The 72,089-nt window shown below is 35.8% G+C and overlaps 1 protein-coding gene across 2 annotated transcripts; it reads right to left on the bottom strand.

Moving 5' to 3' along the window:
* Positions 1-17,880: 17,880 nt before the first annotated feature.
* LOC308634319 (ankyrin repeat domain-containing protein 26-like) lies at positions 17,881-47,708 on the bottom strand. 2 transcript variants are annotated; one of them, XM_081268128.1, is made up of 9 exons: positions 47,612-47,708; positions 35,294-35,338; positions 31,162-31,195; positions 30,707-30,845; positions 27,178-27,400; positions 25,145-25,322; positions 22,013-24,524; positions 20,391-20,537; positions 17,881-18,222 (listed from the first exon to the last, which is right to left on the bottom strand). In XM_081268128.1, exons 1-7 carry the CDS (start codon positions 47,680-47,682, stop codon positions 24,459-24,461), a joined length of 756 nt encoding a protein of 251 aa, XP_081124254.1. In that variant the 5' UTR covers positions 47,683-47,708; the 3' UTR covers positions 17,881-18,222; positions 20,391-20,537; positions 22,013-24,458. The 2 variants fall into 2 exon arrangements, with proteins under 2 accessions (XP_081124254.1, XP_081124255.1); XM_081268129.1 differs by lacking the exon at positions 25,145-25,322.
* Between the last annotated feature and the right edge of the window lie 24,381 nt (positions 47,709-72,089).

Genomic DNA, 72,089 nt, shown 5'->3' with positions numbered 1-72,089 from the left:
CTAAATATGTTTAACATTTTTTCATATATTTCTTGATCGATTGCATTTTTCTTCTGTGAAGTGCCAGCCTTAAAGAAGAATGAAATTATGGCATTTGTAGGTAAATGAATGGATCTGGAGAATGTCATTCTAAGCAAAATAAGCCAATCCCCCCAAATCAAAGGCCAAATGTTTTCTCAGATATGCAGATGCTTATTCATAACGGGGTGAGGGCTAAGGAAGAATGGAGGAAGTTTGGATAGGCAGAGGGGAGTGGGGGGTAGTGTAGGTGTAAGAAGGCTGGTGGAATGAGTCGGACATTATCACCCTATGTACATGTATGATTGCACTACTGGTGTGATTCTGCATTATATACATCCAGAAGAATGAGAAGATGTGCTCCATCTGCATACAATATATCAAAGTACATTCTGCTTGCATGTATAACTAATTACAATAATTTAAAAAAATGAGAAAAATAACTAAACAGATATTTCTCAAAAGAAGAAATACAAATGGCCAACAAATATATGAAAAAATGTTCAACATTTCTAGCAGTCAGATAAAACTACACTGAGATTTCTTCTCACTCCAGTCAGAATGGTAATTATTAAGAATTCAAATAATAATAAATACTGGTAAATATGTGGGGGGAAAGGTAAACTCATATGTTGTTGGTGGGACTGAAAATTAGTACAACCATCTGGAAAGTAGTATGGAGATTTCTCCCAAAACTAGAAATGGACGAACATATGACCCAGCTATCCCACTCCTCAGTATATATCCAAATCATCTAAAATCAGCATACTACATGGATACAGCCACATCAATTGCTATAGCAGTGGAATTCATAATTGTCAAGTTATGAAATCAAACTATGTTCCTGTCAAAAGATAAATAGATAAATAAAATGTGGTATATATACACAATGGAGTGTTACTCAGGTTTAACAAAAAATGAAATCATGGTATCTTCTGGTAAATGATAGAACTAGACACCATCATGCTAAGTTAAAAAAAAAAAAAAAAAAACAAGGGCTGGGGATGTGGCTCAGTGGTAGAGTGCATGGCTAGCATGCATGAGGCACTGGGTTCGATCCTCAGCAACACACAAAAATAAAAAATAAAGATAGTGTGTCCACCTTAAAAAGAGAGAGAGAAAGAGAGAGAGAGAGAGAGAGAGAGAGAGAGAGAGAGAGAGAGAGAGAGAGAGAGACCCAGAAAGTCAAGTGTCAAATGTTTTCTCTGATTTATGAAACCTAGACAAAAACAAGGGAAAGGGAAAAAAATGGTGTGAGGGGATTCCATGAAAATAGAAGAGAGGTCAGTGGAGTAGATGAAGGAGATGGGAGTCGGGGAAGAGGGATGGGAAAAGATAAGAATGGTGGAATGAATCTGACCAAATTTTCCTATGTATATACATAAATGTGTCTAGTGAGTCTAACCTTTATATATATAAGGAACTAATTTAAAATAAAATCTATAAACATATATAGAAAGATCAGCAGAATTGGGGGAAAGAAACAGGGGGTAGAAGAGGGAAGGGAAAGGGGAAGTACTTGTGACTGGATTAAAGCAAATTATATCCCATGCTTGTAAAATGTGTCAAAATGAACCCTAATGTTATGTGTAACTAAAATGAACTGATAAAAAATGCAAAATAAAAAGTAGACAAATGTCAATTGATGCCACAGAAGAATAATTAAGCTAATTATTATAATATCAATAGGTAATTTTTATTAGCAATTCCTATGTACCAATCACTATTGTAAGCATTTTTATGTATGTTAAATAATTTAATCTCCCCAATGACTAGATGATAAAATTTGTGCTATAATTCTTATTATAGCACATATGAAGAATACATGAAGAATCTAAGACACAGAGGCCTCTACATTTTGCCCATGGCCACTCTGGTACTGGGTTAAAAAATATTTATCCTGTATCTATGAAGTCTGGTTCATGAAATCACATTCTTATTCACTGTGTAATGATACATATTATATCAGTGAAAAAATAAAGGGAAATGTGTATAAGACATACATACTTAGTACAATCTATAGGTACAGTTGAAAAGATTCCCTTCAATTGTGAAGAGACTAGAAGTTGGCAGAAGATGCGAATTCACACATCCACACACACAAATTTATAGAAAGTAAGAAATTTCTATCTGTACAATTCACGTCCCTACTCTTACCAAAGATTATTTTACCAACAAGAAGCTCTTACTAGAACTTTTACACATATTTTTTATAGAAATGACAAGTAGGAAAAATCGAAAGTAGAAGTGAATATACACTTTATCAAAACTATTCATGTGGGAGGGCAAAAAGAAAAACATTTAAAATGTCAAAATACTGAATTAATACAGAGTATGTTTTCGGTTGTCATTGAAGCAAAACTGGAAATGAGTAAAAAAACAATCAGGAGAAAAAAAAAGAAAAGAAAATTTCACTTATAATTTTAATAACTGAAAATCACAAATTTTACCATATTTTGGATTTATTTTGGGACAGTGGCTTAGCACTCACTAGGGGCCACCTTCCTCAGGGTACAGGTGAATGAGCTAAGCAAAGTCCTAATACTGCGCCCCCCCCCCCCAGCATAAGAACAGACCCATCAACACTGCATGGGATAGTCTTGTTCCAGGTAAACTCTACACTTTGGTCCCAACAGACTCAAATCCTCTTAGCCAGCAGGCTCCCCAATACATGGAATGGCACTATTTTCTTATTGTCAACATGAAGGGCAACTAAGTGAGCAGTGGTACAGTCCTATGATATTATGTGAGTTCCAGACCTCCCGTATCACAGACTTCCACCTGATATGTCTGGCTAGTCTATGATCAGAAGGGACCACTCATGTCTGAGGAACCCATTCTCAACCCACATTCTGGTGTAAGTTCAAGGTGGTGGCCTTCTGCAAGTAGTAGGAGCTCCTCTTCCGGTTGCCAGGCAAATGGATTGCCCAAACTGTCTGGGCAGCTGTTTGAGGAGTAGAGGAACCTCAGAGATTTAAGTGCTCCCCAGATCCCTAAGTTCAGTAATATGTTCAGATGTCTCCTCTTTGCAGGGTCCTTCACACAGGTAAGGCCTGAGCTATCAGGCAGTGGTTTAGGGTGACTTTTCTTCCCATCTGTCCCTTATGATTCTGGATAGTCACACATCCTGGTTCATGTTTCTGATCAAATTTGAACACTATTTCAGGAATATTTTAGTACTGTGGTGGGTAGTCATCACATTGTTTAAAAAAATAGCAATCCAGAGCTTTAAGAAGAAAAAAAAAAAATAGGTAAAAGAGCAGGTCTGTAGAAAAAGAGCAATTTGTCAAAGCATCCTTAATGGAGGTTGAAATTTTTAAAAAGGAAAGATTCTTCATATTTGCCTTTGTGATCCTGAGTCCAGAAATGTGCACATACGCAGTATTTTCTCAGATGTATTTTTAAAGTGCCTTGTCCCACCAAAAGAGCTTATCGGGTGTCAGTATCCCACTTTAGCTTCTTTAAAAAGCAAAATGTGAACAAATAAGCAACAACAACAACAAAAACCATAAAATAATAGGGAGGGTGGTTTTGCTATTCGTGAAACCTGGCCATTTAGATAAGCAATAATGCTAAATAACATGACATGTCAGGAATCCTTAAATCTCTGCCTGCTAGCTTGATCGCTTGTTGGTAAAGGAAAACCTCATCTGGAGATGAGTAACGTTGTGCTAATTCTACTGTTTTCTTACTGTTAATAAAAAAATGGAAACATTTGACTATTTTAAAAATAGGAAAAATATAGCCATTCTAGTTGGCTTTCTGAGCTCCAGGGTCCCAGATGTAGCCCTGAGCCAAGCTATCCTAAAGTTGCTCCTCTTCCTTGTCTTTACTCCTTGACCATTCCTTGAACAGATGCTACTTTTGGACAGCAGCAGCCCCCAGCCCAAACAGGGTCTTTTTTCTCCTGGGATGCACCTCCTAGCCCCACCCTTCCTTACTTCCCTTGTACCCACCCACTCCCTCATGGTCCCCCTACAGGTCTCAATGGTCTCCTTCCCCTATTCAGTTTGCTTCAGTCCATGCCCTGAGGTATATTTCCCTATCACTTCCTGATCCATCAGTGACCACAATGTCCCTGCATCATGGAACCTGAGTCCCAAACACAAGGGAGCCTAAGTATTAGGAAAGAAAAAAAGTAGGCCAGTGTACCCTCATCAGTTCTGTGATCCAGCCCTGCCTGGCATGGAAAGACCAGGGAAGATGACCAGCTTGGGAAGGAGAACACTCCCATCACAGCCAAACTCAAGATCAAGAGGTCTTGTCCCTGTGTGTCAGTTGTCTCCCTCTGGATATCCAACTTTATCACCCTACCTGCTTTTCAGACCATGTAAGGGCTCACGTGGATTCTGGTGTAAAGCACTCACTTAAGCAGCTCATAGATTTATTTTCAGTTCAGACACTGTCTCACAAGAAAATGCTGCATGGGATGCTTTTCATGGGCATCATCTTCAATCCTGAAACCCACTAGAATTTGCTAATGCAAACACGAAGCTGGCAGGGACAAACCCAGTGCTCCTCCACCAAATGGTATTCCGTGGTTCGTTGCCAGAGAGTGATAGAAGCTCAAGACTTCCTGCACTTTAATCCAGTAACCCTAAAAATTGAACCAGCTACCCTTCTTACTCAAGGGAATTAGCATCTGCTCTACTTCCTCCTGTGTTCACCTCTTGCTTCATTGCCTGCCCACAGATGTTTGTCAGGGCTACAAGTCATCTCAGTTCTGGTGACTGTTAGGACACAGGTGTGGCATGGAGGCTGCAATCTGTGGGTGTTAGTGGCATCTTCACTGATGAAGATGATTGCCCAGATATTCTACAAAATTGCCCAGCTTTGATCCTTTATCTCTATCACACATCTTTTTCTCAAAAGATACTAAAAACACTTTACTTTTTTCTACTGTGTAAGAAATTGTGTGTTTTTTTTATGAATGCATGGCCCAACATACATTTCTATACAATTTGGAAATATATGCAAGTGAAGCAAAAAGGAAGTCAACAAGAAAACCAAGAAAGTGAGTATTTATGCCAAATGGTTTCAGTATGAGAGAATAGATTCTTACACTGGGTTGGAACACAACTTTTTTGCTTGAATTTGAATGCTTTAATTGAAAATGCATGTTCCTCTTCAGAGACACGTTTCTAATAGTACCAATTTCCAAGAATTGTATTGTGAATATGTAGGCTCTGCCTGTCCAGAGTCCAGGGTATATCAATAAGATAGAATTAGGTGTTAGAAAGAGAACCACTCTTTGCAGTCCTAAATCTGTAATCCCAATTCCTACAGGATATCCCTGTAGGACAACCAAAGTCCCTGGGAATTTCTTAAATGTCTACTTTCAACTAGGAAAATAATACATTGGTAAAAATTCATGACCAAAATTTTACCTAGGATTTGACAACTTTATCTGTAATTCTTCAAATGGTGTGGTTTTAGTCAGCTTTTTAATTGTTGTAATCAAATAAAAACCAAAAAATAAAATTAAATTAAAAACCCACAAAAAGCCAAACAAATCCAAAAAAAACTATGTAGAGGAGGAAAAGTTAGTTTATTTGGGGCTCAGGTCCTATTGCTCTGGGATCAAGGTGAGGCAGATTTTCTAAGGAAACAAATCCGAGTTTAATAATAAAGAGCTTTTCATCTCTTTTCTAGTACACATGCCATTGAACTCTTTTCATTTCTGAGTTTAATATATCTATTTGCTATTTAAATGGTTATGTAAATAATGATTCTTAAGTTACTTTTGAATATGAATAACAATAGCTGGCATGACTCAGGTTCAAGATTTTAATTGAAATGTTACTAGCATTGTGCCATCTAAACATCATGCTGTGTACTGCTTTTGCAGGAGGGGTGCTTGTCCTAAGTCATTCCATTTCACATTCTCTACTGTTTTAATTAGAAATACTTAAAGTATTCTCTCCTAGACTGAGATGATCCCCAGGCTTTCCTCTTTTAAATTGTTGATTAGAATTGAATTCCCTGAGAAGAAATATCTTCCATCTCTATATTCATTTCCCTAGGATGTATCTTCCTAGTTTAATAGATTCTTCATAACTTTTCTAATTAAACTTTTTTTTTCATTTCCATTCATCTATGCTATTTTTGTGCCATTTTGAGGTTTTATTACTCATGTTTTTCCAAATTAATAAAATGAATCACCGAGAGTTCCATGTTAGATCAAATATTCTTAAATTCCTTGGAGTCCACCATGATCCGGTCTTAAGAGTTAACTAGAATTTAGCTATTAACCCAGTAATCCTTCTGCCTTTGTAATGGTAGCTTACAGTCCCCTTTGTGATATAATACATCCATTCATGTTCAACACTTACTTATTTTTATCTGCATAAAATTTATTTCAAAAGGAGTTCTCCTTCTTGGTTCTTAAGTGGGTGGCTAATAACTTCCTGTTTTTATTCTCTTGAAATTCTTTTTTTATTTTTAATTAATTTATTTGGCACTGGGAATCAAGCCAGAGGCACTTTACAACTAAGCCATATCCCCAGCATTTTTTATTTTTGTACAGGATCTCACTAAGTTGCTTAGTACCTTATTAAATTGTTGCACTGACCATGAATTTGCAGTCCTATGATCTTCCTGACTCAGCCTTCCAAGTTGAGTTGTTGGGATTACAGTTGTGTGCTACTTCTCCTGTCATTTTGTTTAAAAAATCTCTACCATACTTATGGTTATTTCTCTTTCTCATAACTAATATTAAAGTTTCACATGCCTTCATTTTTATCCCTTAATATTGAAAAGCAGGGTACAGTAGCTCACATCTGGAATTCCAGCATGTCAGAGGCAAAGGCAGGAGCATCCCAAGTTTGAAGCCAGCCTTGGCAACTTAGTGACACCCTGTATCAAAATAAATTAAAAAAAATAGAATTGGTGTATAACTCAGTGGTAGAGTATCCCTGGATTTCATCCCCAGTGTTGAGGGATGGCAGAGCACAAATGAAACCATTATTTGAATTTTTAGTCAGATTTTGGATAGATTAATCCCTGATAGTGGATTTTTTCCTAAGTCATTTTTTATTGTTACTAATATTAATACTTTTAAGAAGTGTTTGTGTCATTATTTCATAACAGAAATACTAAGAAGTTTCATTTTTTTAAGTCCTTCAGCTACTGTAAAATAACATGGCTCATCTTCTGCCTGGTCTTGGAGTGCTCCTTAAACTGATTTTTCCATAGTTCAGAATTTCAGTTTTGATAATTTCTCTCATAAGTGGCTTTATTCTGGGGAAGACCTTCACCAGTGAATCAGCTTGCCCCTTGGGGCCTCTCTGACCTCTCCCAGAATGCATCTTCTCTGAATTTGGCCAATTAGCTTTCCAGGCAGAGAACTGTGCCTTTCTGTGAGAAGCACATTGTTGAGAGCCACAGCCGAAGGGGCCCCAGCAAACTTCCAGCTGCCAGCAAACTTCCAGCTGCCAGCTGATGATTGGCTCACAGGGGCCCCAGCAAACTTCTAGCTGCCAACTGATTGGCTCCATTTCTTTTGACAAGTGGCTCCTGAATTGTGCCCAGCCAGACTGTGGCAGCACATCATCGCTTGCTCCACCTAGTGTTTGTTCTCCATACTTCAGGTTCCCAGGTGCTCAGCAAGCTACCAAGTGTTCTGGTTCTCAGTGACTCCTCTTTACCCAAATTATGCCACCAATTCTGTCCATCATAACAGATAGCAGTCTCAGAAGAGCCAGAATGTTGGAATTATGTTCCCCCTTTTCTGGACCCCAAGGGGAAAACTGAGATTGGGCATTTTCTCATGATCAGTCCAAGCTGTCTCTACTGGAGAAATGGGCTGATCTGGGTGAAAGAAACAGCTCTCCTTCCCCATTTCAATGAGGCTATTCCTGGTTTTGCATTGTCTCCATTTTTTCTTTGTGGTTCTACAATTATTTGAATGGGTGGGGGGTTTATATACATTCAGTTGTGGTTGTGGAAAAGAAAATAGAATTCATTTCACATTAGTACAGCTATTATTTGGGTGGAGTCTAAACTCAAGTAGCTTAGAAATTCTTGACATTTGAAGTGGATATGTTTCATTGCTCAATAAGTACCTGTAAAATGAGGTGTATGAAATTATATCTTGATTTGTTAAAGTGAAAATCAGTGGTAACTTTGGGGGAAAAATTTGGGAGGTCTCCTGGAAGAGAAAAATCACTAGAGTGAGTTCAAGAATGAATAAGGGACATGGGACATGGCTCAGAAGAAGACCTGTGGATGACCCGAGCATGATCCCCCTACCCCCAAAAAAAGGAAAATGAACTTAAGTCCATGAAACCAGACCCTCCTTTAAAGGATATCATATATACGTGGCATAATTGAAGAGGATCCAATTTTCTTCTTCTTTCCCTATATTTTTAATCCTTACATAATGATCATAAAATGTTTGTTATACTTTGAGGATCTAAAAAATTGCATTATATGTGGCACCAAAAAACTAGGAAAAGGTATAATTATTTCATAAAATGTTAATCTAAAGTTCATTGAATGTTTCTTCCTGGTTTATTATATAAGCTTATTATCAATTCTCATACTCAAAGATGACAGAAAGAGTAACAGTTTTTAGAATTTCAGATTGTGTAACAGTTCTCTTAATTCCAGGACATTTTATATTAGTCAAATATACAAAGTAATTAGTCATATTGAAATATTGAATTTAATAACTAAGGAGGATAAATTCATGAAATAATCGTATTTTATAACCAAATTTTGTGAATAATATAGGAAGTCCCTTTTTAAAAAAAATGGTGTATTGCATATGTCTATGACAAGGACAATGATATGCTTGCAGGGTACCCCAGAAGATGAACTGCATTAACAGCACCTTGAGTTTAACACAAAGATCAGTGAAATAGTACTTGTGGGGAAAATCCAGCCCATAGCCTATTTTTGTAAATGAAGTATCTCTGTTTTCATTTTTGTTTTGTAGTGCTAGGATTGAACCCCAGGCTTCATTAATGCTAAGTAAACACTCTCACCACTGAGTTACACCACTATCCCCTGGAAGATACTCCTTAATGAAAGAATCAAAGTCAATATTGGCTAGTCGTGGAATTAAGTACATACCAACATAATTTCTTGTGACTGAGGCCCCCAGCTATTTGCTAATTTTGTTAGAGACTTTCTTTAAGTTCTACAAGATACAACAACTTAAATGTCACATAAAGCACAGACTCAAGACTGGTCCCAAACTAAAGGACACTAAAGAAACAGGACCACTGGACACAATGAATTACGGATTGTGAAAACCCTCAATCTTAGATGCCTTCTCTTCCTGGAAGCTGTAAACAGTTCTTGGCCAAGTGGGTTTCCTCAACATCTAACCAGGCAGGGTCTGTCAGTGCAGATGGAATCTGCTGCATTGGGAAGAACTCAGCATGACATGGATGACATTCCTGCCTAATGGCATAAACTACATCTAGTCATGAGGTATCATCATCTGATCCCAAACTGAAGAAAAATCTACAAAACTGAAATATATCATTCAACAACTTAAATACTCATGTAAAGCACAGACTCAGGAACTGTCCCAAACTAAAGGACACTAAAGAAACAGGACCACTGGACACAATGAATTATGGATCATGAAAACCCCCAAGCTTAGTTGTTATTTTGGTTAAAAAAGATGGTTGAAATAACTGGCAAATTATGAATGTTTTGTAGATTAAATATTAACATTTAACCAAATTTGATTTTCTGCAATCATTACACTATACATATATAATTTCCTGTTTTTAGGAAATACAAGTATTTTGTCATAGAGGCATCATGTCTGCAACTCACAAATGGTTGAGAGAAAAGTGTCTATTATATACCTATATTTATATTTATCTAGAAAGACAGGAGAAGGGATAAAGCAAAGGTTGTGAAATGTTAACATTTAGGGGATGTTTTCTAGGAATTCTTTGTAGTAATGTTACAAATCTATTAAGTCTGAAATCATCAAAATAGAATATTTTTAAAAGAAAAATAAATTGTTAAATTATATTAATAAGTAACATTACACTCAATAAACCTTATATGGTCTATATCTATATAGATACTATTAAGTGAATAAATAGAAAGTTGGGTGAGGCATAGGGATATATGTAATAATCTCAAATTATCTCCCTATAAAATGCTAAATAATTATGAAGGGAAAAGGCAACATTACAGAAGAGAAATCCCAAAGACACATTTAGTGATCAGTGTTAATGTCATCAGTAATGTGATTCAAAGAGAAAGTCACAGAATCACTTCTGTGGGATACTCTTGCCAAATAACACATAATCTGGTTCCAATTATAAACCAGCAAAAAAATTCAGAGGCACATTATATGAGAATTCTTCCTTAAAAGATTCAAGGTCATGAAGGTCGAGGAGAGACTGAGGAATGTTTGAACCTGAAGGAGTCAACAAAATACAATAAATGCATTTCATGAGTCTGAATGGTATACCATTGTTACAAAAGACATTATAGGAAAAAAGCAAAACTGGAAAGAATTTGATGGTAGAATTCATTATGATAGAATGTATTCATATTAGCTTTTCAGTTAGAGGTTGTACTGTAGTCATATGGCATGTTCTGAATTGTAGAAAATACTAATCATGATGGTGAAGCTAGATTTACAGAGAGTGTGGTAAATCGAGTGTAAAATTGAGTAAGATAAAGAAAATGGAGGCCTTTATTGAGAATGGAGTCCAGGAAAGCAGAGCAGCACTTGGGGAAATTGAAATGTTAAGGCCCAGAACCCATCCTAAGGAAATGTTAATGAAACAGCTCCCAGTAAACAGGGAAGTGCTAATCAAAAGCCCGCCCTTCCTGCCCAGATTACTCCTCCAGCCCACTGATATCCCACCTTTTGGGCCTTCCCACCTGCATTCTATCACTGCAAGATAAAGGGAAACAAAAGACATGTGATTCTGTGTTGATTATCTAATTTTACTATGCCTCAATATCTTCATTTGTAAAATATAAAATGTGATTGTTGTGTGATTAATGAATTAATTTTAAAATATTTCATGTAACCTAGCAATGATTATCACTTTAATAATAAATCAATAATTTGTTCATCATAAATGAAAAAAAAAATGTGAGAAAGCTGAAAGAAGACCTTAGCTATAAATAGGGAAGACCTCCCCCTTCCACAGATTCTGCCTTTTGGGTCCTCTTCTTCCTCAGGGAGAAGTCTTTTCTGCTGTCCTTTAATAAAGCCTTCTACTTTCCACTCTACACTTGCCTCCTGCTTCTCTGGTGTTATACTGCAGCATTCAGGGAAGCAAGGACTCACCGAACAGCGATAAAAATGGTGTATATCAGCAATTTACTCTCAAATGGTACAAGGGGAAAATGTTCTTTATATTAGAACCTGGAACTTTTCTTTAATATTATTTCTAAAACACTAAGAATGTATAAATGAACAAAGAGAAAAAGTGAAAAACTGAAAAGCCTTAAGGAAATTTTGTTTCTCACCAGGAAAGTATCATAAGTTAGGGCTTAAAATTATTAAAAGTATGTACGTTTGATGCCACTACAATAATTGTAATGCATTAAAGCATTGGTATGGGATTGGCACATGAAAATAATGTCTTTCTAAATTCTAGGTCCATATATGGTGACACAATTTGTATGATACAAATAATCCATCATTAGTGTTATATTTAGAACCATGAAGCTAATACTGATCACTTGATTGTTTAGGTGCTTTTTAAATATCTGACATTTAAACAGTTTGAGTACATTAAACTCTAATTCCAGTTTGTACTTGTTCTTCATATTTGATTATATATGAAAAGAAACAGTTTCAAATATTGTATGAATTCCTTCATGTATGTGTGATACAGACATTTTCCATCAATAAAGTTTCCACATCATACACTTAGTGGGAAACAATTAAAATTTTATGCCAATGGTATAATCAATAGAATGTTATCTTTAATGTCATATTTTTTTCTTAAATATTCTGTGTATTCTTGTGATGCTTCCAAAAGTAGACATTTACTTGGCTTATTAGTAGGTCTTAAGGCAAAAGTTCTAGTGGGTCAAGTTTCAAATTCTGTAGCAAGTGGAAAGAAAAATAATTATATTATTTATCTCAAACATTTTATAATTCACTAAGCAAGAATCAGTGAACAAAAAGCTAATAACTTATAGTGTTAATAAGAGTCAAAAATATGTCTGTATAGCTACGAGACAAGATTACTATGAAATATAATTTGCCTAAAGTTGCACATTGAATTATCATTGTGGCTCAAGATCAGAGCTTCAGGTTTTCCACCCCTCAGTTATGAATTCAACAACCTTATGCTAAGGCATATGACAAGCTCTGTGTGACAAAATGATAAAAGCCACCCCTCAACATCAGATCCTATAACTTGAAAAATACAAGGACAGACCATTTCCTTACAGAGTCATGGGTATTATGACAGGTATAATATAGGGTATTACTGGAACACAGAAGGGATTTCTGTCCCAGTTTTGGGTGAATAGTGTAGGTTTTGGGTTGAGGTGCTCTTAAGATTTGACACCTGAAGGATAAGGAGAAAGTATGACAGAGAGAGGGAAGAGGTGCATGCAAAGAATGAGAGGTGAGCAATCCAAGTAGTCCAGTGTGACTAGAAGATAGAGCAGAGGGGCAGAGTGGGATGAGTGCAAAGAGATAAGACTGAATAACCTGATGAGAATCCGGGTGATTTGGATATTTTAATTCCTTGCTAGGAAGTTTGGAACTTTGAGAGCAAAACCAATGACAAAGTCAGCATGAGGGATTTGAAATGCTTGACCAAGTGTTCCTAGAGGAAATCTGGGCTTTTGGCCATAGACCAGAGAGAAGTGGGCAGTGCCTTTGTTTTCATAGTGGTGACAGAAGTGGAAAAAATCATCAATCCAGAAGAAGGTATATACAGATAGTCTGAGCTCTTACAAGCTATGGAACATGAATAAATGTTGAATGAGTATATTCTTCATTAGGATTTTTTTTCAAAGCTTTCTTTTGATGTTTGCAAGAAAAACAATTTAATTCATGTTCTATTCAGCAATCTAAGGAAAGTCATGCCATCTGCTATTTGTAGTTCATTTCAGATATCAATTAATGAATACGAATTTTACCACAGTTTGGCAACATACCTCCTTTACGTTTTCTAGATAAAGCCTCTGCCCAACTTATAACTCATCTGAAATGAGGAAAATATTATTTATATTGCTTAAACAAGAGACATTATCATGAAAATGATATATTATTAGAAAATGTGGCTTTTAAAATAAGACTTCAAGGGACTTGACCTAACTTGAAGATGATCACACAAACAAAATAAAAGCCTTACTTATTTTAAGTTTAGATAGAGAATCTGTTAAACTGCTCAAAGAACAATCAACATTGATCTATTAAATAGAGGTCATTTTAGATGGGTGCAGCTTTAGCTCACTAATGTAAAGGTTAAACAATTCAACTCCTATTTTGTACTAACTGCAATACACTGTGATTCTTAGCAAAATTCTTCCCTTTAGAAAATTTTAATCAGTTTTTTTTTTTCACTTTAATGTAGTTTTCTTTAAAATAAACTTTCCATTATCTACTTTCAGAAAATTTAACATATATTCAATGCTACAAATTTTTCAGCTCATTAAATGAAATACATAAATGAAGAAAGGAAGAGGTATTATCATAGCATCATGTGAAAATTCTACTATCAAAAGTTTGAAAATACTGTTACATGGAATATGAACGAACATTTCTCTATTAACATGCACACACAGATTTCAGAAAATTTCCTTGATAGAATGAAAGCAGGTGCCGTGCGTGACACATTCCTCTAATTCAAGTGACTCAAGAGGCTGAAGCAGGAGGAAGGCAATTTTGAGGCCAGCCTGGAACTTCATAAGACTTTGCCACAAAACAAAAAATATAAAAGGAATAGGATGTAGTTCAGTGGAAGAGCACCCCTGAGTTCAACCATTATAAACACACACACACACACACACACACACACACACAGTATAAATATTCCTTAAAGACAGTTTAAACTTGTCTCTTTGATTTGTGACCTTCCAGATTCATAAACAATATGTAGCTCTTTAACAGTAACTCTGAATTCTCAGTAATTGGAAACAACGTTTTTGAAACATTTTGCTAATTACACTTATGTGTTTACAAATGTGTGGAAAATCTTGAAAATGTAGTGCAAGTGCCCCATGGAGAGTGTCTTTGTATAAAAGCTATTCTTATTCTCTAAGGTTCCTCAAACAGGTTCTAATTTAGAATACGGAACAAAATGAATACTTTCGGGTGAAACAATAATGTGATATCCAAAACCTTTATACTGTTTAAATGTGAAGGCAAGTTTCTTGGATTTACAGGTTTCCCAGTCTTTACTTTTTCAAAATTAAATTATTTAAAAAATATTAAAAATACTTAAAAAATTATTTAAAAATAACTTTTTAGTGCATTATAATCATACATAATAATGGAATGCATTATAACATAGTCAAACATGCACATAAAATAATTTGATGGAACTTCTTGATAGAAGAGTGCTTTTCATACTCCTGTTAAAGTTTGCATGCTTTGGCAAACTAATGCTCTGCAAGGAAATCTAGGAAATACTAGAGTAAGTTTCAAGTATTTTTCAACCTATGCATAAGCACTAAAAAATAAACATGTCTTTATCCCAGAAAAAATAATGGAAAAGAGTTGCCACACACACACACACACACACACACACACACACACACACACAAATCTTCCTTTGCATTGAAATCTTCCTTTGCATTGTATGTATCTCCACTTACACATTTTTTTTAAATACCAGGGATTGAACTCAAGGGCACTCGACCACTGAGCCCCATCTTCAGCCCTATTTTGTATTTTATTTAGAGACAGGCTCTCACTGAGTTGCTAAGCGCCTTGCTTTTGCTGAGGCTGGCTTTGATCCTCCTACCTCAGCTTCCTGAGCTGCTGGGTCAATCATCATTATCTTATTAAATGATATACTGTCTGATTTTTTTCTGGTAAAAACAAAAGATAACATTTTGTCTTTGTGCATTGTATTTAACAATTTACATAAATATTTCACTTTCCTTTTTTAGTGCACAGTCATCCAATTTCATGGCTCACGGGCACTTCAACCCTGAGCCTCTCATTTTTTTTTTCAGAAAAATATGGATAAAAGCTAACAAACTGATGGAAGAAAAATATCAGCTCACTAAGATCTTATAATTATGTATTAAGAGTTATTTAATTTGTTCCCTTTTTCATCACATTTGACTATATTGCTATTTTATAAAGCTTAGATTTGCTCTTCTCTTGATTTTGTTCAGATACAAAATCAAAAGAAAACATAAAATTGAGGCCTCATTCAAGACAGGCCTGCAATATTTTTTGTGGATTAGGAAGATCATAAAAATTCTATCAAAACTCTAAACCAATGTTTATTCATTTAAAATGTTTAATTCATTAAAATAATTTTGTATCTTTGTTTACACATGCATTCATCATTATCTTTTTTTTTCTTTTTTCTTTTTGATACCAGGGAGTAAATTCAGTATTTAAGGAAAGTTAAAAATGTCAGTTCAGTTGAATAAAGTTAATAAGTATCTGTTGAAAATAAGATCTCCAGAGACTTTATAAAATTATAAAATTTATGAGTATAAATTATTGTGACCTTTACTTAATATTCATAAATCAATTAATTAAACAAGTCAGTATTTCATCAAAGTCAAAACAAGACAATAAGAAATCTGAAATCCAAAAGATAAAACATAAGCATAACTCACCTCAGCCAGATAGTCCTCAATGCGTTGACATGAAGGCTGTGGGTTGGAAGCAGGACCTGCCATGTTTTCTCCTTGGCTAAAACTTCTGTTGTGTAACCAGCCATTTTTCAGTTTAACACAGGGACAGCCTGGGACAGGCCTCCCACAGTGAGGGCAAGGTAAAGATTTGCTCTGTTTTGCCACTGGGAATCTGCTGTTAACCTCCTGAAGGTTCTTATTGATTCTGTGAGAACTGCAAAAGGCAAATACTTGGTATTTCATTTTTCTCCAAATCACTTGTATTTTTTTAAAAAAATGCCATCAGAATAAATAGAAATTCTCAGCTAAAAGAGTCTTAAAATTGAAAATCCTTCAAAACAATGTAGGGCACATGATTACAGGTTTTAAAATGTTCTAAGGATGTATACATATTTCTAGGGGACTCCTAACAAGAAATTCAAACAATATAGGTGAGAGAGTAATGGCAGGTAGAGATGTATGCTTTAAGGGTAACACTGCTGCCTTATTGAAAGACTCTGTGGGATTCTTGAGAATACCATTAAAAATACTGGTATCTGAACAATAGCTATGTGAGAAGATGGGTACCTTACTTTATCTACCTACAAAGACATTTTGCTATGCTAAAGTATATTAATGCATACCCAGTTGTCATTTTTCAGTATACACTAAAGTATATTCTTAAACATATACAACTAGTATATAAGAGTAAAGCTAAGCTAGACATACTTTTATTATTAAAGCAGTTGAGAATTTAAAAACAACCATTGAAGATATTTTCAAGTATTTCCTCTTACCATCTATACATTCTAACCATCACCAGGAGAAATCAAGCATTTGGCACTGAGAAATAATTCAGAGCAACAACCACTGGAGCAGAACAAGATAGCTGAGTTGATAATTAAGAAGAATTAAGGCAGCTCCCAAGAAAATTAGCTCAGAATTGTGTTACCAAGGCATCAGAGGTGGGACCTGCCAATTCTGTTTTATTCCCCCCAACACTGACAATGGAATTATTTAACAACATTGCAAAGTTTACTTCCTTTCAGCCCTATGATAATCTTTCCCTATATCACAAGTAGGCGTTACCTAGAGAGGCAAAACTGAAAAGCACAGTTTGTCTCTAGGCACCATCTAGGGGTAACATCAAATATCACGATCAAACATGGTTAATTTACCAAGTGTCAGACTGTGCTGAAGTGGGTGTACTAGCAATACTATACAGCTAGGGTTTAAGTTATACTCTTCAAAAATATTTAAATTTGTTACTTTTTCTATGTAAAAAAAATTCTATAAGTAATTTGGTCATAATATAACTGAATTATAAAACTTCAAAAGTACATAGCTGACAGTCTAGTAGACTAATTTAAGAAAATAGAAAGGAGAGAAAGCCATATGAATGAAAAAAAAGAGGAGAAATATAAACTTCCTGGACAAATATTCTAAAAGTAAGTTCATTTATTAACATTACTTCCTAAAATTATATTGTCTGATTAGCTTTTGCATCCTACTAATCTTATGAACCCATCTCACTAAAAGTTATGCACTGCAGACAAATTAAAGAGATTAAGTATTTTCTGTTAGTATACATTTTGACATACTTCTGGATTTTGTATTCTTCTACATGGAGCTGATTATTTTCTTCCATTTTCATTTCATTAGAATTTTCAGTTTTAATTTTAGACACTTCAGATTCCAGCTTGTTAATTCTGAGTTGCATCCAATTTATTACTGAAGCATCATTATTCTCTCTTAACTGCCCTAAGATTTCTGAAACTGCTGCACATGTCTAAAGAAAATAAAAAGGACATATTTTTTTTAAAAAAAATATAACCCAAATAATTATTGTATATTAAGTCAAAATTAATTGCTTTTTTTCTTGTTATTGGGGTTGGAACTCAGGGCCTCGCACAGGCTATACAAGCTATCTACCACTAAACTACCATCTCAGCCATGAATCCCCTCATGTTAGTACTCATATTCTAGAAATTCAAAAAATAGTAGAATCAATTCAAAATTGAAAAAAAAATCATTTAACAATTCAAGAGAATATTATAAATTGACTTCACATTTTTTTAAATTTCCTCTAGGAATATAAAGGACACACTTAAAATGAAAATATCCAAAATAAAATTTTCAGTAAAATGAATTAAAGCAAATTACAGATAAAGGCACCTCTAAAACTAGAGATGTTTGGTTTTGGTTTTGCTGTAACTGCTGTCTTGTTATTTGTTCAGTCTCCCATTTATGCTGCTCTCCTTGACCATGTTCTATTATGTTGTTTTGCATATTTCTTTTGAGGTTTGCTACATCTTCTTCCAACTTTTTTTGATTGTTCTCTGCTTTTTCACATATATTTTGCAAGATTTTCAAAGAAAATCCAAATTTTGTATCCAGCTGTAAATATTTTGAAGATGTATCTTCTAGGTTTGCAATGATATTATCTGCCTGTATGAATAAAACAAAAGAGTTTCATAATAAAAGAAGTACATTTAGAATGTCTGAGCACAAAGCCCATTCACAAATTTTGCCTAAATTTAATTGCAATAAAATATAAACTATAGTAGCATTCTGATGAGTAGATTAAGGTAATATGGTATGCTATATTAGAAAAGGTGAATCCATACTTTTCAGTTGGTCTATAAATTCCTATTCTGGCTATTTAATGAAGGATGGGCAAATCTAGATTCTTTTTCACAGTGAAAATTATGAATATTCAATGAAGCAATTCTCTATTGGATTGAGTGTATTCAATTTTATATTTAATTGCTTAAATAAAGTTAGAATAAAATTATCAATAGGTCAGTATCTCAAAGAAAAAATATCAGTATAATATAAAATGCCCAATTTTACCAAAACAACTGTTAAGCAAAATTATTTTCTATTTATTCAAGAATAGGTGCCATGAATATCAGATGTTATTCTCATCTTAGGTGAATTTATACTTTGACAGATAATATAGCATGCCAAAAAAAAAAAAGAAAAAAGAAAAAGTATACCGAGGAATTAAGGACTATTAGTTCTAAAAAGAATAAGGTCAGTGAGAGTCAGAAAAGATGGAGAAATATTCATGAAGAAAGGAAAAATTAGTTTTATAAGAGGTGGGAATAAATGGGGTCAAATGAATGAAAACAGAAAAGACAAGAGAAGTAAGGTAGAGAGATGGTAAAATCAGCATTAGTGCAATGGACAAAGTCCAATGGCAGGGGAATAAAGATATGTCCACACAATAACTTATAAATGTATAAGTACATTAGTACTGAGATCCAAAGAATTGAGGCATCCCAGAGCCCATCAACTGATGAGTGGATAAGTGGTATGACCTATAAAAGAACCATTACTGGGCAACAGAAAGGAATGATGCTTAAAACAACACAGATGACCCATGAAAACAGTATCCTAGTGAAAGAATCTGGTCAGAAAGGACTAAACATTGTATAAATCTACTTGTGTGAAATGTCAATGACAGACAAATTATAGAGATAAAAAAGTAGGTTGGTAGTTTCCTAAGATTTAGGAAGATGGAGGGACTAGGGCAGTGACAGCTAAGGGATGCTGGGTTTCTTTTCAAGGTCATAAAAATGTTCTAAAATTGATGTGGTGATGGTTATACAACACAGCTAATACACTAAGAGACACTTGAGTTTTACATGTTAAATTAGTGAAATGCATATCTGTTCAATACATCCAAATAAGGTTGCCTTTTCAAAGATCCACTGGGAAAACCTAGAAAAATTATTCTCTCTCTGCTTTGGATAGAAGTACCAGACATGATCTAAATATTTGTATGCTTTTATAAGACATTTAAATGGAAAAGCCTAGCTTGTCCAATGATTTAAAAATGAACCTGAATTTTGAGGAAAATATGATACTTTCTGCACAAGTTATCTGGAAATCCATTTAACAATTACACATAGATTCTGTATCCAATCACAAAAAAAGTATGAAATAATTCAATTACCTGGAACATTCCATGGAATGGTATTCTTTGATTTAATCTGCCTTGATGGCAATAGAGGTAGCACTAAAAAAATTCTGATTAACAACAACAACAAAGTTTCTCAACTTGGTAGCACTAAAAAATTCTGATTAACAGAAAAAAAAGTTTCTCAACATGTATGAGGATTGATGTACAATTCTCAGCTTTTCTGAAGATAGCTGGGCAATTTACCACCCTATGGATTGAACCCAGGAGTGCTTAACCACTGAGCGATATCCCCAGTTTTATTTTATATTTTATTTTATTTTACTTTACTTTAAACTTTATTTTGAGACAAGGACTTGCTAAATTGCTTAGGGCCTCACTAAGTTGCTTGACTGGCCTTGAACTTGTGACCCTTCTGCCTCAGTTTCCCAAGTAGCTGGGATTACAAGCATGCACCTTCATGTGTGGCCCTAAGGGTCGCTATTTTAAGATTTATGATTTCATAAGAAAAAATCATAAGAATCCAATTCAGAATTTATGAACAAGTCTCTGTGAAGATAATTAAATCATAATAAAAACAATTATAATAAAAATCCAAAGAAAGTTGTCCACAGAAATTAGTATTCTAAAATATTTTAAATTATTTTAGCAGGTACAGATTGACTATTGACAAGTACAATTTAATGCATACTTTACATGTGATTTGATCTAGTTTCTTCTCCAAATCCTGTACCTCATCTAAATTAAGGTGACAACTTGAATGTTCTAGTGATGCCTCTGACATAGGTTGTTCTTTCATGTTATTGGCCAGTTCTTGTTGAAGTTGTATCGCAACTACCTAAAGAGATATGTCTGTTAAAGATTTTGTAAATCAGTTCACTTTATGTTAATAATACTTAAAACTGAAATTGATTCTGAGAAATATCATCAATTTATCATGTATATAAAATTTTCTGCTTCTTTCTGAATTCCAGTAAGGACACAGAAGGTGCTTTCTTTCTGCATAATCACTATCATATTCATTGGACAATAGATTCAGCCCTCTATCCAATTCTCATTTGATGAAATTGCAATGTTTTAGAACCTTCTGAATTCCCAAACAGAAATGGTCATACAGGTCTGACTAGTAGTAGTGAATTCTACAGAGAAGTCAAAATTATTCTGTTTTAACAGAAGCTCCACTTAAAAACAGAGTTCTAAACATATTCAATCCTCTGCTCAAATGCTTCCAATAGATTCCTATTTCATAAAAAAGTGAGGCCCTAGGCAACCTGGCCTCCACCTCCTCCCTCTCTTCAACTCCTACAATTCTCTTCCCTCCTCACCCATTCTCACTGTACAAAAATCCAGCACCTACATTTGTTGAAAATGAGGATTCAATGTCAAATTAATGAACCAGACAGCTACAATTGTCTTTGTACTGGAACAGTTTATATCCTTTACATGATAGTAATTGAGTCTTGAAATGAAAAGTATTAGCAATTATCTGTGAAGATATGCAATAAATTCCAGATACAACAGGAAAATTAAATCAACATTGGTGTTGCTGTAATTTATTGCATTTGTTCTAAATTATTATTTAATTACAAGTAGATGCTTTTATAGTGTTGAGGAGGACATGATTTTCAGAAGTTAGGCAAATTTACATGAATAAAATAAAATTACCAATAAGAAATATATAAAATACTTGTGAACAAAATCTATTAAAAATATGGCATTGGCATTTCAGTTCAGCTGAGAAATATGGAATGAATTATCAAAGTAACTCTCTTAAATGAAACTAGGTATGAGCATTTCCATTGATGTTTCATTATGGTCTTAAGGTATTGCAACTTGAAGACATTAAAATTATTATTCAGGGCTACAGTGGTAAAACATATGCATAGCTTGCAAAAGGCCTTGGATTCAGTCCCCAACACCAAAATCAGATATTGTTTCAGCAATATTAAGACTACATTATTAATACCATATATTTACTAACAATCTGTAACCTCTTGAAACTTCAGTCTTTAAGACAAAATGCCTAGTGAAGACACAAGGCCTTTACTCAAAATAAAGCATCTGTCAGGTCCAAGGTTTATTTTTTTTTTTAATTTTAAAATCAGTAATGCTAAACGTTCTTTTTTATTTTCGTTGGCACATAATTTTACATATTCATCAGAGACGGTGCATTACTTCAAAAGATGTACACAATGTGTAACCATCAGCAGACTTATTCAGACATGAATCATTTCATTGGGTTGGAAATCAGGTTTGCTATAATTAAATCACTGAATTCTCTTTCAAAGACAAACCATATATCTTAATACTTACTTCTCTTTTTGATTTTTCCTTTTTATAATGATAGAGTTTTTCTTTTAAATGATGATTTTCCTTCCTTAACTTAATTATTTTTTTAAGCTTGAGATTGGATTTTTCGGCCTGATCCTGAATTATTTTTATACTATTACATTGCTCTTGGATATAGACAATTATGTCTTCTTTATCATCAACTTTGTTGTGAAGGTGACATAATTGCTGTCTTAGAAATGTGATTTCATTTTCCATTTGAGAAAATTTCTCATCTATACATTCCTGCTCGTCAATGTATCTATAGTTTTGACTTTGTTCTTTTTGGTACATGTGTTTCATTTTATTCACTTGGCACTGGGTTTGTTTTAGGTCTCTATGTACCTGTTTTAAAACCATAGTCATTTTTCTAATATCATGTATCATATGAAAACAGAGCTCTGCTCCTTGGCTACTGATTTTTTTTCCAGGCTTGGAAACCTTTGGGGAAAGAATCTCACTACTAATATTTAATTTGGAAATACAGAAATTCTCCTTGTTCTTTAAACCAAGGCACTCATCTCTTGGTCCCTGGGAAAAAAGTTCTAGTTCATTTTGTGACATCTGATTTTCGTCACAAGGTTGTGGAGCAACAGCACATCTTAAAGGGTATGATTTGACTTTTGTTTCTTGTCTTTTTGTGCTTTGTTTTTTATTTTCCAGTTTTAACTTTTGCTTTGAAATCTCAGTTTTCAGAATACTAATCTTTGTCTTATATTTGAATGTTGTTTTTGTAAATGTTTCCTCATTCAATTTGATTGTCCTTTGAAGATCATCATTCTTTTTTCTTAAAATTTCAATGACCTGAAGATATTTCTTTTCATTTTCCTGATTCTCACATTTTATTTTGTCTGTTTCCAGACACATCATAGCAATTTTATCCTGCAATATGTGGTATTTATGCAACAGCTCTTTCTCTGTTTCATTCCTAGTGGAAACCTCAAAGTAAAAACAAGGAGACATTTAGCTAGCATTTAATAAAATAACATGTCACAATTTTCTCTGAAACTAAAGAATAACCTGTACATTTACACAATAAAGGGGTTGCAGTAAATGGATATCCAACTGGAGAAAAATCAGATGTAAACTTCAAAGCTTGTAGAAGCAAAAAATTTCAAAATGTTTATTGAAGATAATGAATCTACGAGTATAAAAATATCATAATTTTAAGACATTTCAGAGTTGAAAAAGCCTTTCTCTGAATTACAACAGATTCAATTCATAAAGTGATTAGTATGTTTTACCATGTTGAAAAAACTTTGCTCTCTGATACCTCACGTATACATCCAACCCATAATAAGGGTCTTAGCTCAACACATATTTGCACAGATGAAATTCCCCAAACTTCTTTTAGTTCCCTTTTCCTGAAAATATTCTACACATATTCTATTTTTGTAATCATAAGAATTGCAGCTATTGATAAATGATAAATCTAGGGACAGTACTTAAGCAGTTTTATATATACCAATGAACTTTTTATCAAAATGTGAAAAACAGAATGATATAAATATAAGCAAGCTGCTTCAGGTGCTTTTTCATCATACCAGTTATTTCTCTACTGTAAAAATAAAGACACAAAAGAAGGCTTGTGTTTCATAATACTAATTGTAAATAAGGTCATATTTGTTAGGCTCTTAGAAAATCCTGTTTTCTGCTCAGTAAGATTTATTTCTTTTTTATAAAGGCTGAAACGTGAATAAATGTGAAATAGGGGAAATAAACTGACCTCATTTATTGTAATGACATACTTACCAATAAATCATCACTAAGTAAAATATTATGGCATATCATTGTTTACAAAAATTTTTTATACTTAAATAGGATATTTCTTGGAGCAAACTGTTTCTTATCTCATATGTGAGTAAATGATATCCAAACTAGGGGCTCTGCTGGTTATACTTTTCCTGCTTAATGATGGGAGTAATAAGCAGACCTCTACATTAGCATACCAAGAGGGTGATATCCCTGCTCCAAACTAGAACAACTACTGTTAGTGACAAGGGTTTTGAGATCATGAAAAATCATCAATTCCTATGGTAAATATCAAAAGCCTTTTCTCTAGTTGTGGCCAAAGTGAAAATCACTACTGGACTGCTGCCGGCAAATGGACTTGAATTAAGAACGTAAATTAGGCCAATGGGACCAAAACACCCAAAATGTGTACATCAAGGATATACATATTTGGCTTTAAAATTCTCTGTTTTTCCATTATAATGCCAGTTACCATTTAATATATGTTCACATACACACACAACATGTACACACAAACATTTGAAAACAGAAAATCAAGAAACATCTTTTCTTTTTGCCATGTCTATCTCCTTTTGTTTGCAAAGATGATTTGATAGAATCCCATCTTATAAATTCTGGCATTATATTCTTAAGTTGCCTCTGGATGTCCTTTTGTTCAGCTAATACCTAAAGATTCATTTCAGTAAAGTATTGGTCTTGTATTAGCAATGGGAAGAAAGTCTAAAAGCATAATCAAGAGCAGTACCTGCAAAAAAAAAAAAGAGAGAGAAATCTAGTAGTCTATTAAAACATATGGACTTTGATCCCACATGAATTATTCAAAATTTTAACTGCAGAAATGAAAGGTAAATTTGTCAAGTAGCAAAAACTTTTCTTAAATACAGAAACAGAATTATAAAAAACAATTTTTAAACTCATTTAACAAGTCCCATAATACTTTCAAAGCTCTTTATCTTATTATCTTAACGTAAAAATACATAAATTAATATTTATGCTATTGATTAAACTCAACTCACCTTTACTCCATTCAGAAAATGGGAGCATGCCAAGATAAGCAATAAATAAATTTAGCCATAAGTGTCTTAATTTCATTTTAGGGAGAGATGACATTTTGTATTAAACCCAAATAATAGAGTCACATAGTGTTACACAGTTACTGCTGGGTAAGACAACAGACTACACATTTCAATAATAGTCCCAGAAGTTTGTGGGAGATGTATGAAGTTTGTGTAAGTAAATGCTAATGATGATTGTCAACAACACATTCTCAGGTCATGTCCCCAACATTAAGTGAAACATGACCATATATATTAAGTTAAACAGATATAAATACAGTAAGAAATCTGAAGCTATACTGAAGACTACCTGATTCAAATTATTTCTTGCAGTCTTTAATTCTGGTTTTAATGTCCTAAAAGATATTTGAAGTTCTTTGTTTAATTCAATTTTTTTGTCATATTCGTCTTTCTTTTCTCTTAACTGGTTGTTCATTTTTTCAAGTTTATTGGCATTTCTTCTCTTCTCTTTTTCTTTTAAGGCATACCTGGAGTTAAATATGGTTATCTTAAAATTTATTTTGTCAGAAAACAAATAGTTTGTTTTGTGATTTGGCTCTTCATAAGTTGATTTATTATCCTAATAAAAATTCTATGTTCTAAGATACTTTCCCTTTCTAGTTCTCATATTTTTAATTTCTCAATCTTTAAATATACACACACATATCTCATATATATATATATATATATATATTTATATATATATATATTTATTTATATAATATATATGTATTTAAAAGTAACAATGAAAACTTCTGTCAATTGGGAAGTTTCTATTACTAGTAACTCTAGTAGATATCATGGAAAAGACATTTTGAAATGGATTAGTAAATTGATACATTCAAAATGATTTGGGTTGAGGATGTGGGACATGTAGGAGGCTCTATTTTCCATCCCCCGAATTGCCAAAACAAAAAACAAAGATCATTTTCACAGGTTCATAATTCTTCCTTAGTTATATAATATAAAGTTAAATAAGTTATAGTTTATAAGCAAGTCTATAAATTTACTAGAATTAGCTTTTATATTCATGAAATATAACAGCAATCACTGCTATTGATTGCCAGTGTAACATACTACCTTCATAGTTGTTCACACACCATACATCTGCATATTAGTATAACCCAAGACCAGGCTATGTAGTTGAGTACTTGTTATTATATCTTTTATGTTTCTCTTAGGGTAACACTTTCTATTTAGCTTGTTTATCATTATGTATTTTATCAACAACTCAAAATCCAATTTGGAACAAGGCAGGACCTAATATTTAGTCCAATAGTAAATATATATTCTTTCAACATAGAAATTTGATGAAATTTTATTTATGTATGAGGGAGAATTTGAATAAAATATTTTTCATTTCACTCTTTGTTTAATCAATGTTCAGGTTAAAACTGTAGCTGGGGGTGTAATTCAGTAGCAGCATACCTACCTAGCTGCACCAAACTTGAATTTAATCCCCAACACCAGAAAAAAAGAAAACTGCAGAAATATTTAAAAACATATTTTGGGGTACAAAAAAATGTCTATTTTATCCTCTTTGGTGGAACTGTAAATTAAACTTTTTTGAGAGCAATTTAGAAATTTTGATCAAATACCTTTTCATGAAGTTATTCTTCTTTAACCAAATAATTCTATATTAAAGAATTTTTTCAAACTTAACAGATATAGAAAATATTTTCCATGAAATTATGTCATTTTCAGTAAATAGATGGAAACAGACAATTATTTTAAACAAAATAAGTCAAATTTGTAAGATCAAGGGCTACATGTTTTCTCTATTATGGGAAAATAGAAAAGAAAAAGGAAAAGAAAGGGGTGGGATGGTCTCATGGAAATCAAAGGGAGATCACTAGTGTAGAGGAAAGTGATTAGAGCGAGAAAGAAGGGGAGGGAAATGAGAAAAAGTAGGGCATGATATAGACCAAATTATATTGCTATATTGCAGTCATGTGTGAATATGGAACAACAAATCCTACCATTATGTACAACTATGATACCTTAATAAAAACATGGTTCCATGAACCATCAATTTTAATACAAAAATTAAAATATAAATGAAAAATAATCCAAAATTCTTTTTGTTAAATAGTGGGATTCCTCTGATAGTGGCATTTCTATATAACCATTGAAATTATGATTGAAAATAATATGCATTTAATTATTAGAAGTAAACAGGGTTAGCAATATTTACCTTATTTGCAAGAATTTCAGACACTGCAAAGTAAGTAGCTTTCTCGTTGCAAAATGCCAGCAGGTAAGTCAGCAATTACAAAAATTCCCTATGTACCTTTAGTGTAAAGAAAAGAGTTCAAAGATTTCTTTCAGTCTAGGGTATCATACCTCAAGTTGCAGAGTTCTTGTTTGCATTTCATTTCTTTCTGCTCTAACTTAGGTTTCACCTTTTTCATTTCTGATAACTCCTCTTTTATTACACAAAGGTTATTTTCCAGTTTTGCAACTTCTTTCTTATGTAATAAACACTGTGAACAGTTGGTTTTTTTGAGTTTTATTATTTCTTGATATGAATGACCTGCATTTTGGATTTTCATTAGGTTATGAGAATCTGCATCATGGAGAAAAAAATAGAAACAAAATATTTGAATATTTCATATATGAAGGAGTATATATTTTTGTATATACTCTTGTACGGTGAACAAATGTATCATATGGAACACATTATACTAAGATCTACAGATAAAACAGATGAGAATCTTGCCCTTATTTAGCCAGTGGAGAAGAATGACAAATAACATGACTGTTATAAATTCAGATAATGATGCAATGAAATAATAAATTATGTGATCACATAAGAGAATCTGATCCATAGGAGGATTTCCCTGGATATAATATGACTACACTGAGAAATAAGGAATGAACTGGAAGCATCTGGGCACAAGATGAAGAAGGCTTTATCCCCAACATACAGCAAGTGCTGAGATGCTAATGCAATCTGCTTCAAGTCAAGTGGTAAAAACAGGTACAGCTTTAGGTTCCTACCTGAAACAAATAAAACCAAAACACACAAAAAACAAAATAACAATAGTTTCAAGACTGTTGTCCTTCAGGCAATGAGGATAATAATTCCTGACATAAAGTAAATGAAGTAAGCCTTGCAATTTTGTTAACTCCTTGCTTTGAGAAATTTTCCAGTAGATGACTCAAGGAGAAGGAACCCAACTAATCTACCTAACTCCCTAAACTGAGCTAATGAAACTGAATCCGGTAAAATCAAGACAGAGAGAGAGATCACAGGACAGAGCAATGGAGATAAGAGAACAGTAGAGAGAATGAACCATGGAGACTTTAAAGGGCTCCTTTGAATATTTAGCAGAATAATTAACAATACATGTGTGCAAGGAAAGGATCTGAGATCTAGGGATAAAACATTTCAAAAGATTAAAGGAAGCTGTCTGGTGCTCACATAGTGCCAAAAAAGAGTTTCTCTTCCCTTCAGTCAGTCTGAAAAAAACTCATAATTCACAGGACAATGGATAAAGTCATCAGAAATTTCTTACCTAGTAGTGGAGAATTCAATCTAGACAGATCACCTAACAAAGCATAAAAACAAGATATAAAGGATCAAGCTGTTTTTAAGTAGCTTATTTGAATGTCAAAATAAAATTTACAAGCAGAAGAGGTCTAAATATACTTTTAAAAACAAATTGCATTTTTAGGAGGCAAACAGAAAGAAACCAAAGAGCATGGTGGCCGACAACTACAGTTGACTTGTGCATAATACAGGTTTGCACTGTGTAGGTTGTCACATAGAAGAGCAATCAACTATTGAAAACCAAGACAGAAATATAGCAAACAAAAAGGCAGAAAATAACATCTATCCATAACAACACAGGATGTAATTGTTCTCAACTCCCCAATTAAAAGACACACATTGGTAGAATGAATTCAAAAACAAGATCCAACTAGATGTTGTTTGCAAGAAACTCATCCCATAGGCAAAGATGCCCTCAGACAGAATGTAAAATCCTGGAAAATTTTTCCATTTATATGGATTCCAAAAACAAGCAGGAGAAGCTATTCTCATCTGACAAAGTAAATTTTAAGCAAAATTAATCAGAAGAGGCAAGGAATGCCACTACTACTAGTAAAGGCAACAATCCAACAAGAAATTAAAACAATAGTCACTAGGTATGCCCCAAATGTCGGTGAACTGAATTATATTAAAATAATGTTTCTTGACATTAAAATCCCAGATAGATCCCAAAATAACAACACTGGGGAATTTCAACACAGCCTTGTAATCAATACATTGGTCATGCAAGGATAAAAAATAGATGTTTTATCTAAGTAATGCTATAAATCAAGTGGACCTAATAGCTGAATTCACTTTCTTACTAGCAATTTGTGGAAACTTTTTCAAAATAAGCCATATTCTATAATGTAAGTCATAGTAAATACAAAAAAAAACAGATAATTCTATCAGATATCTGATATTCTATCAGATCATAATGGAATGAAACTAGAAATAAACTGCAGGAAAAATAACAGAAATCACATTAACAGAACAAAATTGAACAATATTCTTTTAAATAAGGAATGGATCATAGAAGAAATGAGAGAATAAAGCCAGAAATATTTGAAAACAAAAACATAAATACAACATATCAAAATTTCTGAGACACTATAAAGTCAATTTTAAGAAGAAAATTTATAGCATTGAGTACCTTCATTTAAAAAAAATAGATTCCAAATAAATAATGTTCTGTCTTTCAAGGTCTTAGAAAAGGAAGAACAAACTAATTCCAAAATCAGTAGGATACAGAAAATAATTAAGATTAGAGGTGAAATTAATAAAAACTGAGAATAAAAAGACATATGATCAATGAGACAAAGAGTCAGCTTTTTTAAAAGATAAATAAGGTCAATAAAGCCTTAGCAAAACTAACAAAGACAAGAAACAAATCAACAAAATTACAGATGAAAGATATCATAATAAATATTTCTATAATCCAGAGGATCATTTGGAACTATTTTAAAAGTTTGTACTCCAATAAGTTGGAAGATCTAGAAACCTTGAAAAATTTCTAGACACACATGAGCTGCCCAAATTGCACCAGGAAGATACAAGTAATGAAACTGAAACAGCAATTAATAGCCTTCCATAAAACAAAACTCCAGGACCAGATGGAATCTTATCCAAGTTTTAACAAATCTTTAGAGAAGAACAAACACCAACCTTGTCAATTTATTCCATGAAACTTAAAGGGAACACTCCCAAATACATGCTATAGAGCAAATATAATCCTGATAACAAAATCAAACAAAGACACATCAAGAAAAGAAAATACAGACAATCATATATTTTTAAAATATAATTTCTGATAATGCTTATCTCTTCCTTAAAACCCAAGTATCTCTTCTCTTTGCTATAATATTAAAGACCTCAAGACCTCTAGCTTTATCCTGTATCTCTCCAACCACTGTCTTATATGTTTCTTCTTAGAATACAGATTTTTATTTTTGAAAGATTTAATGAGGTATTATTGACATAAGGTTGCATAAAAGAGCATAGTTTCAGGAGGTGAAATAGCAGGGAAAATAGGTCTAAGTTTACTACAAAATTCAGGTAGAGACAATGGTAACCTGACCTGATGATCCTCAAGGCACAAGAGAGGAACAGAGCCAAGAAAAGGAGTGGGAGTGACATTCACAAAGAAAAGAACAGTGGGAATAATCCAGGTGTTTACTTGAGAGTATATCACAGTTCTCATTGTATTTTAATGCAAAGCACAATTCTGAAATGAACATCATTGTAACACATCAGTGTTCTATGGTACTGTGCTAAGCATCCTATGTGCATCTATTTCTATAATATACATCAGAAGGCCTCATCTTTATGCAAAGGTCCTACCTTCATATGGCTTGTTTAGTTGTTCAATTACCACCAAAATATTCTCATAATCAGGGTAAGCCACCTCAGAAGCCTGTGCGGCTATTACAGCTGATTGTGATTCACCAAGATCCTCCATAGCGTTTATTTGTTTTCTGACCTATCAAACAATAATCCAATATCAAAATGTACCGTATATACTAAATACATAGAGGTAGTAATTACTCATCTTTGATATAAGCAAAAGCACAGGTAGGTTTTCAAAGAACTGATTTCTGTCAAAAGGAAACCTTTGTCAATGGTTATTCTTTCTTAGTCATTTTCAAAGTAAACCTTATATATAACAAGAAATTCTCAATTCTTTCACCTTATCTTTTACAATATATTTTTAATTCATATTTTTTGTACTGTATCATTTTGCCTTTCATAATATACTTTATCAATAAAATATTATTTTGTATTATTTCTAACAATACCTTGCCCTTTTCATTAGATGTTTTCTCTGAGGGCCTAAAAAAGAAAACAAAGAAAGTTCTTTCATAAAAATAAAATGCATTAAGACTATTATCTTTTATATATAAATCACCTATATTTTTAATTTATTTCTTATACACATAAATTTTATAATAATTTCCCACAAGGAAGCTTCAGGTGTAAACTGAAAGAATAGCATTAAGGAATCAAGAATGTTACTACTAATAGAATCAAAACAAAGAATAAAATTTAAATACACCAAAAACATGGCTTTTTTCTTCTTTAACTCCTTAGTTCCACATTCTTCTTTAGTCATTGTTCACTTTTCCATTGCCTTTCCCTGGAGAAATTCTCCAACGAGTTTCCTACAATTTTCCATTGAAGTCAGGCTTTCATGAAGACTAGGTACTTACTCCTTGTCCAAGTCACTTGGCTTCATCTTTGTCAACCTGTCAGCAGCAGGAGTTTTCCCTTCCTCTGACCTGAACTACATCATTCTGTCTTATTTTCACAAAAAGTATAGACTGCCAATTCCGGCAGAGAGCGTGATGTAAGATACTCAGTGAGATCTGCTTCCCCGGGCCCTTTGGGGCTGGGCCAGCGAGTAGGGTGGGGTCCCTTTTGACTGGCCGCAGTCCACCAGAAGCACTGAGGACTGGCACCTTTGAGCAGTGCAGGGCTGGCGAGGGGAGGGGAGGCAAGCGAGACTGGCCGCCTCCTCAATGCCACAGAGGCCGGTAGGGGCTTCAAGGGCCCAAGAAGGCGAGTGGAGGCTCCAAAGCTTGGCCACTACACAGTGGAGCCTGGCAGACTAGGACTCTCCATGACCGCGTGGTGCGGCTCCAGGAGATCGCACGTTGACCTGACAAGGCAGACAAAGCCTTAACCGTCCTGGAAGACAAAGCAAAGAGGAGGACGGGTGGAACCGGTGGAACGGTTAGACCTGGGCGGTTGGTGTTCCTTGTACCAGAGGGAAACGGTCGGGAAGCATCTACATTATAACCCCTACCCTATCTGACCAATCGGAAACCCCACCACCCTTTGGGAAGGTTTACCTGCACTTCGTAGGAGGCCTGTGTATATAATGTGAAAATGCTGCTTTCAACTCTCCCCCCCAACCATTTAAAACTTTTGCTCCATCTAAACATTATTGATGTGAAGAGGTTGCCCATGTATGACAGAGAAAATAACGTCTTGTTAAATAATGTCTTTTAAAAAAAAATCAGAAATGTCTTCTGGAAGTGACTTTGAAATAGATTTGTTAGATCACCTCTAGGAGTGACACTTGTCCATGCTTAATCAGTAGGTTAGAGGACATGGAGAAGACTTTTGACAGAAGGAGGAGGTCCTATGCCAGACTGGTTATATATAAAAGACATTTTTCATCTTGTAACCATTGTTTTTGTGTGTGTGTCCGTTTTATTCTTCATTACTGTATACATAGTTGAAAATGCTAAATACTTTCTTTTGAAATATCTAGACTTTTTAGATATTCTAAAGTGACTGATATATGCTAAAAGTAGAAGTGGTGAAATATAACACATTTTTGTAAATTTCTTTGTGAAAATTTTTATGAAATGTCTCGGAGATATAATAGCCAAATCCCCTATTGAGTAGTATACATTGTGTGCTGGTTCTCTGGAGCACCATGCCAGTATGCTTAAATGAGGCAAGAGAAACCATTATCCCTCATATTTATGGGTTTTGTTTTACTTTGCTGTATACATAGTGTATATAAAGGACAAATGTGTCCTAATCTACATATAGTCTTTCTAGATGTTAATGAGTATATATAACTAGTATATGACAAAAGGAGAATTAGTAAACAAATTCTGTATGTTTTGTGTTTCAATTCTAGGAAGTACTGTTTTCTGAAAATTTGAGCATTAAAGCCCACAGGGTCAGCAAAGGACCAGAATGCTCACATTTTGAAAACATTTCCAAATTAGAACTATTGTTACATGTGTGCACTTTATTCAAGCTTGTCATGTACATTAGTGGACAAAAAAAAAGCTTGCCTTCATAAATGACTTTTGGATTTTAATTTGTTCAACCATCTCTAAGTATTACTTATATGCCTATTCTTGTCCACTGGACTGAAAGTAGAGAGAAGTGAGTAGGAAAAGGTTTGAGGAAAAAATGGTCATATTATTATACTTTAGTTTATAATCACTGCTACATGTGCAATTTTATTTACCAGTACTGTCTAAAGAGAGGACAGGTTCTTTGTGGCATATCTAGTCCTTCTATATATTTAGAAGTGCTTGATGTATTTGAAAGTAGAAGTAGTAGAGTAAAACTTTTTGTAAATAGTTCTTCTGATGGGAAATATTGTGCTTGGAATTGTTAAACTACCTGTGAACAGAATACTGTCTATACTTGTTCACTGGGTTGAGGAGGTGGAAGGGAAGAAATTGCAAAAGGTGTTTTGTTTAGAGTGTGCTAGAAAATTTCATTGCCCTGTATTATGCATTTAGTTTAACTTTGCTGTACTGTATATATTCTGTATATACTGAATAAAGGAGGCCTGATTTTATAATATCCAGTCTCTAGATATTAAAGAGGTCGCCAATATAAAAAAAAGTATTGACTGCTAATACCCCTTCAAAGGGAAATGAAGGATGGATTTTTTTTCTTCCTTATTCCTGATTTATTTCACCTAAGCTGCAACCATCCTTCATTTGCAGAAGACTACCAGCAAATGAGTCAGCCAACCCTAAAGATGGTGTAATTGCATACTCTTTGGAGATCCATTTTTCAACTTTGTCTTTCTTTTCTTTCTTCATGGGCAAGGCAGGACCACTAGTTTAAAAAAATCCACAAAAAAAGCCAACGATTTCCAATAATTCTACTGACAGAATAAAAGGCAACTTTGGTAAAACTCCAATTTTTCCCATCTTAATTCATTTACTAATTTAAAAAATCTATGAAGTGGAAGCTAAATATAAGAAAATGTACATCTTCTGTTTTGTTTTGAAAAATAGATGTATAATTATGATACAATGTGATATATAAGAGTTAGTACACAAAACGTTAGATCTGAGCCCAAGAAAGACTTTATGGTACGGGTAAAATATAAGAGATCCTACCAGGCAAGAAAACCATTCTATGTAGAGAATAACACAAAGATTGAGTATATGGCATCTAGGCGCTTTCTAGAAAATTCAAAGGAGAGTGTAAAATATGTAGCAGCAAGTAATAATAGATGATTGCTTACAAAGCTTGGATGCTGTACTGAGCGACTAGAGCTCCTTACCCACAAGCAATGGTGCTTAGGAAAATAACAATTCATGTATGCTACATTTGCTTGGTTTTGTTTTTAAATATAATATTAAGCAATTTAGATAGTTTTTAAACACACAATCATACAAGATGAAAGAAAACATCATCATAGTGATAAAAACCTCTCTTGAAATACTCAAATGCTATTATACAGACTTCAGAATAGTAACATTCTGACTACTTATGAATTTGTTTCAAAATGAATTTGTAAATTTTCAGGCTTTATCCTGGTATGTAATTCTCATATAAAAAAGCTGAATTTAACTACAGACCATTGTAATTATATTTATATGAGAAAACATAGAGAATAATCACAAGACATCACCATTACCCATCTACACAAATTTATAAAGAAAATGAAATTTACCCTTTGAGATTATTTTGTTAGAAGTTGAGCCTGAGCCCATAAAAATAAATCAAAATTAATATTTACCAAAAAATTAATGTGCATAACTCTTCTTCTTTGGACTAAGCATTCTAACCATCTAAACTTTTTTTAAACAGATATTTTTGAGCAATTATTAAGTAATACCTCTTGTGTCAAAGTTAAAATGTAAGTCTATATTCTGGGATATTAAATCGTTTTTATTTTTGAAGTTGATGGAAAGCATCTTTTAAACAGTAAACATCCTTGAGAAATCACAGTAATAAGTAGCATCAAACACTATGAAAACTATTAAATCAATAAATGTCCATTGGCCTCAAATACCAACCAGTCTGTGTGAGTTGGCTGTTTCCTAAAAGGCAGCCAAACAGAGATAGACTCATTTCAATGAGCATGCTCTAAAATGCCAAGCAATCAAAAACTGTATGACTTGAATAAACATGCTGCTACGGGATAAACTTACTTACCTTCTGACAGTTGGATGATCCCTAAACTTCACTGTTTGCAAAACCCTACAAAAAATAATCAGATTACTGTGTTATAAGGGACTGAACTTACCAAAGAAAGTAATAAATTTAAATTTTTATTTCAGTTACTGAAGATTCTTAATCCTCTTGATAATTACTTTTTTTTTTTTTTTAGTGAGATTGAATTTATTAGGTTTTTTTCCCCTTTTATGGAAAGTGTGTTTTGGTGTCAAGTCAAAGTCTAACGCTTTGCCCAATTTTAGGCCCCAACAATTTTCTATATCTTCTTCCTAAAATTTTCACAGTTTTATAACTTAAGTCCATGAGCCAGTTGGAGCTAATTTTGTAAAGGTATGAGGCCTACGCTGAGGTTTACTCTTTTGTCTTTTGATGTCTAGTTGCCCCCACACCATTACTTTTGCACCTTCACTAAAAGTTGCCTTGGAACATTTGCCCAGGTCCCTCTCCGTGGTCTCCGTTGATATTGTATCTATCCCTTTGCCAGCATCACACAGTCTGGATTATTACAGCTGTACAGTAAGCTTTCATATTGGATAGAGTGACTCCTCCCACTTTGTTCTAATTTTTCAAGGTTCTCTTAGGTATTCTAGAACTTGTGTCCTTCTACATAAATTTTAGAATAAGCTTGTCTGTATCTATCAAAAAACCTTCTTGGGCGAATCAACCTTTAAAAATAAATAAATAAATAACTTTAAAAAAAAAAAAACCTTCTTGGGAGTTTGAAAGGAATTGAATTAAACCAAATGATAACTGGCGTATTTATGGTAGGTCTTCCAACACTCCAATTCATGGTATTAAGATGACTCTCCACTGATTAGACCTTGCATTTCATGCCCATTTTGTACTTTTAAGTATGCAGACCTTATACGTGGAGTTCCTTAAATTTACATCTAATTATTAATTTTCTTTGCAGAGATTGCAAATAGTATTTTTGTATCAGCCTCCACAAGTTCAGTTAGTATACAGAAATGTAAATTATTTTCATGCCTTTGATCTAGTAGTATCCTATGACCTTGCTGAACTCACTAGTTCTGGGTGTTTTTTGTTGTTGTTGTTTGTTTGTTTGTTTGTTTGCTTGTTTGTTTTTAAGATTTCTTGGGATTTTCTATGTAGATGACAATGTCATTTTCATGGTTTTCTTTCTTTCTTTCCAGTCTGTATGCCTTTTATTTCCTTTTCTTGTGTTATTGCAGTGTAGAGCTTTCAGCACTAGGTTGAATAAGATTCGTGCCAGCAGACATCCTTGCCTTGCTCTGGAAAGCAGTCTGTCTTTCGGCGTGAAACACGACATAAGCTGTACATTCTTACCACACATTTTCGTCTTACAAAATCAGTTCTATCTCCCCCACCCCTCCTTTAAAAACATTGTTTTAAAGGGGAAGTTTAAGGTTAAGGATTGGCCCAACTGAGGTAACAAAACAAGAAAGGGCAAAGAGGTGTCAGTACTTCCTGCTTCGGGCTAGGCTTGCAAGAATGACAGGACAAGTTCCTTTCGAGAGGTTAGGGTTATTTGCGGTCCTAATCAGGTGCAAACGGGCCGACATCCTCAGCAGGGCCCTTGCGTTCTGCAGCGGGCTAAGGCCCCGTCCACGGAGCAGACAGACGCCGGCTGTTAGGCAGAAGCTCAGGCCCCTCCCCGGCCTGTGCTGCTCCTCCAGGCGGCCGGCGGCTGCCAGCCCCGCCGGCTGCCAGCCCCGCCACCTGCCAACCTGAGCTGGCGATAGGAGAGGCTCAGATACCCAGACCCAGAAGTGGCCAGGGCCAGATTTAGATTGTGTGAACTTCTGGCAGCAGCTCCCCCAGACAGAAGAGAATGGGTGTGAAGGGAGGAAGCAAATTAAGAGTTCCTGGTCCAGGGGAAAAAAAAAAAAAAAAAAAAAACCCTACCGCAGCAAAGTGCATCTACAATCTGTGTAACCAGGGAACAGTTTCCTTTTAAGGGGCCGGGAACAGGCAGTTACATCCAGAATTTCAAAGACGAAAAGGAAAGCCAGAAACGGCGCCACGGCAAGCGGCCCCATCCCTTCCCGCGGTCCTGCCGCCAAGCCCGCGGGTCCCGCCGTCGCCCCGCCCCGGGCCGGCCGGTCCACACCTGCGCAGGTCTCACCAGCCCCGCGCGGGTCTCGGGGACCCGGGCGGGGGCGCGAGGGGCGGCGCGGGGCGGCGCGGGGCAGGGGGGGGCGGCGCGGGGCGGGGGGGAGCGGCGCGGCCCCTCCCGCGGAGTGCGCAGGGCGCGCCCGCTCGGCGCAGCGCGGCGCGGCTCCCCTTCCCACGCGTCCTCCCGCGGGCCGTACCAACGGCGGGGGGGGAGCGGCGCCGCGCGGGGCCCGGCGCCCGCCGCCGCCCCGGAGCGGCGGGTCCTGGGCGGCCGGGCGGCCCGCGCCGCGGGGGTCGCAGCCCGGCTCCGCGGGAGCGGCCGCCGGCGCCCTGGGGCGGCCCTTTTGTCCTCCGCGCGGCCGGGCGCGAGCAAGGGGTCGTGCAGCCCGGCGCCTGCACGTCCCCGGGCGCGGGGCCCGGGCGTGGGGCGTGGGCCGGCCCGGGACCCGCCGGCGCCCTCCTCTTGATAATTACTTTTTAAGCTTCATGAAATTTACTACCTTCATTTTAATTTTATTAATAAGATATAAATAAAGTTTTCAGTGATTTAATCCATTTTAATATAGCTAAAAGATCATAATTATTAGTAAATATTAATATAATGAGTAATAACGATATTGGACTTTTGTGACTCAATGGAACAACATTAATGTAGAGAGTATAGCTTATAAAAATAAAAGAGCACAAAGAATCAAAACATGCATATTTTATTACTAGGTAAGGTTGTCAAAATAGACATATCTATCTTTTCCTAAGTGAGAATTAGTCTAATTTTTCAGACACCACACCAAGAGCAAACTCCACTCACAAATGTAATAAATATAGTTTCACAGTTACTCTATGCAAGGCAGTCACTTATAGGCACTGAGGACATAGGAGTAAAAAGACAAAAATCTCAGTTATGAGAGTGAAGTAGGCTCACAACAACAATAAACACGTTAGACAGCCAAAATGTAAAGTGTGGCAGGGAATGAAGACAAAAGCAGGAAAATAAAAATGTAAACGCATCGTATGGAAGAAGTGGGTACACATGTGAGTTAGGATGGCCAAGAGAGTGGCATATCTTGCTAAGAGAGTTGCTTTAAAGAAAAAAAAAAAAAATGAAAGAAGGAGAAAGCTAGGAAGTGGATAGAAATGCTTCAAGTACAGAGGTATGCCTGCCCAGTATAAAGAAGAGTGAGAAGATCAGTAGGACTAGAAGAGTGAAAATACAAACTAGAGTCAGACTTGTGACAGGAGACAGATCGTCTATTATCTGGTACATATTAGGAAGAGTTTTTACATGGACTCAGGGAAATGGGAGGTCACTAGAGCAGTGTGAGCATATATAACATATCTATAATAAAATCGGAGTTGGTCTAATTGGTCCATTATGATAAGAATGGTTGGAAAGAGGATTTAAAAAGAGACTAGGAGACCATCTTCCTACTATTTACACTTATCTAAACAGGAGATGCTGGTAGGTTGGAAGTGGAAGATGTGGCTAACTTAGACGACAGACTCGACAATATTTACAAACAGAAAAGATGTGAGGCATAAAAGATGAGTCAAGAAAGACACCATGTTATTTTGTCACTTAAGTAGAAATGAGGGGTAGGTATGAGGAAATGTTTTAGATCAATTTTGGACCTGCTGAGTGGACACTCAACAGCTAAGAAGGCAATTTATTATAAAGTTTTATAATTAAATAGTTAAGATTGTGCTGGAGGATTACAATTTGGAAATAACTGGCATATAAAAAGTATAAGTAAAAGGTAAGAGGGTATGAAGAGAAGCAAATAAAACAGACTTAAGATTGAAGGACTCAGGGGGGGGGGGGCACTAGGGTTGTGGCTCAGTGATAGAGCACTTGCCTAGCACACGCAAAGCCCTGAGTTCGATTCTCAGTACCACATAAAATTAAGTAAATAAAATAAAGATATTAAAAAAAAAAAGATTGAAGGACTCAGGTGGGAGGAAACAAGAGGGTTGAGTGACATCCTGAAAACCAGGTGAAGAAAGTGTGCTACAGGATGTTTCCATGGGGTCCAATACTACCCATAGGTTAAGTAACATGATATGGAAGAAATTGTTTCTAGGTTTATTCAGGTGAAAATTGGAGGTAAAATTGGAAAAAGCAATTTTGGAGGAAAGGCTGGAATTCAAACATGGAGGGCTGAGGATGTAGTACAATGGTGCAGAACTTGCCTAGTATGCTTAGGGTCCTGGGGTTTGTTACTGGAATTACAGTGAATAAATTTAAAAAAAAGAAGAAGAAGAAAGAAAATAAAAAAAAAATGGGGAGGGGATTTATGTCAGTGAGTACAGATCCTTTTGCCTCATATCTAAGTAGCATATTTGGTGATGATCTAAAGTTTCTCTAATTTACTGCATTTTTCAATCCTTATATAATGATTAGGTAGTATATTTGTGACACTTTCATGTTTTTTTCAATTAAATATGTGCCACCCAAAGAAACTGGATGAAGTTATTGAATCATTAATTCATGAAACTATAAACTAGACTGAAAGAACCCTTAAAATTTCTTAGATATACAAATTGATTATCATTTGCTCGTATTGACATTACCACAGAAAGACAAAATATTTCAAGGATGGCAATTTTTACTTCAAGCAAATCTTCTACTTCTAGGATACTATTTATTTATTTATTTATTTATTTTTAAATACACAACAGTGGAATGCATTACTATCCTTATTACACATATACAGCACAATTTTTCATATCTCCGTATATAAAATATGTTCACACTAATTTATGCCACTACACATGTACTTTTTTGCATTACAATTCTTACTATACATATATACCACAATTTTTCATATCTCTGTGTATAAGGTATGTTGGCACCAAATTCAAATCTTCAAACATGTATTTTGTATAATGATGACAATCAATTCCACCACCCTTGCTAATCCCCTTCCCCCTCCCTTTCCCTCCCACCCCTCTTCCTTACCTAGAAATAATCTAATCCTCCCATGCTCTCCCTCCCTACCCCACTTTGAGTCACCCTCCTTATCAGAGAAAACATTTGCCATTTGTTTTTTTGGGATGCATGTACAAAGTTATTAGTTATATTAAAACATTGAATTCTATAACAGTAATAAAAAGGTAGCAATTCCAAACATAATTTAATTTTACAAACTCATAATTCATAAGTTGTGTATTAAATCACTGTTGAATAATATGGTGTTACACATGCTCAAATATATCACCTTTTAAAAAGATAATGATATACATGCAATTGGCCTTTACAAGAAAGATTCACTTCACTAGCTACACCTTGGTTTTAGTACAAAAGTCAACAAATTAGTGCCTGTAGGACAGATCCATCATTTTGCATATTTTTCTAAAGAAAATTTTATTGTTTTGCTTTTCATTTTTTGTTGTGCTGGGTATAGAACCCAGATTAACATGCAGCCTAAACAAATGCTATCCATAGGTATATTTACATCCCCTTAAAGTTTTAGTAAAATGCACCCATACTCATCCACTAGTGTCTGTAACATGTTTGAGATACAACACAGAGACCTTATTGTCCACAAAGACTAAAATATTTACTGTCTGCAGAAAAAGTTTGCCAATACTTACTTTAGTATATTGAAGATTTAATTAAATTTTAATAGATCTTACCCAATATGATGAAGTATTGATAAAACATTGACCCCCATGTGCAATGCATTCACAATATTCAGATTAATATGTGGATTCATTATTTGAACAAGTACCTCAATCTATTGATAAGTAGTACTGCTATACCAAGGCACAGTGCTAGTGTGTAGGCAGCTTCCTTTTGTAACTTCCTTTTGTAAGTAGTAAAATAAAATTGTGCTTAAAAGGTGTCATTAAAATAGTTGCCTTAAATACACTTTACTTGTGAAATAAATAGCACACTAGAGAGCTAATATAATTTTAAATGGCTATATGCTTAATTATTTTATAAACATGACAATTTAAATATTTCCTTATTGATGAGGATATAAACTAGCTCCAATTTAATATGACAAGCCATACTAAATGCCCCCTTCACATACACATTTAGTACAAAATATTTATATAAATGTGCTCAGTATATGCATTGCATATCTTCAATGTACATATTGCACTGCATATCTTCAAAGTACATGTACATATACATCAGATATATTCACCTTTGTAAGTTCTGTATAATACAGAATACACATTGCTACAGTTTAGATGAGGTGTCCCCCTAAAAATCTCATGTGTGAGACAATGCAAGAAGGTTTAAAGGAGAAATTATTGGGTTTAGCCTTAACTTAATCCCTGATGGGATTAACTGAGTAGTAACTAGAGGCAGGTGGGGTGTGGCTGGAGGAGATTGTTCATTGGGGATGTGGCTATGGGGTATCTATTTTGTATCTGGTGAGTGGAGGTCTCTGCTTCCTGATCGTCTTGTGAGCTAGTTAGTTCCCTCTGTCATACTCTTTCACCATAATACCCTGTCTCACCTTGGGCTGAGGAATAGAGACTGTTGTCTTGCCGCAGCCCGGCTGGCTGGGCCTGTAAATCAGCACCTCTGAAACCATGAGCCCCTAAATAAACCTTCCCTTCTCTACAGTGTTCTGGTCAGGTCCTTTCATCATAGTGGTTAAAAAGTTTACTAAAACAGAAATCGGTACCTATAAGTGACAATACCTGACCCTGAGGTTCAGAAGCTTTTGTTGCCTTTTGGAAACAGTGAGAGGAATTTTGAGATGTTTAGCAGTACAAGTTGGAAATGCTTTAGGTTGTTGGAAGCAGAGCTTAATGGCTAATTTTGGTGGCAGCTCAGAAGACCAGAGGCCAATAGGACTGTGGACAGTGAAGACAGCACTCAAGAGGGTTCAAAGGAAAAGGAGGACAACATTGGTAATTGGACTAGAGGCCATTTGTGTTCTGGCTGAGAAGTTGTCTACATTTTGCCCATGTTCTAAGACTTTTGGTGGGGCTGACTTCTTCATCTGGTGGAAGAAATTTCTAGGCAGCATAGCATTCAGGTGATGGCATTGATACTGCTGGCAGCTTTTAGCCAAATTTATTATGATAATCAGGAGCAGAAAGCAGCACAGAAAGAGTTGAAAAACATGGATTTGAAAGGCCACAATAAAACTAGGGTAAGAAAGTTGTTGTTAAAGACATTACCGCCACTAAAGAAATGCTAAAGACTTTGCCCAGAGACAATAAGATGGCTTGAGGGCTTCTTAGAAGCTGGCAAGACCACACTCATCTCAAGTGCAAGGGAGTAAAAATGAAATTTCTCTTGAAGGGGCACCCTTCTTATACAAGAGGACCTAGGAAGTTTTTTCAATGTTTTTACCCACCCAGGCACTTGGAGGCTAAGGCAGACAGAGTCCCTGGAGGCTTGGCTACTGCTCAAGGGTGGCAGATTTGGGCGTCAACCATCTGGTGCTGGTTCTGCAGAAATGCAGGATGCTGTAATTAGGGGGTCATGGAGGCTTCCACAAAGATTTCAAAGGAAGGCTTGGAAAGCCAGGCAAAGTGCATCAGGTCGGAGTGCCTGCAGGCACCCTTGAGAAGTCAAAGTGTGAAGATGTGAGGAGGAAACCAAAGCTGTAGTGGAGAACACCAAGATTAAGAAATGCCAGTAACATGGGGACATCATCCTAGGAAAACTGCAGGAATTGAGCAGAGGGAAGCCAACAGAAAGTCCACTTGGGCTGCAACCAACAAGGGTACAAGGGCAAAGCTACACAGTCCCTTTGGAGAGAACACCATGATGCCATGTTAAGGTGAGATCTTAAAGCAGGAGATGGACACTTCATTCACCAGCTGGCAGTCCAGATCCACCAGCTGGCGGGCCAAGGGGTAGGCTGCAAGTCTACACCTTTCAACCCCCTCCCAGGGTTTGAGTACACCTTTTATAGTCAAAAACCATATTAAAGCATATGTGGCTCTTGCTGTGATTGAAAACCATAAACAAACATCATGAGATCTAAAATCATAAGCAGAAAAGAGTGTGGGCCAAAACGTCCTTAGTTGAGTACAAGTTAAAGAATGGTTACTAACATCTAGATAATCTCTGACAGGGTACATTATCCAAGAAAAATGGGAACCAAAGAGAGAACACTTTTACATTGTATAAAAATTGCCATTTTGTGTTGCTAAACATGCTATGCTAAGCAACTGTTGATAGGTACAAAGGTGGGACTTTCCCTAGGAGAAGCATTTCTTACATGATGTAGAGTCTCAGGGCAAAATGCAATCTATATGGGCAAAATTGTTATTGCCTATATGCCAAAATTGTCATATGGCACATAACAATGTGCCCCAGATGCCAGCTATGAAGCTATAGGACTTGTTTGCCCATCTGGATTTCAGCCTTGCTTTGGTCCTATCCCTTCTTTCTGTGCCCCTAGTTTTGTGGATGGAAATGTTTACTCTGTACCATTATATATTGACACTTGTAAATTGCTTGAAATTTTAGAGATGCTCACAATGCAAGATTGCCTTGAGCCTCAGAGAAAACTTGGAATTGAACTTTGAGTAATCTTCTAACTGTTGAGACTGTTGGGACTCATGGAAATGGACTAAATGTATTTTGCATTGTCAGATGAGTGTGAACTTCTGGGGGCCAAGAACAAAATGTTATGATTTAGATGTGGTGTCCCCCAAAATCACACATATGAGACAGTGAAAAAAGGTTTGGAGGAGAAATTATTGGGTTATAGCCTTAACATAATCAGTGAATTGATCCCTGATGGGATTAACTGAGTGGTAACTGGAGGCAGGTGGGGTGTGGCTGGAGGAAGTGGTTCATTGAGGATGTGCCTATGGAGGTATATATTTTATATCTGGCAAGTGGAGATCTCTCTCTGTTTCTGATCCTCTTGTGAGATGCTTTCCTCTGCCATACACTTCATCAAAATGTTCAGCCTCAAGCCCTGAGGAATGCAGAACCCCCAAATAAACCTTTTGTCCTTTATGGTTGCTCTGGTGAGGTCCTTTAGTCACAGCAGCAAAAAAAAAATGACTAAAACACAGGTCCTTAACAAATGGGTGTATGAACACATTTATAAATCACATTTTCCTGTTCCAGAAAGATTTAGTAATAGAAAAGAAGCTGTTAGATTTATGGAATAATATTTTGAAATTTTAGTACATGCTACTACATCATTTGAAAAGTACTGACATATTTTATTTATCAACAGGACATGAGAATGTCGTTATCTTTATAATTGCCAAAATTGGTGGTTATTTTAAGTAAATATATATATATATATATTTACTTAAAATAACCATATATATATATATATATATATATATATATATATGAAAAATGGTTTATTTGCATTTTTCTGATGCCCCACAAGGCTGGATATCTGCAGTAAAAGCATAAATTTTGTTAGTCAAGAATATTAAACAAAACTATTTTCATAGAAAAATGACAGTTCACTACTGGGAATATTGCCATTGCCTTTCCCATTGTATTCTTCATTATTTTAAAGAGAAAACCACTGGTGGTCAGCATTTCAGTTCTTTCTTTGTTGAATTAATCCATCACTATTACCTGTGGTTTGCATGGAGAGGGAATAAGTAACAGAGGTGTGGGTCGGCTGGAAATAAAAGGCTGAAAAGTAATATCAAGAAATAAAGCAAAAGATGCAGAAAAATATTTTTTAAAGTCGGGGCTTGACCAGTGGAAGATACCTGATGGGTCTGATCCTAACAATAGAAAAAAAACCCATGAATGATTTATTTATAGTGAAACCAAAGGAGTTTATTTTGAGGAGGGGTCCTTCAAGGTGAATAAGAAGCTAGAAGCTGTGGGAAAGTTGGCCTGATTGGGGACTTATCACTTCTGCAGTAATTCTTCCTACTGCAGGTAGCTGGTACCTCAAGTCTAGGTATCTAGCACTGGTGTCTCTTCCTATCTCTGGGGAGTTAAGTTTGAACCTAGGGCTGTCTGAGCCAATAAATTCCGCAGTATCATAGAATTCTTTGAGCAGGACGTTTGCCAAGGCAATGAAGCAGTCTCAGTTCAGTGAAATTACACCGAGAGTTCTTCAAGAAGCACACCTCTGGTTAGGGATGGCTTACTTGACATGTCCACAGTGCATTTGTGGCTTTATCACCATCATCATCAGTGTCCTTGTCCCTATGATATGGGGTTTGTGATGCCTTCATCTCATTAATTTTGTACTTCTTCCTTTTTATTCCCACCTTTAATGAGAGTTCAATGCTCAGAATAATAGTTGTTCTCAATAAGAATTATTTTTCTTCTCATCACTGACTTCATAAATTGACAGTATGATTGTCATGCTATTAGTCCACAATAATATTTTTTGCTTCTTTAATTTTATAAATAATCCTTGAATTTTTGTCATTTCTGTTTGAGTTGAACAGATTTTTTTTCAGAATTACATAAACCATAATTAACTCATTCTGTACTTTATTTTTTCTCCACTCTCTGCTACCTACATTTGCACACCCTGTATGACTGGAAGAAGTAAAAGATGACACAAGATGTGCCCTGTTTAGTATTTTCTCTGGGGATTTTACATTAAACAGCCAGGATTAGGGACTGTGGCATTGTGGGCTTTGGTAACAGAAGGAAGATTTCCTCTTGTTGTGCTGAGCTATTTTTCTCCCATTGTCATTTGATGTTCTCTTCTTGTTTGAACCCTGGGATATCAAGAGTGAAGAAGCTCACTCAAATACATAAACCAGAGTTTGCCACAATAGAAGGAGCAGAATGAAACTGCTGCATTGCTAGAATGAAATTCTGGGAACTGAGATGCTTCCCAAACTTCACTTTCAATAACCATTGTAGAATATATAAATAACCTCCTTAGCCCCATTATCTATGTGGGAGTAAAACCAATGTATTCTTGAGAAATAGGATGCTTCATCTACTTTGATTTTTTTCCACATGTTTATTCATGTACTATAGTTGTACAGAATGATGGGATTTGTTACATACTCATACATGTGCAAAATATAACAATACAATTTGACCAATATCTCTCCCCAACACTTCTTCCTTCCCTTCTCACCTCTTTGGTTACCTCTACTGATAGCCCTTTAATTTCCATGAGATTTTACCCCAACTTTTTTTTTCTTTTTCCTCTCTAGCTTTCACATGTGAGAGAAAATGTATGCTCCTTGACCTTCTGAGATTGACTTATTTCACTTAACATAATGGTCTCTAGTTCATCAACTTTCCTGTGAATGACATGCTTTCATTTTTTATGGCTGAATAAAAGTCCATTGTGTATATACACTGCATTTTCCAGTTCACATTTGAACATAATTCATTCTAGAAAATTTGTGTCATGAAATTTATCAGGTTTGAGTGTTCTTATATCCTTCACCCCTACTGCTTTATTTGGAAAATAATCTTTCTTTGTAATGGATGGGTTTGGAAAAAAGATATTAAATAAATATTACATACTTCATACAATATGCAATTAAAACTTCAAGATACAAATAGAAATGTAATTACTTTCACCTTAGGAAATTTCTCTTGAGACACTGAAAAGTAAAAGGGACGTATATCATTAAACATTAAGAGGATAAAATCCATTACTGCTGAATTAGTATGGAGCTGAATCACTGTGCTTAGCTTTGATAATTAGTTTTGGGGTGTGTTTGCTTGTTGTGATTAGTACATTCACATGACTGAAATGCACTGAAGAACACCAGGAATATATTTGTTGATCAACTATATTTCTTCTTTCCAGAAGTGAGGGCTTAAGTTGTAGCTCAATGTCAGAGCACTTCCCTGGCACATATGAGGCACTGGGTTCAATTCTCAGCATCACATAAAAATAAATAAAATAAAGGTATTGTGTAAAATTTTTAAAAAAATGTTTCTAAAAGTGAGATTATGTTTATTTCCAATGACAAAAATAAAATAGGAATGTGTACATACACAGATTGATGGGAGAGAAATGTGACCTCTATCAGAGGGCAAAAGTGGGACCCTGAGAACATAAATGTCAAAGTTGATGTCAGAATGTAACAGCATGTATCTTTAATGTAATATACAAGAATTATTTAATCCATCATATTATATTTATGTGTCCTGTCCCTCCATTTATTCTACAAGAGTACAAAGTTGCAATAATGGATGAGGGAATTTTTCAATCCATTGCTCATTAAACAAAGTTCTCTGCACTGATCAGCTTCAGACATACTTTTAGAATAACATCTTATAAAAATATTCTTGTCTTGACATACCTAAGGGAGACGTGGTACACTGATAATTCTTGTATCCTCTGGTTTAGCCATCTCGTCGTTTTTTGATCCATTCATGAAAAGACATAGGAAACACATCTATGAAAAATGTATAATAAACATAAAATACTAAAATGTAGTAATCACAAAGAAGAAAGCAAACTAAAATGCCAGAGTTATCACATCAATAACAATTATGATTCAAAAATCATTATATTAAAAATGATAATTATTGTGTTCAAGAAATTAACTCTACAGAGTCTTCTGCTTACAAAATTATTCTGGTTTGATATTTTTATAGTCTTTCAAGGATTTTCATGAAATGACTATCTTATCAGAAAATTAGTTACATAAAGATGAGAATATCACTCAGTAAAAAGAGTATATCCATAGTAGGCCCAAGGCCATGTAGTTAATTCACAGTACCATCACTCCCCAAAATGGAAAAAAAATAGCTATCTTTAATAATATAGCCAATGCTTATAAAATGATATGTATTTCATGTGAACTAATAATATGATGCAACACATATTCCCAATGTCTGGCCATTGAGGAGAGGAGAAATGAGTAGCTGTAGTGTACACAATATAGTGGCTACCTCAAGGCCACTATAATCTCATCTTTGTATTGAAGTCACCTGAAATTCATCCTCTGTTTCTCCATTATCACCTCCTTCCCAACTGTCAAGAGACATGCTCAGATTATAAAGATTTATTTTAAAAACTGAAAAATAAAAAAAAATTAAAAATAAACAAGATTTATACTTCCCCATGATCTGGTTATATCCTGAACTAGGATCTAAGGGTCCTTACTGAGATTTCTCTAGATAGAGGTCTTTTCCCTTGCCACCCAGAATGTAGTCTATGGAGCAGGAACATTAGAATCACCTTAGATTGTATTAGAAATGTAGAATCAAAAAAAATGGCTGAATTTGAATGTGCATTGTGAGCATGGGTTCCCAAGAGATGATTCATTAATTTGTGAGAGTCTTGGAATTTACTGATTCATTTCCAAGTCCTCTACCTAAACTTCCTACTTGGAGGTAGCCACAGGCTCCTCCTATCCATGTCCTTTAATTTTAAGCTGTAAATGAGTCACTCTTTCTAGTGGACATTTATCAAATAATGTCTTTGGTAATCACTTCAAAAACAATCTGATTTTTTTTCTCTTTCCCATTCTGTCTCTCTGAGATTTACTGTCTTAGGATGTTGTAACATTTTAGATGATATTAAGTTATATGGATGAACATATAGGTTTTTTTTATGTAAACATACCATTGCTCTGGGTCATCTGAAGCAATTCAATGGCTTTCTAGCAATGATAAAGACAGGAAGAGTGTGAAAAATTACCTCTTCGATAAAAATGGTTCTGGAAACTCAAAAATTCTTCCCACAACTCAAATTCGCTGCTCTCCCTCTCTCCAATGTTTCCCTTTAATGCCCCTCCCTCCACCGCACACATTTGCTTCTTTCCCCATCATTTGCTTCCTATACTCCTTGATTTTTTTATTCTTCATGCCTTTTTCTTCTCTCCAATTTCTTGTTTCCCAAATTCCCTTTGAACAAAATATGTCTTCAAATGGAGCTAATAATCAGCTCATACAGCAACACTCAAAATTGAACCTCTTGTTGAAACCTGATGCTATAACAGTCATTAACATTTCAGGCTTTTCTGTTAATACTTTTTAATAGGTACATTTGCAGGTAAATGGATAGAGTTAGAGAATATCATACTAAGCAAAATAAGTTAATGTCTTCTATTTTATCTTAACTTATTGATCAAATAAGAAGGCTATCAAAAGAGAAGCACAATCATCAGAAAAATTTTGCCTCAATCCCAAGGATAAAGTTTAGATTAGTTATCACGAATTCTGAAATTATTTATAGTTTCATAACCAGTTCAAATGCTTTTAGACTTAAGTATTAAATAATGATCTTTAGATTCCAAAGGCTATTCTTAAAGATAATTTCATTTGGACTGGAGATGTGGCTCAAGCAGTAGCGCACTTGCCTGGCATGCGTGTGGCCCAGGCTCGGTCCTCAGCACCACATACAAATAAAAATGTTATGTCTGCCAAAAACTAAAATATAAATATTAAAAAATTCTCTCTCTCTCTCTCTCTCTCTCTCTCTCTCTCTCAAAAAAAAAAGATAATTTCATTTGACCTGATTTTTATTATTAAAGCAATTAAAACCATAGGAAGCCAGGAATTTAAATTTGCATGTTTACATACCTTTGGCTGCTTCTTTTTAGTACCATTGAGAATTTTTTGCCCTTTCTCTAGTGCCACATCTAAATGTGGTTCTGTTGACAAATGTATAGACTTACTTCAACTACTTAGACTAGTTATGAAGAGAATACTTGATCAAAATAAAAATAAATATCCCATAATAATGTATTTATATTTCCCAAATATGTATTTAAATTAAGCTTAATTTTGTGAATATTCATATTACAATTTATATTGGTGCCTTGTGGGGGTGGATATGGTCCTGAGACTGAACCCAAGGCTTGACAAATACTCTGCATGCTTGACAAATAACTCTGCCATTGAGTTTCATCCCTAGGCCTTTTATATTATTTTGAGATACCACCTTGCTAAAATGCCATGCTGGCCAGAAACTGGCCTAAAGCCCCAAGTAACTGATTATAGAAGTTCTCAATGTCCCTGACAAATATTGACTTATGAAGGAAATACTTCTACTGAACCAAAACTTCAAAGAACTTCTGGGTTCTTTGACACTATATGTCAGCAGATTTAATTCACACAGCATTAAGATTCACCACTCAAGATCAGTGGAAGTCTTCAGAAACAAAATTTAAAAATACCATAGAAACATGAAAATTCACATTGTTCAATAAGTTCTACCTCAGAATAATAACTGCTAAACAAGCCCTGCTTTAATGGTTTCCAAATTGACTGATATTTTCACACCATTATTAATGAATACCCTGTCCCTTACATCTGAAATACTTTTGTCCTCCATTCTGACCAATTTCGTTTCTTCTTTTAAAACTCTGCTTTATGAAGTCTTCCTTGATTTTTAAAAATTTTTAAATTTGTTTTAATTAGTTATACATGACAGTAAAATGCATTTATGCACTTTGATATAATACATAGATGGGATATAATTTCTTATTTTCTGAGTGTACATGTTGCAGAATCATATTGGTCATGCAGATATATATATATATATATATATATATATATATATATATATATATATATCCAAACTAGCTATTGATCGTGTCTGTCTCCCCTTCTTATTGGTGTGGCATAGTCAGTCACTCTGTGATCTGGTTGCCTAGGGAACCCAGAGGATAGCCCCGATCTTTAGGGTGCAAGTGATTATGTCTTCATGCATGGGCATGCCTTCCCACATCCCCATGGGTGGAACTATGCTCACCTATTCCTTTGTAATATTACCCCTTGCCCTGTTTAGGATAGAATGTTCCATGGAAACACCCTTTCTAGGTCCCCTTCTCTTACTCTTCCCTTGGGTGTGGCCTTCCTAGCTGTCAGTCAACCTGCTGACAGCAGACATCAGGAAGCTGGACTCAGCCCCTTGTAACCTGACCCCTTGCCTCTTGCCTCATTTGAATGGCTTCTCAATAAAAGTGGTCAGCACATGCAGGCTCACTCTCTCTCTCTTTCTCTCTCTCTCTCTCTCTCTCTCCTCTCCCCCTCCCCTCCGGACCCTTAAGGTCAGAGGAGCCATCACAGCACCCCCAAAGAAAAAGGTATTTCTGTCTGTTGTGTGGTTATTTCTTGCAGCCCAATTCCCCTGGAGTGACCCCTGAGTGTTTTAGTCACGTGGAACCTGGCAAATGGTGTCCCTGGGTGGGTGAAAGGTCTGAGTGTTTAAGTCACTGGGAACGCGACATATATGCATACAGTAATAATGTCTGTTTCGTTCTATTGTATTTCCTATCCCCACATCCCTTATCCTTCCCTCCCATCACTTCCCTCCATCTAATCTAAGGTAATGCTATTCTTCCCTAGTGGTCCCCCTGCCTTATTGTGAATTAGTATCTTCATATTAGAGAAAACATTCAGCCTCTGGTTTTGTGGGACTGGCGATTTCACTTAGCATGAAATTCTCTAACTCCAATCATTTACTGGCAAATGCCATAATTTTACTCTTCTTTAAACCTGAGTTATATTCCATTGAGTATACATACCACATATTCTTTATCCATTCATCTATTGAGGAACACCTAGATTGGTTTCATAGTCTAGATATTGTGAATTGAACTATAAACATTGATGTGGCTCTGTGTCCCTGTAGTATGCTGATTTTAAGTCCTTTGGGTATAAACCAAGGAGTTGGATAACTGAGTCAAATGGTGGTTCCATTCCAAATTTTCTGTGGAATCTCCATACTGTTTCCATAGTGGTTGCACCAATTTGCAGTCCCATCAGCAATATATGAATGTACCATTTTCACCACATCCTCGCCAACATTTGTTGCTGCCTGTAATCTTGATGATTGCCATTCTGACAGGAGTGAGATGAATTCCAAGTTTTTATTTGCATTTCTTTAATTGCTAGAGATGTTGGACACTTTTTAATATATTTGTGGATCAACTATATTCTTTTGTGAAGTGTCTGTTCAGTTCCTTAGCCCATTTGTTGATTGGTTTATTTGTTGTGTTTTTTTGTTTTGTTTTGTGTGTGTGTCTGTCTGTCTGTCTGTGTGGTATATATCCTAGAGATTAATGCTTTATCGGAGGTGCATGTGGTGAAGATTTTCTCCCAATCTGTAGGCTCTCTCCTTACTTTATTAATTGTTTCCTTTGCTGAGGAAAAGCTTTTTAATTTGAATCCATCCCATTTATTAATTCTTGGTTTTACTCTTGTGCTTTAGGAGTCTTGTTAAGGAAGTCAGATCCTAAACCGATGTAGTGAAGATTTGGGCCTAGTTTTTCTTCTATTAGGAGAAGGGACTCTGTTCTAGTGCCTAAGTCTCTGATCCACTTTGAGTTGATTTTTGTGCAAGGTGAAAGATAGAGGTTTAATTTCATTTTGCTACATATGGATTTCCAGTTTTGCCAGCACCACTTGTTTAATAAGCTATGTATTCTCTAGTGAATGTTTTTGGCACCTTTGTCTAATATGACATAACCATATTTATGGTTTGTCTCTGTGGGTTTGTCTCTGTGCCCTCTATTCTGGACTATGGGTCTACAAGTCTATTTTGGTGCCAATACCATGCCACTTTTATTACTATAGCTCTGTAGTATATTTTAAGTTCTGGTATTGTAATGCCTTCTGCTTCACTTTTCTTGGTAAGAATTGCTTTTTCTATTTCTATGAAGAATGTAATTGGGATTTTAGTAGCAATTGCATTAAATCTATATAATACTTTTGGTAGTATGGACATTGTCTTCCTTGATTATGGCTATCATTCATGCCACAAAGTAGTGTTTGTTTCCTTCAGGCTTCTTTATCACATCTCTTTTTCTAATGAACTTTTTATTGTGAACAGGGAACAATATTCTTTTTTTATTAATTTTTTTATAAATTTAATTTTTCAATGTCCTTTGTTAAATAAACACCCATCCACAAATTTTACATATATTCTGAAACCTGATTGTGTGGAAAACAATGTGTTAGATAAAATATAGACTTTTTTGTCTCAAGCCAATGACAAAAACTTATTTTGATGGTTCAAGTAAAATAATACATGAGTTTTCCAAGAGTGCTATATATGTTAGTTTTATCTTTCACATACAACCAATAAAAAAATTTTAAAAAAAGGGAACAATATTCTGAGATACCTTTGTGTAATCACAGAAAGCTGGGTGTCATATTGAAAATAAAATTTGTTTGAGACATGAGTTTTCCCTATTTCCCAGACTGGCATCAAACTCCTGAGATCAAGTAAAACATTTGACTCAGTCTCATTAGAAGCTGGGGTTATAGTTGTGCCTTATTGCCCACCTCTCCAATAAAAATTTTTAATCATTGTGGAAATATTAAGGACTAGTAATCCACATATATGAAGCCCTAAAAAAGTGTAGTGACTCCAATAGCAAAATTTAAAACACAGAAATATCTGAGATAAATTTAACACTTTAAAAATCTTTCTCTTGTGCTTGTAAATTCTATTGTTCATCATGGTGCCAACACTGACACTAGCCTTTAGTATGCCAAATCTACCCCTCAAATTTGGAAGAAGAAATATATATATATATATGAGTTGAAATGGGAGAAGCAAACTGTTAAATGTTTTAATATACTTCTTTCCAGAGAATTTATATTGTGAAATTTACCAGGTTTGAGTGTCCTTACATCCTTCATCCCTACTGCTTTATTTGGAATAGAATCTTTCACTGTAGTGCTAGACTGGATGAATTTTTTAAAAATATACTAAATCATTATTGTATATTTCATATAATATGTAATTAATAATTCAAGATACAAATATAAATGTAATTACCTTCACATTAGGGAATTTCCCTTGAAAATACTAAAAAGCAAAAGGGACATATATCTCCAAATGTGAATAGGTCAAAACCACTCATACATTCTGCTGAATTAGTCAACAGCTGAATCACAGGCTTAGCTTTGATAATGATTACTTTAATTAGGGTATGTTTGCATGTTTTGGTTAGTACAGTCATATACTTAAAACCTACCAAATAAAACCATGATGATAGGTTTGATAAAATATGCAGAGAAGTTTCCAAAAGTGAGATTGTTCCCAACAATCAAAATAAAACAGAAATGTATACGTACACCACTCTAAACATGCAGATTGATGGAGAGAAATATTACCTCTAATTAGAGGACAAAAGTGGGACCCTAAGAGGATAAATGTCAAAGCTATTATATAAAAATAACAGCATATGACTTTATTATTAGGAAAGAATTATTTCATCCATCATATTATATTTGGGTGTACTGTCCCTCCATTTGTTCTGCAAGTTCAGAAGTACAAAGTTGTAATAATAATCCAGAGAACTGTACAATTCATTGCTTATCAAATAAAGTTCTCTGCACTGATCACCTCAGACATATACTTTCAGAATGACAGCTCATAAAATATTCTTGTCTTTCCATACCTAGGGGGACATGTGTGCACTGACAATTCTTGTATTCTCTGGTTTAGCCCCCTCATCATTTCTTGATCCACTCATATGAAAAGACATGGGAACCACATCTATGAAATAATGTATAATAAGCTGAAAATACTGAAATGTGGTAATAACAAAGACAAAACAAACTGAAATGTCACAGAATTATCATATATCAATAACCATTTAGGTTTCAAAACCATTATGTTGAATACAAAAAATAACAATGTTGGTGTTCAAGGATTAAATGTTGTAAAGCTTTTGTCTAGGGGAAAAAAAGAGCCTGGTTTGATATATCTTATTGGAATTTTGAGGATTTTCATGAAATACCTATCTCACCATAAAATAGGCTATCTAAGGATGAGAAAGAAGCTCAGTAAAAGAGTGCATCCATAGCAGGCACAAGGTCATGGGGTCAATACCTAGCATCACCTTACCCAAAATGAAAAATAAAATAGCCAGTGTTCCTAGGATGATTATGTATCACACATAAATGACAACATGAAACAACTCATAGTCCCAGTGCCTGGTAATTATGGAGAGGATAAATGTGTAGCTGCAGTTTACAAAGTGCAAGAAGTCCCCCGTCTCCCAGTAACCTCAGGACCACTATAATCTCATCTTTGTACTGAATGCAAATATACTAACACTAAATGAAATGCATTCTGTTTGCTCCTCATTACTTCCTTCCAGTTGTCAAAGAGACATGCTCAGATTTAATTCAACATTTATGCTTTGCCTTGATAGCTCATTACTAGATTTCTCTAAAGTGAAGTCCGTACCCTTGTTACTCAGAATGTAGTCTAGGGAACAGAAACATTGCAATCACCTTAGGATGTATTAGGAATGTAGAATCAAAGACCCCTGAATCAGAATGTGTATTGTAAACATGTTCCCAACAGATGATTCATTAAATCTGAGACTTTTGACTTCCAGTTCCTCTACCTTAATGTTCTACTTAAAACACTGCTACAGGTTCCTCTGGTCATATCCCTTAATTTGAAACTATAAGGAATCATAAACTTTCCAGTGGACATCAAATTATGACTTTGGCAATCACTCCAAAAAATGTTTTTTCTCTTTCCCATTTGTTTCTGTCTGCTATTTACTGACCTAGGAAGTAGTTAGATTTTAGATGAAGTTAAATTATATACATACGTGGCTGACCATATGGGTTTATATTTATTTATGGTAAACAAAATATTGCTCTCTGTGATCAGGATCAATTCAATGATTTTCCAATGATGAGAAGACAAAAGAGTGTGAAAAATCATTCTACCTCTCAGCCAAAGTTTGGTCAGGAAAATTCATGAAATCTTCTCACAATCCAAATTCTTTGTTCTTCCTCTTTCCAATGTTTGCTTTCAATGTCCCTCTCTCCACTGTACATAGCTGCTTTCTTCCCCATCATTTAATTTCTATACTCTTTATCTTCTTATTATTCATGCTTTCTTATCCTCTCCTCTTGCTCATTTCTTAAATTTCCTTTGGTCTGAGCATGTCCTGAAACTGAATTAATAATTCACACTTTACAGCTACAATCCCCATTAAACTACTTATTGAAAACTACTGCTATAATACTTATCTACCTTCTGCTATTTCTTCCTCAGCATAGTTTTAATACGTACATTTCTTCAGTTATTACAATATACTAGTGCTCAGGTTTTAGATAAACATCCTAATGAATTATTTTCATATATAATTCTTACCTTTTACATGTCCATTTACCTTTTGTTTTTCTCTTTGATTTGCATCACCAGATAAATTTTTAAAACAATGAATAATAAACTTATTTTTTTAAGGTATGGGTATGAATGCATAAATGGTGTGTCTCTACATCATGTACAACCAGAGACATAAAAAGTTATGCTCCATTTGTGTAAAAAAATAAAATAAAAATTATAAAAATATATGAAACTCCTTAAGAAGACTCTCAAAGCAACCCTGGTAAAGTAATATCAACAATGTATGGCACAAAGGTTTCCTAATTAAAATCTAATAAGACATCTAAATTTATAGTTTTGAGATCAATGAGATAAAAATTAAACAAGTGCCTCTTGAAAACGGAAATATTTCAAAACAGAACCTCACATATGCTCTCCAGATGAAGCTGCACTTTTATCTTCATATGCATACCGACACTGTAAAACCAGGATGAAGCACCAGGAAACATATTCACTGACAACATACTAAGTGATGTGCATTTTTCCACAAGGAACCAACTTCTGCATATACTTCTTATTTTCTACCAAAAGGGGATATTTAATAAAAACGGATTTTAAAAAATTATTAGAAATATGCATGCTATTATATAGCATTAAATATTGAAATTATTCCACTGACAGAATTATTTTAGTGTATAAATAAGAAACTGGTTGTGATAAAAGAGTTTGGATTATGTCATATTAAACAGAAATAGAAGAATGTTGCTGCTGCTTCTTTTAAATCATTAGGGGGCTGGGTTTGTGACTCAGTGGCAGAGCACTTGTCTAGCATGTTTGAGTCACTAGGTTTGATCCCTAGCACCACATATAAATAAATAAATAATAAAGGTACATCAACAACTAAAATATATCTTTTTAAAAAAGAGTTCACAAATTCTAATTATCTTTCGGTAAAATTTTTTCCTGATAATAAAATCAGTTTGAAAAAAATGACTAAGAATTACATTTCTATATATTCCCTTTATCTAACATTGCATCCCATCAGGTAGAGAGCATGCGATGATTTCCCGTTAAGAAAGAAAAAACAAAAAGGACACCAAGGAAAGAAAGAGGCATTATAGAAGGACACAAAGCTTACTGACTTCTCCCCAAGTGGTGTGAAGCTACAACAAGATACAGTGTGGGAAAACTCTGGAGTACAACTACAGAGAGCCAGTGACCAGAGGAAACCCAGGATATTTCTTTTTAGAATAACAAAGCCATCCATAAGAGAAATGGACTGCCAGAGTGCCCATGGATAACTGGCTGCATTGAAGAAGGAAGGCTGCCTTCTGGTGGGCTCATGCAAGAATCTCAGCAATCTCAACAAAACCCAGGTCCCCTAAAGTCAATCGGTTTCAGCAAAAGAGAGGTTTGGATTCTGCCTGATGTGTGAAGGGAAAACAGATGCAGTGGGACTCTTTCCTGTGGCTCCTCAGAGTGCCTGGCCAGGAGCCATCTTCACGAAGGCTCCCTTTTCTCAGATTTCTTCAAGGGAGATCAGAAATAACAAATTTTCCACTTTATATCTCCAAAGCCCAACTCTGACATGAATTCACTGTGTCATGAGGCATCCCCAACAAGAGTCATGCTGAGTCTAGGAGAGAACCTAAGACACAGATCTGCTCAGAATCCTGGGCAGCTGAAGAAATGCACCTGTGGTCTACCTAAGGAGGGGGAAAAAGTCAGGGACTTTCATTTCAACGTGATGAAGTTGGCATCTACAGTACAGATTTGCGTACAGGTTCCACTCATGGACTGTCTGTAGGCAACTGCTGATTTACCTCTGCAATTGAAAATGGTCCCTCATGAAGGGCAAGGAGGAGAGTGTCTCAATTTTAATTACATCAGCAAGGAGAAATCGTAAACTCATTGGTCTTGCATTTTTGTAAGTTTTTGAAAATATTTTTCTATTTGTTTTCATCTTTCTAATTCACATAATCTTTTAATTTATTTTATTGGTCATTTCTTTGCACTTGTTTTCCTCTCTTTCATTTTTATTTGTATCATTTCTCTTTTTCATTTTTTGATCCTCATTCTCTTTTTTCTCTCCCACCACTTTTCTTTCTTTTTCTATTATACTTTTTCTTTATATTTTAGTATTAATTTTAAAACCATTAATGATAATTTGTTGGACAGTCTACATTTACTCATTACTTCTCATTGGTAGTGGAGTTATATAGATCATCTTAAATAACTTTTGACATGAATTCACTGAGTCATGAGGCATCCCCAACAAGGGTCATGCTGCGTCTAGGAAAGAACCTAAGACACAAATCTGCTTAGAGTCCTGGGCATCTGAAGAAATGCTGACCTTCAAACCTAGATTCTCCAACTCCAAACACCAAAAGCTCAAGTGTGAGACAATGCAATTGCATATTATAAGTTAACATGTAGTTTGCTAATAAGTTGCAGCTATGACTGGCCATTATCCTCTGCTCTTAAGTGGTTCGTGTGAGTGATCCTAGCACTTTTGTAAAATTGAGTTTGGCTTCAAAAATGAGACATTAACCCTGCTCAAGGCATATCCAAAAGAGAAATCTGTTCAATAAAGTAACCTAAACTAAGAGGGAAAGAGCAATCTATCAAACAAACAAACAACAACAACAACAAAAAAAAAACTATCCATGCACAATTAACATATGCACAAACGTCAGGATATAAACACAGCAAACAGGAGACATAAGGCTGTAAGACATTGCCAAAGGTTCCTAATTCTCCAAAAAACAGAAATTTTGGAAATGATAAGTTTACTAACTCAAAAATCTAAGTGGGAAGTATCATGAATAGTCACATCTGGTGGAACAAAGAATGGTAAAACTTGGAAAAAGGTGGATGAAATAGAATTTTCACACAGTAATAAAAATGAAAAACTTCAAATAGAATATGCAAGGGTTTGGCAAAACATTTAAAGGTAAAATTGAAGAGTTATGTCTTGAGGAAAGAGTGAAGATATAGACTAATGTCATAGAAAACATTCAGTGAACTTAGAGCAGAAAATTTCCTCAATTTGGGGAACAAGATAGATATCAAGGTATTGCAGGCATTTAGAACCCACACAGGCTGACCAAAACAACCTCTCCACATCATATTTTAGTTAAAATATCAAAAGTCATAGCAAAAAGATTGTTCATACTAAATAAAGTTCAATATACTTAACTTGTCCACAAAAATCAAAGTCTTGAGAGACAATTTTTTGAAGATGTAAAAGTCTGATGACTCCCTGAAGTTCTCCTGAAGAACTGTATTTACTTTACTAAGAAAAATAATAGGAATTAAAATTAACATGTATAAGGTGTTTTACTATTTATAAGATACTACATCCAACACACTAATTCTTTTAAAAACCTTCTAAGGTAAACTTTATCATACCCACTAATATGGGAGTGAAGGATCAGACATTTAAATATTCATTTAGTTTTATTAACCAAGTGGAATGTGGGGCTGACCTTCAAACCTAGATTCTCCAACTCCAAACACCAAGCTCTTTCCAATGGATTGTGCTTTTTAAACCTTTTCTTCAAATAAGCTGTTATGGTTTGAATGTGAGGTGTCCCCCAAAAGCTCAAGTGTGAGACAATGCAAGAAAGTTCAAAGGAGAAATGATTGAGTTACAAAGTCTTAACCTAATCAGTGAATTAATCCCCTGATAGGTTTTAACTGAGTGGTCACTGAAGTAGTAGGGTATGGCTAGAGGAAGTGGGGATTGGGTACATGGCTTGGGGGTATGTTTGTATCTGGCAAGTAGAGTCTCTCCATCTGCTTTCTGATCACCATGTGAGCTGCTTCTCTCTGCCACACTCTCCTGCCATGATGCTCTGCCTCACCCCGAGCCCCAAAGAATGGAGCTGGCCTTCTATGGACTAAGACCTCTGAAGCTGTGAGCCCTCAAATAAACTTTTCCTCCTTTACAGTTGTTCTGGTCAGATCCTTCAGTCAAAGCAGCAATAAAGCTGACTAAAAGATAAACAGACTTTTATTTTTTTTATTTTTTTTATTTTTATTTTTTTTAATTGTTGGTCATTCAAAACATTACATAGTTCTTAATATATCATATTTCACAGTTTGATTCAAGTGGGTTATGAACTCCCATTTTTACCCCGTATACAGATTGCTGTATCACATCATTTACACTTCCATTGATTTACATATTGCCATTCTAGTGTCTGATGTATTCTGCTGTCTATCCTATTCTCTACTATCCCCCCTCCCCTCCCCTCCCCTCCCCTCTCCTCTTCTCTCTCTACCCCCTCTACTGTAAATCATTTCTTCCACTTGTATTATTCTTCTCTTACCCCTCATTTCCTCTTATATGTAATTTTGTATAACCCTGAGGATCACCTTCCATTTCCATGCAATTTCCCTTCTCTCTCCCTTTCCCTCCCACCTCTCATCCCTGTTTAATGTTAATCTTCTTCTCAAGCTCTTCATCCCTACCCTGTCCTTAGTTACTCCCCTTATATCAAAGAAGTCATTTGGCATTTGTTTTTTAAGGATTGGCTAGCTTCACTTACCATAATCTGCTCTAATGCCATCCATTTCCCTCCAAATTCTATGATTTTGTCATTTTTTAATGCAGAGTAATACTCCATTGTGTATAAATGCCACATTTTTTTATCCATTCATCTATTGAAGGGCATCTAGGTTGGTTCCACAATCTTGCTATCATGAATTGTGCTGCTATGAACATCGATGTAGCAGTGTCCCTGTAGCATGCTCTTATTAGGTCTTTAGGGAATAGACCTAGAATGGTAATAGCTGGGTCAAATGGTGGTTCCATTCCCAGCTTTCCAAGAAATCTCCATACTGCTTTCCAAATTGGCTGCACCAATTTGCAGTCCCACCAACAATGAACAAGTGTACCCTTTTTCCCACATCCTCTCCAGCACTTGTTGTTGTTGGACTTCATAATGGCTGCCAATCTTACTGGAGTGAGATGGTATCTTAGGGTTGTTTTGATTTGCATTTCTCTGACTGCTAGCGATGGTGAGCATTTTTTCATGTACTTATTGATTGATTGTATGTCCTCCTCTGAGAAGTGTCTGTTCAGGTCCTTGGCCCATTTGTTGATTGGGTTATTTGTTATCTTATTGTCTAATTTTTTTAGTTCTTTGCATATTCTGGATATTAGGGCTCTATCTGAAGTGTGAGGAGTAAAGATTTGTTCCCAGGATGTAGGCTCCCTGTTTACCTCTCTTATTGTTTCTTTAGCTGAGAAAAAACTTTTTAGTTTGAGTAAGTCCCATTTGTTGATTCTAGTTGTTAACTCTTGCGCTATGGGTGTCCTATTGAGGAATTTGGAGCCCGACCCCACAATATGTAGATCATAGCCAACTTTTTCTTCTATCAGACGCCATGTCTCTGATTTAATATCCAGCTCCTTGATCCATTTTGAGTTAACTTTTGTGCATGGCGAGAGAAAGGGATTCAGTTTCATTTTGATTCAAATGGATTTCCAGTTTTCCCAGCACCATTTGTTGAAGATGCTATCCTTCCTCCATTGCATGCTTTTAGCCCCTTTACCAAATATAAGATAGTTGTAGTTTTGTGGATTGGTTACTGTGTCCTCTATTCTGTACCATTGGTCCACCCGCCTGTTTTGGTACCAGTACCATGCTGTTTTTGTTACTATTGCTCTGTAGTATAGTTTGAAGTCTGGTATCGCTATACGCCCTGATTCATACTTCCTGCTTAGCATTGTTTTTGCTATTCTGGGTCTTTTATTTTTCCATATGAATTTCATGATTGTTTTATCTATTTCTACAAGAAATGCTGTTGGGATTTTGATTGGCATTGCATTGAACTTATAGAGAACTTTTGGTAATATCGCCATTTTGATGATGTTAGTTCTGCCTATCCACGAACAGGGTATATTTTTCCATCTTCTAAGATCTTCTATATCTCTCTTTAGGGTTCTGTAGTTTTCATTGTATAAGTCTTTCACCTCTTTTGTTAGGTTGATTCCCTAGTATTTTATTTTTTAGGGGGATATTGTGAATGGAGTAGTTGTCCTCATTTCCATTTCAGAGGATTTGTCGCTGATATACAGGAATGCATTAGATTTATGCGTGTTGATTTTATATACTGCCACTTTGCTGAATTCATTTATTAGCTCTAATAGTTTCTTTGTAGACCCTTTTGGGTCTGCTAGGTATAGAATCATGTCATCTGCAAATAGTGATAATTTAAGTTCTTCTTTTCCTATTTTTATGCCTTTAATTTCTTTCGTCTGTCTAATTGCTCTGGCCAGTGTTTCGAGGACTATGTTGAACAGAAGTGGTGAGAGAGGACAACCCTGTCTTGTTCCAGATTTTAGAGGGAATGCCTTCAATTTTTCTCCATTCAGAATGATGCTGGCCTGGGGCTTATCATAGATTGCTTTTACAATGTTGAGGTATGATCCTGTTATCCCTAATTTTTCTAGAGTTTTGAACATAAAGGGATGCTGTACTTTGTCAAATGCTTTTTCTGCATCTATCGAGATGATCATATGGTTCTTATTTTTAAGTCTATTGATGTGGTGAATAACATTTATTGATTTCCTTATATTGAACCAGCCTTGCATCCCAGGGATGAATCCTACTTGATCATAGTGTATAATTTTTTTTTGATATGTTTTTGAGTCCGATTCGCCAGAATTTTATTGAGGATTTTTGCATCCAGGTTCATTAGAGATATTGGTCTGTAGTTTTCTTTCTTCGAAGTGTCTTTGTCTGGTTTAGGCATCAGGGTGATGTTGGCCTCGTAGAATGTAATTGGAAGTTCTCCCTCTTTTTCTATTTCCTGAAATAGCTTGAAAAGTATTGGTGTTAGTTCCTCTTTAAAGGTTTTGTAAAACTCTGCTGTATACCCATCCGGTCCTGGGCTTTTCTTAGTTGGTAGTCTTTTGATGGTTTCTTCTATTTCCTCAATTGTTATTGGTCTGTTTAGGTTGTCTATATCCTCCTGACTCAATCTGGGCAGATCATATGACTTAAGAAATTTATCTATGCCTTCCCTATCTTCTATTTTATTGGAGTATAAGGATTCAAAATAATTTCTGATTATCTTCTGTATTTCTGAAGTGTCTGTTGTGATATTGCCTTTTTCATCCCGTATGCTAGTAATTTGAGTTCTCTCTCTTCTTTTCTTCGTTAGCATGGCTAAGGGTCTGTCGATTTTATTTATTTTTTCAAATAACCAACTTTTAGTTTTGTCAATTTTTTCAATTGTTTCTTTTGTTTCGATTTCATTAATTTCAGCTCTGATTTTAATTATTTCTTGCCTTCTACTTCTTTTGCTGTTGTTTTGCTCTTCTTTTTCTAGGATTTTGAGATGAAATATGAGATCATTTATTTGTTGTTTTTTTTTTCTTTTTTTAAGGAATGAACTCCAAGCAATGAATTTTCCTCTTAGAACTGCTTTCAATGTGTCCCATAGATTCCGATATGTTGTGTCTGTGTTTTCATTTAACTCTAAGAAGTTTTTAATTTCCTCCTTGATGTCTTCTAAAACCCATTGATCATTCAGTAACCTATTGTTCATTCTCCAAGCGATGATTTTTCCTTCCTTCTTTTATCGTTGATTTTCAGTTTCATTCCATTATGATCAGATAAGATGCATGGTATTATCTCTACTCCTTTATATTGTCTAAGAGTTGCCCTGTGACATAATATATGATCTATTTTTGAGAAGGATCCATGTGCTGCTGAGAAAAAAAGTGTAACTGCTTGATGTTGGATGGTATATTCTATATATGTCAATTAATTCTAGGTTGTTAATTGTGTTATTGAGTTCTATAGTTTCCTTATTTAACTTTTGTTTGGAAGATCTGTCCAGTGGTGAGAGAGGTGTGTTGAAGTCTCCCATGATTATTGTATGGTGGTCTATTAGACTCTTGAACTTGAGAAGAGTTTGCTTGATGAACATAGCTGCTCCATTGTTTGGGGCATATATATTTATGATTGTTATGTCTTGTTGGTGTGTGGTTCCCTTGAGCAGTATGTAGTGTCCCTCTTTATCCTTTTTGATTAACTTTGGCTTGAAATCTATTTTATTTGATATGAGTATGGACACTCCTGCTTGTTTCCGCAGTCCATATGAGTGATATGATTTTTCCCAACCTTTCACCTTCAGTGTATGTATATCTTTTCCTATCAAATGTGTCTCCTGTAGGCAGCATATTGTTGGGTCTTGTTTTTTGCTCCATTCAACTAGCCTGTGTCTCTTAATTGGTGAGTTTAAGCCATTAACATTTAGGGTTATTATTGAGATATGGTTTGTTCTTCCAGCCATATTTGTTTATTAATGTTACTAAACCTGATTTATTTTCCTCTTTGATTACTTTCCCCCCTTTACTGTCCTACCTCCCACTGTTGGTTTTCATTGTTATTTTCCATTTCCTCTTCCTGTAATGTTTTGCCAAGGATTTTTTGAAGAGATGGTTTTCTAGCTGCAAATTCTTTTAACTTTTGTTTATCATGGAAGGTTTTAATTTCATCATCCATCCTGAAGCTTAATTTCGCCGGATACACAATTCTTGGTTGGAACCCATTTTCTTTCAGTGTTTGAAATATGTTATTCCAGGATCTTCTAGCTTTCAGAGTCTGTGTTGAGAGATCAGCTGTTATCCTGATTGGTTTACCCCTAAATGTAATCTGCTTCCTTTCTCTTGTAGCTTTTAAAATTCTCTCCTTATACTGTATGTTGGGCATCTTCATTATAATGTGTCTAGGTGTGGATCTCATGATTTTGCACATTCGGCGTTCTGTAGGCTTCTAGGATTTGGGATTCTGTCTCATTCTTCAAGTCTGGGAAGTTTTCTTGTATTATTTCATTGAATAGATTGTTTATTCCTTTGGTTTGGAGCTCTGTGCCTTCCTGTATCCCAATGACTCTTAAGTTTGGTCTCTATGTTATCCCATATTTCTTGGATGTTCTGCTCATGGTTTCTTAGCAGTCTTGCTGAGCTGTCTATGTGCTTTTCAAGTTGAAATACTTTGTCTTCATTGTCTAATGTTCTATCTTCTAAGTGATCTACTCTGCTGGTAGTATTCTCAATTGAGTTTTTAAGTTGGTTTATTGCTTCCTGCATTTCTAGGATTTCTATTTGTTTGTTTTTTATTACCTCTATCTCCCTGTGTAATTGATCTTTTGCTTCCTGGATTTGTTTTTGTAATTCCTTGTCAAAGTGATCTTTCATTGTCTGATTTTGCTGTCTCATGTCTTCCTTGAGACTCCAGATCATCTGAAGCGTGTATATCCTGAACTCTTTATCTGACATTCCATCTGTTGCAGCTATTACCTCTTCTAAAGTTGAGTTGACCTGCATTGCTTGTGGTCCTTTCTTTCTTGTCTTTTCATACTGCTTGCATTTCTTTCTGCTTGGTGAAACTGTTGTGTTTTTGAAATTTTCCCCCTATTTATTTATATTGCTCTTGTATAGTTGGAAAATCTCCCTTGCAGGGCGGGTAGTGGCTGTGCTCCTACTCTAATTAGGGTGATCTGTCTACCACGCTGGTCGGTCGCAGGTCTGCCCACCCTGCGGGCGCGGGTAGCGGCTCTGCTCTGCCCCCACTCCAATTGTGGTGATGTGACTACCACGCCCTCGGGTCATTGGTCCTGATCCGGATGTGGGCGGTGGCTCTGCTCGGCCCCTACTCCAACTGGTGTGACGTGTTTACCAAGCTGGCAGGCCTCTAGGCCTGCTCCGCCGGTGGGTCGCAGGTCTGCCTACCTTGCGGGCTCGGGCGGCAGTTCTGCTCAGCCCCCACTCTAAATGGGGCTACCTGACTGCCTCTCCAATGGGTCGCTGGGCCTTTTCCGGACATGGGCGGCGGCTCTGCTCCACCCCCACTTCAACCAGTGTGACGTGACTGCCTTGGTGCTACATGTCCACCACGCTGGCAGGCTACTGGGCCTGTCCTGCCAGTGGGTCGCAGGTCTGCCTACCTTGCAGGCTCAGACAGTGGCTCTGCACAGCCCCTACTCCAAATGGGGTAACTTGGCTACCGTGCCGTCGGGTCACTGGTTCTGTTCCAGGCGTGGGCGGCTACTCTCTTCGGCCACAGCTGCAGTTGGGGTGTCGTGATACCACGCCGGCAGGTCACTTGGCCTGTTCTGGGTGCAGGCGTCAGCTCCACTCTGCCCCTCTGGCCCCCACAGCACCCAGCAGGACCCGGACCAAGATGCAGTTACTGCGGGTTCCCCAGCCCTGGGCCAAAGCAGCTCCGGGAGCCTGAACCCGGCTGCTCTGAGCTCAGTGCATGCTCTGCTAGGAGCAGGTTCCCAGAAGCAGTCTCTGTGGGTTCCCCACCTCTGAGCCAAAGCAGCACCGGGAGCCAGAACCCGGCCACTCTGAGCTCGGTGCATGCTCTGCTAGGAGCAGGCTCCAAGAATCAGTCTCTGCAGGTTCCCCAGCCCTGGGCCAAAGCAGCTCCAGGAGCCAGAACCTGGCTGCCCCGAGCTCGGTGCACGCTCTGCTAGGAGCAGACTCCAAGAGTCAGTCTCCGGGGGTTCCCCAGCCCTGGGCCAACGCAGCTCTGGGAGCCAGAACCCGGCCGCTCAGAGCTCGGTGCACTCTCTGCTAGGAGCAGGCTCCAAGGATCAGTCTCCGCGGGTTCCCCAGCCCTGGGCCAAAGCAGCTCCAGGAGCCAGAGCCCAGCTGCTCCAAGCTCTCCGAGCTCGGTGCACGCTCTGCTGAGAGCAGGCTCAAAGACGCAGTCTCCGCGGGTTCCCCAGCCCTGGGCCAAAACTGTTCCAGGAGTCAGAACCCAGCCGCTTCGAGCTCGGTGCACACTCCACTAGGAGCTGGCTCCAATACGCAGTCTCCGCGGGTTCCCCAGCCCTGGGCCAAAGCAGCTCCGGGAACCAGAACCCGGCCGCTCAGAGTTCGGTGCACGCTTTACTAGTAGCGAGCCCCAAGGAGTAGTCTCCACAGGTTCTCTAGCCCTGAGCCTGAGCGATCTGTCTGCGAGATGCAGGCAAATACCAGCCTGGAATCACCTGTTCCGTAGCTGAATGAGCTGAGATCAGTAGAAAACAGGGATGATTACATCAGCTCTCCAAGATGGCAGCCGCTGTCCTCCTCCGTGGTCCGACCGGTGTCAATAACCGAACTGGACCGCTTCTCTCCTCCGTCTCAAAGCCAGAACTCAGCACTAAGCACGACCATTGCATGGCTGGCAGGAGCCCCCAGAATCCGCATCGCTGCACCCCCGCTCCGGCACCACGACGCTTCCCAGCGCACGCTGCAGACTCCAGCCGCAGGGCGATCCGCCGATCAGGCAATGTGATCCTCCGTGCGGAGAAATCGCCCGCGTCCGAGCCCCTGCAGCCGAACCTCGCGTGATGGAAATCCCTCCACTAGATTCTGGAGCACCTCAATTTCACTGGAAATTCCCAACATGACAGCTTTCAGCTGTTTCACCTCGTCTTTCTCCCGCACAGTGTCGCGGCGCACGGGAGTGATGCACTCCCTTCACCGCCATCTTCCCCTCCCAGACTTTTATTTTTTAAAGATAACATTAAGTTCTAAATTCAATTTAATCTCCTCAAATATATATTAAAAACTCATTTTGCTGAGACTATAAATATGCTGGTCAAAGCTTATTGTATGATGTACTTAAAGAAGAAATAGAAGATACTATATTTTGATAATATAAGCCATTCATGAAAATGTTGATGAATGCTTGAAATATTTGTAAATATGCCTCATATGGCATGCACTTGTTATCTTTTTGACATTAAAATCATTTTTAGATGTGATAAGAGCATTGTGGTTTATAAAATATATTTGTTCTTTGTCATCATATCCTAGCACAGAGATTCTAAAGCCTTGGGAATGTCCTGAATTATAGGAACTGTCTTATTATTCACTAGGAGCCCCTTTTGATTACACAAGAGTTCATGCTACTAAGGTAAATTGGGGTAGGGCCCCAAGACACACTCAGGGTGGGACTACTCTGGGAAAACAAGGGGGTCTGGAAATTAAGCTCTATAAAACCTCTGCTAGATTTGATGAGCTTCAGCCTTGCTGAACATGTGGAGGTGCTGAGAGATTGATATCCCCTGCATCTACCCACCTCATACTTGCCCACTCCATTACTTTACCTGGCTATTCATCCTTATTCTGGAACATCCTTAATAAACCAGTAAATTTAAATGAAATGTTTCCCTGAGTTCTGGGAGCTGTCCTAGAAAATTATGAAGTTGATGAGGGATGTTGTAAAAACCCCAGTTTATAGCCAGTGAATAAGAAACATGGGTAACCTATAATCTATGGTTAACATCTGAAGTAGAGGCGGTCTTGTGATGGTCTCCGGGGTAGGCAGTATCAGAAATGAATTATTGTAAACCCTGTTGGTGTCCACAAATGAATACTTTGAATACCTAAGGCAAAACTCCCACACAGTTGGTGTTTAAAGTATTGAGTGAAGTGTTTTGAAAAAGGAAAAACAGTTTGTTTTTTCTATACCTTAGCAGTCATTTTGGTTCTATTTATTAAAAGGACACCTATTGCTTTATGATACATACTAAACTACCTTTAGATGAAGCAGTATGTCTAGGATTTGCTTCAAAATAATCAGAATAGAATAAAAAATCACACTAGCTGTGATTTGTTACATTAGTTAAAATATAAGTGATAGGTAAAAGTTCATTACTCTTCTTGTGGTTTTGATATTTTATACAATAATTTGTGTAATTTGATATTTTACATAATAATGAAGCTTTAAAAAAAACTTACGTATATAGCTGTCTTTTTACCACCCAAAGTCTTTTCATTCAAATATCACTGCCCAAATATTACACATTGCTACTAAACCATTTATCATTTTAAAACTAATGAAAAGTGCCATAATAATTCATTTAGATTAAAAGTTTCCAGGAGTCCAGTCTGTGTGATTGCTAGCCCCTCCTCTAGTATAAGAATGAAGTGAATCGGATCCAAAGGAGAGAAGTCAAATTTCTCTGAAGATCCTGAGGTGGTACCTAGAACTTCCAACTATCAGGTATCTAATTGCTCTGGAAATCAGGACCTTGATTAAATGTTTAATACAAGTCATTAAAGCAGGGATTCAACAGAAGTGGTCACATTCACTCTGTCTTAATTTTCTATATTGTCTGGTTCATAAGTCATTTGTGTATACTATTCTGGGAGCCAGCTCTGGCATAGCCTTGGAAATACTGGTTCCTCTAGTGTTTTATGACTTCTTCCCACAGTTGTTCTTCAAGTTTGCTCAAATGTTGCTTCCAAGTTAAATGTGCAAGCATTTTTCCTGAACCCATTGAAGCCCATGGCAACAGTCAGCACTGGATCCAGTGCTTCTGTACCTGAGCCTATGACTTCCCTTGACCCTGAGCATTCCCTGACCATCTGCACTGCCAAAAGTTCAGCAACTGAAGCCAATACTGGTGCTTGATGATCCCTGCAAATCTGAGAGGAAGTTGCAAAGAAAGATTTTTAAAAACTCCAGAGATGCACCAAGTGACCTACAAATGGTCATAGATCAGAATAACTCCAAAGGTCAGAGCACATGCAATGACATTTCAAGCGCTAAAAGAGAAATACTGCCCAAACTGCATTGCTATATACATCAAAGTTACCCTTCAGAATCAAAGCAGAAATACAGAACCTCCAAGACAAGAATAAGCTAAAATAATTTATGACAACTAAGCCAATATGGCAGAAGATATGAAAGGAAACCTACACACACAGGGAGATTAAAATCAACCACGAGAGCATGGGAAAGAATAAATCTCACTAGAAAAATAAATTAGAAAATGAGAATTAGGAGTGAATTCTATATATATTAGACATGAAACAAAATGACAGAAAATAACACACCTCTTTGTATATTAACACTGAATGTAAACTATCTTAATTCTCTAATTAAAAGATTTAGACTAGAATACTGAATTAATACAGAAAGAGTCAATTATAAATTGTCTGCAAGACAAAGACACTCACAGAAAAATGGGAACGATGGAAAATGATATTCTATGCAAATGGAAGCCAAAGCGAGGAAAAGTAGCTATGCTCATACTCAACAAAACAGACTCCAAGCAACAATTACCCAGAGGTGACTATACAACAAGATAAATGATAGTACGTATGTATGATTGAGTGACAGTGCATTTAATTTCATTAAAAAAAGAAAAACTCTACCAAACTTAGACAGATGGGCTCCAATACCATGAGGAGTAACAACATCAATACATCACTCACACCAGTGACTAGGTCAAAATATCAAAAAAGAATTCCTAGAGTTCAGCTGTATGCCACATCAAATGGACTTAACAGATGTCTACAAAATATTTCATTTGACAATAGCAGAAAACACATTCTTTTCAGCAGCACATGGATGAAAAAAAGAGCAAGTCATAGGAAATGCAAAAATAAAATTCTCTTGAATCTATCATGTCACAATGGAGTGAAATTAGATATCAGTAACATGAAAAACTACAGAAACTGTATGAATACAGAGAGAATGAATAATATACTTTTGCAATGATGAATTGGGTCCCTGAAGAAATAAGGGAGGAATTAAAGTTTCAGAACTAAATGAGAATAGAAAGACAGAATCCCAGAATTTGTGGAATACAGTAGTTTCAATATATTTTATTTTATTGAAGAATTATAATTATGCATAATAGTGGGTTTTATTATGGCAGATACGTACATGCACATAACATATTTTGATCAATCTTATTCCCCTGTACCATTCTTTTGCCTTTACTGCTCCCTTCCCAAATCCAGTGAAAGCAGTTGTAAGGGAAACTTTAACAATGGCTACTTATCTTGCCCTTCTTAAATCAATTCTTCCTATGTATCCCTATTTCCCAGTTTCATATTCATCTATCTGTTTTTGTTGTTGCTTGCTTTCTATTTTTTTCCTTCCATATTGCATACCTAAGAATTGCTCACTCCCACCAATTTTATAAATGTTCAATCTGTACATACACCTCCTCAGCTGTTGATGTCCTTGTTTTCTATTATGATTTGGGGGTCTTATATTTCTTACTAGAATGTTTTCCAACATTGTATGCATATGGGAGATGATATGTGAAAAAATCATGAGAAAAAATAGTTTTAAAAAACACCTTAATTTTGAGTGAGATGATGAAAAAGAGGATCATAAAACCTCTTTACTCTGATTGATATTACGAGTATGGTTTCAACCATGTCTTCCTTTTGACTATCAGAACCACAGCTGCCAAGAAAGATTCTATTTTCTGGTTTCCCAGTGGCATATTTTCCTTCTGTGACAATAAAAAAGAAAAGAGTACTTTAAAACGTCTTCAACTTGAACTCATTTAGTAGCATAAGAATAAACAGTCTTTAAATAGCTTACCATCTTTCTTGGATAACTGAAAACTTCATGTAATTTTCCTTTTTCTTTTGCCATATTCTAGAATGGAAAAAAAAAACTCTAGGTTTAACAAGCACCAAGTTGATAAAATCATTATTACATTCTCTATTACCACATGATACAACAAAAAAACACATAGGTTTCTAATTCATTTGAATGTACACTCAAACTCCAATTCTGCTACCACATCTTCTCATAGGGTAAAGTTTATGAGAGATGATAGAGAGATCTCCAAAATATTGCTCCCAATAGCACCAAATGATTATTACACCAATATTGACATTGAATAGACCATTTTCTTAAACCAAATCATTTAGAATAAAATTTATAGCCATCTGTAGTTTAGAG

The sequence above is a fragment of the Spermophilus citellus genome, assembly GCF_964194105.1.
Source record: "Spermophilus citellus genome assembly, chromosome: 15".
NCBI classification, from domain to species: Eukaryota; Metazoa; Chordata; class Mammalia; order Rodentia; family Sciuridae; genus Spermophilus; species Spermophilus citellus.
Note: the sequence above shows the minus strand (reverse complement) of the source record. Positions and strands in the feature narration are given on the sequence as shown.

Coding starts and splice junctions, on each gene's coding strand:
- LOC308634319 (XM_081268128.1), bottom strand. CDS start 47,682: ATGGATCAAAAAACGACGAGATGGCTAAACCAGAGGATACAAGAATTA. Junction 30,846..31,161: donor CATCTAATGAAAAGGGCAAG/GTATTGTTAGAA, acceptor ATTGTTTGATAG/GTCAGAAAACAAATAAACGC. Junction 24,525..25,144: donor CAAGAAATAATTTGAATCAG/GTAGTCTTCAGT, acceptor TTTTTTTTGCAG/GTACTGCTCTTGATTATGCT.